Below are 60,948 nucleotides of genomic sequence, written 5' to 3' on the forward strand. Positions count from 1 at the left end.
CATAATTGCATAACACATTTAAGTAACGTACTGTGTTTACTACATTTATTAGACAATAATCTGTTGATCGGCGTTGTTTACTACATTTTAAACAAGTATGATATTACAGACAATGACAACTTACGCCAATTTAAAAACATCGTTATTTACTGGTCATGCGCATTTACCACCATTATAATACGCGCTCGCGCGTATATGACCGCGGGTTACCGTGTCGCTCAGTTACTCCGCGACAGTCGGGAAGGAGTGACATATTTGCTGTAACTATCTTTCGCTATCAATATGGAGTCATTTTTTTATTATTTATTATTACTTATACGAGTGGGTCACGGGATTGTCCATTTGGAGTTGGTCTAATCCTTATATCTGCCACTAGCGAGGTCAAGCCCACCGGGTGGTTACCCGTTGGGGTAGGCCCGGTGAGCGCACGTCAGCTTGTGGCGATGGTCGAGTCCGGTGTTGGAGGGCTGCTCCGTCATATTGCTCGGTCTGAAGAAGGTGGACGCTTTGGGGCGACGACTGTTAACTACCACTTGGAAACGTCACTCACCCTCGAAGGTGACCACAATACTAATTATTCAGCGAAGAGTAGTAGATGTGAACAGCCTCGTTCCAGTCGTTGGCAGTCCAATGGAGACGGTCAATACCGCCACTGAACTGGATTAGTAGTGAGGTCAAGCCTCTCACTATAATGGGCACCGGATCTATCTTGCTTCGGATGGCGTCCAGGATATCGTAGAGTAGCTGGATAGTCTGCTCCAGCATCTACAGCTTATTCACTGTAGGAAGTAATGTCTCCGCCTTGCCTTCTTTTCCTATGGAGGAGCGGCGACCGCCGTTGTTGATGCGGTTGGTGTTGGTCGTGGTGGTTCGGAATCCTCAGCGGCAGACAGGGCAGGTTTTGCCTTCTTGCGTGACTGCTTCGACCTGTGCGGTTTATGTTCATCTGGACGGTTGCCGCTGCCAAGTGCGAATTCTGGGCTGTCAGTTCGCTGGGATGCTTCGCGACGGTAGCTGCTGCTGTGGGTTTCGAGGCTCTTGCACTCGTTGATGGCGTAGTGCCCTCCATTCGTGTTGCCAGCTCACGCACTTTTACCGGGCAGGATGAGCTGTTAGCCGGGTGAAGTCCGCTGCAGTTGCAACAGGTAGCCGGTTCCTCACGGGGAGGCATGCAGTCTTTCGCCGCATGGCTCATACCGCATCGCACGCAGGCTATGGGACGATGACAGTTGTGGCTGCTGTGCCGGAATTATTGGCAGTGGTGGCACTGTGGCGCTTGGGTCTTCTCTATGCTTTAACTTTTATACCGGGCATGCATATAGGAGTTCGGAGGTTTCGTAGATCTTTTGGAACTCCAGTGTTTGCCGGATCTCCACGAAGAAGATGCAGCCAGGCTTGCCTGTGCGGGCCTGGATGGACCGGATATACTCCTGTTCGTAGCCTCGGTTCTTCAGCTCCTCCTCGAGTTTTGCGATGTCGGTATCCTCCGGTAATTCGCGGGTCGCCAGTTTCAGCGAATGTTCCATCGGGGTTGTGTACGTGAACCAAAAGAGTCCAGTGTCTTTCTCCAGGTTGGTGACGTAACGCTGGTAAAGCCTGAACTCCTCATCGGTTTTCGCCAGGAAGCGTACTCTTTTGCCGTACGGACGCGCGTTGCGAACATGGCCTAACTTATCCCACACCTGTCGGAAGTGGTGCGTCCAATTGGGCAGATGATTCACCACTGTGGGCGGAACCTTCTTGCTCGCAAATGCGAGCAGTGATTGCAAACTCACCGGAGCGAGAGCGGGCGCAGGCGTGGGCGTCATCCGCAGGGATAGACATGGAGGCGCATGTGGGGGTGAGCCAGGGGTAGTGTAAACCGCCGCGTATGAGCGCGGTGGTGTCGTCTCCATGTCCAAAGAGGGCATGGAGAAACCGGAGATCGATATAGGTTTTGGTGCGTTGACTACCGTTCTGGCGGTGTTGTTATCCTCTTATTCCCGACATGTTCTGCTCTAGGGAGTTGGGGTAGGGGCAGTGGAAAAGGGGATGGCCGAAGATCTCCGCCAGCGAAATATGGCGTGGGCGTCGTATTTGGTGTGCGGCGAGTTGCGACTCGAAGTAGCGGCTGGCGCCAAAGGGATGCGCGAGCGAACAAATGTGCGCGTTCGTTCCTTTGTCACGCCTGCCATTGGGAGAGCCATGCTTCGACCTTAACGGCCTAGGCGTGGCAGGACTGTACCGGTACGAAGCTTAGCGGGCCGTCCCACAGAGCACTAGCTACCACTCCCTTCCCGGTGAGACTCGCTGTCTCAGGAGCGGTAACGGTGGTATCGTTTGTCACCGCGCAAGAGAGTACTTTAAAATACACCTCCTACTTCACGCCTCAGGTCGCAGAGTGGGTAGCCGCAGAAAAAGGTTGGCTTCCGAGTACCTTCAAAGCTTTAAGTACAGCGGCTAATCTGCCTAACTGGGCACCCTCAGGCCTGTTGTCTTATATTTTGTACCGGGTACGCGCCCTCAGCGCCCCCCATTTGTCTAGCCAAGTAAATAATGCCATTTGCGGCAAATCTACAGAAGTATTTTCTTCAATAGATACCTAGGTAGGAGTAGTGTATATAATTTTTTGATCTCACAATTTACCTGTTAAATAGTATAGCACGCTACAGGTAGTATTTCCCGTGCTTTAAGCGGGCGGAGTACACTATTGTTGCTTAGATGTATGCAAGATGGTAATTTTTTATTTCATAATTTAGCTATTTATTAGTGGGTTTATGTTCTTTAACATTTTAAAATGACTTCATATAATTGTCATTCCATACTTACATCATTTTAATTTTATTATCATTTCACAACTTCTGTTAGTTAAAACAATTAAGTGCACCAGCTAACACAGACTTGTGACATTTACATCAAAATTGCGTATATAGGAATAGTTATTATAAGTGATTTACAGCAATTTTGCGTATAAATAAAGTACTTGATTTTGAGTGGCCCATACATTTACCTGCTTCATTTACAGCAACTTTGTGTAACAGAAAAAAAAGTGCGATTGCTGTAACCCACACAAACATAGGCTTAAATTAACTTCTAGTAAGTTTTAGGTATTTGACTTGATAGATAATCAAAAAATACATTTTGGTTCTAAAAATTACATTTATAGGCGTAATAGTTTAGGAGATATGATTTTTTTTCAAATTTTTCAAAAGTTTTTGGGCTCTGGTGAACATTTTGCATTTTGTGGGTTACAGCAGGATTGCTTTTTACCGTCGAAAACTAAAAACAATGAGTAAAACTGCGATAAATCTTAGCAAAACGGCAGTCTTGGCAAGTCTACAGAGTTTTAGAGAAAACATTTAAAAACGTCGAAAGGCTTTGGCATGTTATTCGTTATTTAATTACTCACGTCCGATTCGAAACTTGTAAAAATAATACATAACATGACATAGAATCACGCTTGTATCGTCGAAGGGGTAGGCAGAGTTGTATAGTAGATGTATACGACCACGTCTCGCCAGCTATGTTTAAGTTTTATGCAAATCCGGAAAACATGAATTCGAACTCATAAAATCGCATTCAGTGGTGTAAAGCCCGAGTTGTGATGCGAAACCGTGACTAGCCCGCACCTGAACTCGGTTAGCTCGACTGAAAACTAATGGTAAAATTCAGCCAGTCTATGCAATCTGCCTACATTTTTGTTACTAGATGCACAGAATTTGCTGCTTCCATTCCTGAAGTCGCAAACTTGCTGAGTAAACGCAAATGAACTTATTTAGAAATCTCCGTCGTGAAAATAAATATAATTTTCTTTCGTTTCGATTTTATCGTACGCTTTCTATTAACCTTGTTGGAAGTAAGCTGGACTGTATGAAGTATATAGACAGGAGTTAAAATTGTATTAAATATGTTCATCGCACAGTTCACGAAACAAGAAAATTGGTATAAAAAGCAAATCAACAGAATTAATGTCGTTGTCTCGTTGAACCACAATGTCTCGGGAATAAGTACATCGATGTCCTATCGATATTTTCAAATAAAGCCCTTGCCACGGATACTTTGAAAACTTCTATTAAAACTGTCGCAAGACTTTCACAGTTAGACCCTAAAGTGCGCGTGGGATTTTATCGAAAAACTTTGTAAAAGACTAATGTTATGTTTAGGACGTTTCGTCGTCGATAAGTACGGATAAGGTACTTTAGTTGATGTCTGTCTTGAGCACTTTTGTGACCTCTGAAGTGTAAATGTTTTAAATGATTTAAAATTTAATTGAAAACTGTTTTATCCTTTTGCTTTGCATTATTTTATGTTACGACTATATTCCAATTGGGCTAGTCTGAGGGTACTTAGTTCATCTTACGATGGATGTACCTCACTCTACCCTAATTGGGATTTACTCGTGGAGGTTATGGTAAATTGACGAAATCTCACCATATAGGTATGCTAAAAATTTTCCAGCAATCTTTGATGATGGTGATCATGAAAACTTACCACCAAAGAATCAGCGATTACTGATAAATATTATTTTGCCTTCTGTGGATAGGTACTGTAGCTTCTGATCACGTGGTTCTTTGATAAGTAATTTAACATACTTATGGCTTTTAAAATCGAAGTTTTTGTTAAAACCTTTATTTTGATATACCTTTGTTATAGTTGATTGAAATAAGTCAATAATTAAGATAGGTATGTAAATATTATAATAGCGTAAGGTTACTCATTCACTGACTCACTCATCAGAAAATCTCAGAAACTACTAGTACCTAATCTTTAATTTTGCATGGGGCATAGGGTTTCTTTTAGGATATAGATGCTCTCTAAGACGGTATTTTGCGAAATTTTACTTCTAAGGGAGTAAAAAGAGGTTGCAAAGTTTGTATGAAACTTCTATTATTTTAACAAGTAAGTAAATGGGATTCCAAAATACTAGAAAATATTCATTATTTAAAGAAATTAAAAAATATTTACCACATTGCTTTACAACCATCACAAAGGGGTGACGTGACATAAAAGGGGTTAATTTTGTAATACTTATATATTTTTTTAAAGCTGTTTACTCGAAAATCACATAATACACTACGTGCGAATGGGCTCTAGAGTTTATACTAGTATAAACATAAAATAAATGAAAAACATAAGTGTCTAGAAGGAGTAATGTTGATTTCTTGACTGATTTTGTTCTTTTCTGTGGCTTATGTCACTTCTGTGAACATCAAAAATTAAAAAAGTGCCATAATTGTTATAATTTCCTAAAACGATCTAGTATTTTACTGTCATTGTGACATTTCGATTGATCTCTAATAAATAAACACGAATTTTCAATAATTTGGGATCTTTTTATTTTTCAATATTTTGAACCCCGTTTTGTGTATGACCCAGTTACTTAACAATAATGATAAAATAAATAAAATGTTTGTCTTTAAGCCTGGCTATTGCATATGAATAAAAAATTCCATTTCTGAATTTCAACCTGAATAAATAATTGATGACGATAATGTCTTTTTCAAACATAAACCTAACAAATAAAGCGGCCTAGTGCGAATCGAACTAGCGCACCGAAGGTTCCCTACACTACACGAGATATTTGTAGGTATCACGTATTCAACAAAAAATGATTTTTTCATGCAGTATGAGAGAATGATAATAAAATTTTGAATTGGTACATCGACCCGTTCTTGAGACAAACAGATAAACGGACAGAAGTAACCATATAAGGTTTCCTTTTGAGGTACGAAACCCTAATGCCGATATACTTATAAAGATCGTGCTCGTAGTTTCGTAGAAGTATCACTTCGACAACAGAGCTCGCAACATGGCAGTCACGTATATTTTTATCGTGGTTCTAGGCTTGCAAAATGTATTTATCAATTCAGGTTACGCGTTTGATTTACTACCTTACAGCGGCTTAGAGACAATTGAAGACCTGTTGCAATTTGCCGGAGAGTTTCCTAAATTAAATGACGAGATACAACAACTCATAGAACACGACGCCCTGAATCAATACAGATTAGGAGAGGATAATGAAGACAAATACCTAAATGCTACTCAATTAATGCATAAATATGGTCATGATGCAGAAATTCATCATGTTACAACTGAAGACGAATACAAACTGACGATGTACAGAATTCCTGGTGAAGGAGAACCTGTCTTTATAATGCACGGCTTGTTGATGAGTGCTGTAGATTGGCTGACGGTTGGACCTAATAAAGCTCTCCCATACATAATGGCGGAGCAAGGGTACGACGTATGGATGGGCAACGCTCGCGGCAGCTCTGTAGACTCACGGGGCCATGTATACCTATCTGCAGAAGACGATGTTGCCCGTTACTGGGATTTCAGCTGGGACGAAATCGGCCGTTACGACCTGCCCGCTATGATCGACTATGTACTGCAGAAAACTAAACGAGCTGCTGTCAAATACGTAGGCCACTCACAAGGAACAACGTCATTCTTCGTGATGTGCTCAGAGAGACCGGAATACAATGAAAAAATATCAATAATGGTCGCGCTCTCACCAATCGTGTATATGTCACATATGGAGAGCCCCCTCGTAAAGCTCGTGTCTCCAGTTGCAGGGCCTTTCGGAGAAATAATACGCAATGTGATAGGTTTTTACCGATTCAATCCTCAAAACCCATTGGTTGAAATTTTAACAAAAATAATTTGTGGCACTACTGAACTAGCTACTCTTATTTGTAGTAATATTAATTTCCTGGTTTCTGGATTTGGCGTTGGTCAAATGAATGTGACTAATCTGCCTGTGATTTTCGCTCATGCGCCAGCAGGAATCGCATCTAAGCAACTGTTCCACTACGCTCAAGAAGTTAATTCGGGGAAATTCGAAAAATATGATAACGGGCCTATTAGGAACTTACAACTTTACAATTCTATGACGCCGCTCAGGTATTCATTGGAGAAAGTAAGCGCACCAGTGGCTCTTTTCTACAAAAAGAAAGGAGATTGGTTTGCAGGCTACAAAGACGTCCTGACACTGCGCGAGAAACTTTCCAACGTTGTAGATTTCTACGACATTCCATTTGAAGGTTTCTGTCATACAGATTTTGTCTGGGGAAAGGATGTTAGAGAATTAGTTTACGAAAGAGTTTTGAAATTATTTAAAAAATATTAAGGACATCGCACTCGCTACTAAATAAATTACTTATGACAACCGTGCCGTTTTTTTCCTTATTTTTAAGAACCTTCACGCCCACACACACAGCCTATACACAGCGCCATGTCTCAGGTTCCAAGTTGGTTTACAGTAAATAACCTGAGGAGCTCAGTGGCGCAGCGGTAAACGCGCTCGGGCTGCGATTGTTAAAGTTCAGCAACTTTCGCAAAGGCCGGTCATAGGATGGGTGACCACAAAAAATGTTTTCATCTCGAGCTCCTCCGTGCTTCGGAAGGCACGTTAAGCCGTTGGTCCCGTCTGCATTAGCAGTCGTCAATAACCATCAATCCGCACTGGGCCCGCGTGGTGGTTTAACGCCCGATCTCCCTATCCATCCATAGGGAAGGCCCGTGCCCCAGCAGTGGGGACGTTAATGGGCTGATGATGATGATGAAATAACCTACTTTTGAATACCATACATTAGCGGGCTAGCTACTTAATTAAATTCAGCAGCATATGCCGTCGGAAGGATTCGACAACTCACAGATGTACCCACTGCTAGACTTGTCTACTTCAGCTACTTTCACAGCATAATACCTTCCGGCATTTTGCTGTGGGGCCGAGCTGCAGATGTAGAAACTATTTTAATTATCCAAAAAAGAGCAGTTAGCGCTTTCATAATCTGTGTCGTCGAGACTCTCTGAGAGAACTGTTGAAAGAAATGAATATACTGACTGTTTGTTGCAAGTCAGTATATTTATCAAACGTAAAAATGTATCTCTCCTTCCGAGGAACTGCGAAAGACATCTTACTGTACAATGTACAATAATATTTAATATTGTTATCCAAAATTCTAGATTAAGTAAATTAAATTCATCTTTTTTGGGTTATGTATACGTTTTTAGGGGTGTAGTGGGTTAATAACGCCTATCTCTGCCAGCCGACTTCTATGGAAGTGACAGAGATGTGTTAGTTCCGTTGTTAGACCACAAACTCTCTCCAGTGGCTCCAAGTAGCTGTGATGCCTGCAGCGGCCACACCCTGGCAAACCGTGTCGGCGCACGGGCTAAACCTGGATGAGGGGCTTGCTACTTCGGTGGGCAAGTTTCGTATGCGCTTCCCTCGCGCAAAGCGCATAAAGTCTGTTTCGGTGAGAAAGGCAGCACAATGCAGATATGCAAAAGGGCTTGGCTGACTTGGCGACTCAGCAAGGCAAGGTCGATGGCCTAGGGCGACGATAGAGGGCAAATAGTTATCGTCGGCTAGACACATCATCTGACCTCTCCTTCAGTCGTATCGGTTTTCCGTTCCACTGAAGCAAGGAGGGGTAAGACGAGTGTGTGCGCCTGCGTTTTGCGCGAACGTCTGCGCACCTTAATATATCCTGCGTACCTGACCGCTTCCGTTTACTCGACTCCGATGGATCATTTTCATCTAAAATGCCTACGTGCCATCATGAAGATCAGATGGTCTGACCGAATACGTAACACCGAAGTGCTACGACGAGCCAATATCGGTGGTATTGAGGCCTATTTGATGCGTCGGCAGCTTCGGTGGTGTGGTCACGTAACACGTATGGCGGAGGAGAGAGTGGCGAAGCGCATCTTTTATTCTGAGCTTGAGGAGGGTAAGCGAAAACATGGCGGACAGCTCCTCAGGTATAAAGATGTTCTGAAGCGGCATATGAAAAGATGCAACATTGAGCCTTCTCAATGGGAGGGTTTGGCAGCACAGCGCCCAGAATGGCGCAGGCTGGTGATGAGGCGAGTACACGAGTTCGAGCAACAGCGCACGGCAGACCTCGACGCTAAACGTGATGAGTTGAAGGCCCGTCCCCCTGCCGCTATTCATTATAATTACCAAAACGGTGTGCTCACGTGCCCTCACTGTGCGCGGGAGTTCACTGTAAAAATAGGCTACATAAGCCATCTTCGGGCGCATCAGCGTCGTGCCGACTAGGAGTCGAAGTGGTCGCCATGGCCGAAATCGGTCGGAGAGATAGCTCGATACGTTTTTACTACGAAACGATATATAACGTGTTGCTCTCACGTACGCATCTATCGGTATATTCTACCTTTTCAATCTTATTGCATTAGCAATAACAAAACAAAAAAATTAGGTACCTACCAGGAAGAACGCGTGCGATGATCCCCTTCGTTCCCATACCAATCAGAAAGCGCTTATTAGAGTAATACGGTGAATTTTCTGTACCGTGTACACCAAGATTACCGAGCCTACCGATGCCGCGCCAACAAGGCAGGAAATCTGTACCTTCTGTGCGTTTTAGGTGTAGTTATAGCTACTTCAGTTTCGGTCCGGTAGGTATATAACCTCGAAACAAGCTCAATATGTGAAAAACATTTTGTTTTCACAAAATATCGGAAAACTGTCAACGCCAAAAGTTAATCTACTATAAAAAATGTGTAGAATAGAAATCTGTATAAACATTGGAACCTTCCTATTGTTGTTTTTTTTAATAAGTACCGACATAACATATAAATTAAACGTATTTAAACATAATACTTAGCAGCTATACTATTTCTCGCAGCTAGTGTAACCTACATTAGAAATGGTTTCCACTTAACTGAGCTAGTAGTTTGAAGCGAGCAAAAGGCGGACGCAAACGCTATTCTGAAGAGTTCTCGACCAGCCATAGTGCTTATAGATATGCTTAGGTATATATAATTTCAGGTAGCAGGTATAAAAAAATATATTTTGAAAAATATAATTTTGAATCAGAATATTTCTAGCAACTGTTATATAATTGTTGTTGTGCGTGACTCCAGGTAACATCACACCACTGCGTTATAAAAATGATGACGATATGCCTAATACTTCCTTAAAATGTGCAGAACCCACAAATCGCTCCTATACGTATGTCTTGCTCTGAAAGGCTTCAGAGATTAGAGAGACGCAATATCCCTATACAAACATATCTACAATCATTGTTCTGTTTGTTTGCAAGAGTCCCAGTAGATACCCCGGTCGGTACCCTCCGGTCGCATTTCCTCCAGCTTTAGCTGGTACATTGGTTCGAGAGATGGTTTCAATTTCAACTGTAGTCCCAATCACCAAGCTAAATAAATAAAGGGTAATAGGGTTTCTGTACCAGTCACGGATACGGGGCTGGTAAGCTCGAAATCGAAGTCCAATTTTTTATTGGCATGTAAAACTTTTACGTCAATTTAGTTGCCTCTTACCTTAATTGGCAAAATTTGCAACTTGCTAAAAAGTAGGTACTAAGAAAACCCTCCTAACGACTTGAGTACTTATGATAATAACATGACAATAACTTGTACTTACTTACTTGTTAGTAAGTTGTTTCAAAAATAAAATAAGTACATTGCTGCGTTTGTACGTTTTCAGTAGGCAATACGTAGGTATGTTATTTCTAAACAATCGATGCTCACGCATAGCGAGCGCGTTTTTTTATATAATATAGCAATTCAATTGGTTCAAATATCGCGTCACGCGCGTTAATATTGTCATTTTATATTACGGCTGCTGATCCTTGAATAACAAAGTGTAGGTTACTTAAGATAAAGATTTAGATTACTAATTGGTCATTACTATAGTCACTTTAAAATAAGGTGAGATAAGGTTTTTAATCAGGCAGGTAATTGATTTTAACCTTATTAAAGGTAATTGTCACGTATAGACCCGATCATAATCATGTACTATTACGTGGTTACTGCTATGATTTCCTTCGAAATCTTTATTTTATCTTGAATATAACTGCAGAATTGTGTTCTTTCATCACATTTAATGCTGATTTCATGGACTGGTCTACTTAGACCACCCATTGGAGCCTAGATAATTGAAAGTCTATAGAATTTTTTTTTTCCTTTCGTGGGTTTGCTCTTGGCCCCAGACTTGCCCGATGGCATTGATGAGGCCTAAGAAGGAGCGAGCTCGCCCAGCGCCCAACTTTTTTGACGGACACCAAACTATATATTGAAAGCCAATTGTACCATTTTGTGACTGGCCCGAATGTAATTAAAATGTTTAGAAAATCACAAAACAACACGTACTCATTCAGTATTATGTTTAAATACGTTTAATTTATATGTTATGTCGGTACTGAATAAAAAAACAAAAATAGGAAGGTTCCAATGTTTATACAGATTTCTATTCTACACATTTTTTATAGTAGATTAACTTTTGGCGTTGACAGTTTGCCGATATTTTGTGAAAACAAAATGTTTTTCACATATTGAGCTTGTTTCGAGGTTATATACCTACCGGACCGAAACTGAAGTAAGTAGCTATAACTACACACCTAAAACGCACAGAAGGTACAAATTTCCTGCCTTGTTGGCGCGGCATCGGTAGGCTCGGTAATCTTGGTGTACACGGTACAGAAAATTCACCGTATTACTCTAATAAGCGCTTTCTGATTGGTATGGGAACGAAGGGGATCATCGCACGCGTTCTTCCTGGTAGGTTCCTATTTTTTTTGTTTTTTTATTGCTAGTGCAATAAGATTGAAAAGGTAGAATATACCGATAGATGCGTACGTCAGAGCAACACATTTAATTTACTTAATCTAGAATTTTGGATAACAATATTATCATTGTTCATTGTATAGTAAGATGTCTTTCGCAGTTCCTCGGAAGGAGAGATACATTTTTACGTTTGATAAATATACTGACTTGCAACAAACAGTCAGTATATTCATTTCTTTCAAAAGTTCTCTCAGAGAGTCTCGACGACACAGATTATGAAAGCGCTAACTGCTCTATTTTGAATAATTAAAATAGTTTCTACATCTGCAGCTCGGCCCCACAGCAAAATGCCGGAAGGTATTATGCTGTGAAAGTAGCTGAAGTAGACAAGTCTAGCAGTGGGTACATCTGTGAGTTGTCGAATCCTTCCGACGGCATATGCTGCTGAATTTAATTAAGTAGCTAGCCCGCTAATGTATGGTATTCAAAAGTAGGTTATTTCATCATCATCATCAGCCCATTAACGTCCCCACTGCTGGGGCACGGGCCTTCCCTATGGATGGATAGGGAGATCGGGCGTTAAACCACCACGCGGGCCCAGTGCGGATTGATGGTTATTGACGACTGCTAATGCAGACGGGACCAACGGCTTAACGTGCCTTCCGAAGCACGGAGGAGCTCGAGATGAAAACATTTTTTGTGGTCACCCATCCTATGACCGGCCTTTGCGAAAGTTGCTGAACTTTAACAATCGCAGCCCGAGCGCGTTTACCGCTGCGCCACTGAGCTCCTCAGGTTATTTACTGTAAACCAACTTGGAACCTGAGACATGGCGCTGTGTATAGGCTGTGTGTGTGGGCGTGAAGGTTCTTAAAAATAAGGAAAAAAACGGCACGGTTGTCATAAGTAATTTATTTAGTAGCGAGTGCGATGTCCTTAATATTTTTTAAATAATTTCAAAACTCTTTCGTAAACTAATTCTCTAACATCCTTTCCCCAGACAAAATCTGTATGACAGAAACCTTCAAATGGAATGTCGTAGAAATCTACAACGTTGGAAAGTTTCTCGCGCAGTGTCAGGACGTCTTTGTAGCCTGCAAACCAATCTCCTTTCTTTTTGTAGAAAAGAGCCACTGGTGCGCTTACTTTCTCCAATGAATACCTGAGCGGCGTCATAGAATTGTAAAGTTGTAAGTTCCTAATAGGCCCGTTATCATATTTTTCGAATTTCCCCGAATTAACTTCTTGAGCGTAGTGGAACAGTTGCTTAGATGCGATTCCTGCTGGCGCATGAGCGAAAATCACAGGCAGATTAGTCACATTCATTTGACCAACGCCAAATCCAGAAACCAGGAAATTAATATTACTACAAATAAGAGTAGCTAGTTCAGTAGTGCCACAAATTATTTTTGTTAAAATTTCAACCAATGGGTTTTGAGGATTGAATCGGTAAAAACCTATCACATTGCGTATTATTTCTCCGAAAGGCCCTGCAACTGGAGACACGAGCTTTACGAGGGGGCTCTCCATATGTGACATATACACGATTGGTGAGAGCGCGACCATTATTGATATTTTTTCGTTGTATTCCGGTCTCTCTGAGCACATCACGAAGAATGACGTTGTTCCTTGTGAGTGGCCTACGTATTTGACAGCAGTTCGGTTAGTTTCCTGCAGTACATAGTCGATCATAGCGGGCAGGTCGTAACGGCCGATTTCGTCCCAGCTGAAATCCCAGTAACGGGCAACATCGTCTTCTGCAGATAGGTATACATGGCCCCGTGAGTCTACAGAGCTGCCGCGAGCGTTGCCCATCCATACGTCGTACCCTTGCTCCGCTAGTATGTATGGGAGAGCTTTATGAGGTCCGACCGTCAGCCAATCTACAGCACTCATCAACAAGCCGTGCATTATAAAGACAGGTTCTCCTTTACCCGGAATTCTGTACATCGTCAGTTTGTATTTGTCTTCAGTTGTAACATGGTGAATTTCTGCATCATGACCATATTTATGCATTAATTGAGTAGCATTTAGGTATTTGTCTTCATTATCCTCTCCTAATCTGTATTGATTCAGGGCGTCGTGTTCTATGAGTTGTTGTATCTCGTCATTTAATTTAGGAAACTCTCCGGCAAATTGCAACAGGTCTTCAATTGTCTCTAAGCCGCTGAAAGGTAGTAAATCAAACGCGTAACCTAAATTGATAAATACATTTTGCAAGCCCAGAACCACGATAAAAATATACGTGACTGCCATGTTGCGAGCTCTGTTGTTGAAGTGATACTTCTACCAAACTACGAGCTCGATCTTTATAAGTATATCGGCATTAGGGTTTCGTACCTCAAAAGGAAACCTTATATGGTTACTTCTGTCCGTTTATCTGTTTGTCTCAAGAACGGGTCGATGTACCAATTCAAAATTTTATTATCATTCTCTCATACTGCATGAAAAAATCATTTTTTGTTGATTACGTGATACCTACAAATATCTCGTGTAGTGTAGGGAACCTTCGGTGCGCTAGTTCGATTCGCACTAGGCCGCTTTATTTGTTAGGTTTATGTTTGAAAAAGACATTATCGGCATCAATTATTTATTCAGGTTGAAATTGAATTTTTTATTCATATGCCAGGCTTAAAGACAAATGTTTTATGTAATTTATCATTATTGTGAAGTTATTATTAAAATATTTAGGAAAATCGTACAAATTATAGTCAAGTATTTCTACTGGTCTTGTATGAAAAAATGATGTTAGATAATGGATATCAACCTGGGTGGCCGATCCTCTAATAGTGTTGGCAATATACCTGATCTCTTATCATCGACTAAATTATATTGGTATTTCTTTACCATGGGGTTAACATGAAGTTCACTTTGTTGAAGTATTCCTGGCGTAGCTTACATAATCAAGTGATTTTGGTATTAAATTTCTTTTCGGAGCGATTAGCCGGAAATCGCGCAAATTCGAGGGGAGTGGAAAAAATCAGCAGTGTGATCGAATGGGCTAGAAAAGGTTTAATGATCTTCACACGTAGAGGCGGTACTGAAAACATTGCAGGCCGAGTGGCGGGAGTTTGTATGATAAAGTGCCTTCGATCTTTTCGAATTTCAGTGTGAACTCTTGCATAAAAACTCGAAAATTATAAAATATTCCCACCCACAACGTCTCCGATGTTATATCTATTACATACGCTTAAACATAAGCACACACATACATACACTCATACAAACATTCAAACACATTTATTTTTTTAATTGTTTACTTGGATAGGTACATCATTGTCGTCAATTCAAATAAAACTTATATCATCTTCCGACACCCGTCTGCTGACTGACCCAGCTTAGATTAGGATAGGTTGGTTGGTTTAGTAAGGTGATTCCGTGCTTCGAAGGGCACGTTAATCCGTTGGTCCCGGTTATAAGCCGTAAAACACCTCCATTAACCCGCAGTGGAGCAGCGTGGTGGAGTATGCTCCATACCCCCTCTGGCTGATTGAGGAGAGGCCTGTGCCCAGCAGTGGGACGTGTCAGGCTTGTTTATGTTATGGTTATAGTATTAAAGTAACTAGGCAACAAGCACGATTTTACTCAACAAACAACACTTTATTTATAATTTATAAAAAAGTACTCAAGTACCTGAAATAGATAATAATACACGCACGCTTCCAAAATACGGGGCTCCATAGTTCCGAGTTTTTTGTTATGCACGATAGGCAAACATTTGATCACAATCTCACTTGATAGTAAGTGACCATGTGGCCGAGGGTGGACATGCTTACCTACGGGCAGGCAAATCCAGACCTTAATCGTTTATATTATAAACGAGGAAGCAAAACATAGGGGTGGGATCCCAGCCCACGTTTCGTTGCCTGAAGATGAAATGACTAGGTACAAATAATAATAAAAACCTTTATTTCGGACGAACAGGGTTTGTCTCACATTGTCTAGATAGCAATCTGACTACATACATTTAAGACTATATCGTAAAACGACTAGATATCGTTTTACGTAGATCTTATATTGAATTATTGACCTCATCGTAAAACGAATTGATCGCAAATTGACTACCTACTGACTGTATTGTCGTTATACGACATAGTCAAACAAGCTAATATGTACTTCATATTACAAACAAGAACAGATCTGGGTAAAATTATATCTAGGCGCTTTGCGATATAGTCTTTAATGAGACCACCCGAAATACATAAATTTAGGTGTTTGGGTAAGCATGTGCAAACTATCCACTACGAGTAAAGTTGTGTTATGATATGACTGTTGTTAGACAGTTGAGCATTCGAAACGAGGAGCTTGATGAACATCGATGTCTAACTTTGTCTATAACAAACTCTTCACTTCTAATGTTAGTTTATCATTGTGATTTGGTAGGTAAATTGTTATTTCCATAATTCGTAGCTGCATGTTTAATAATGAAACTGTACACGAATTACACACAATATAAGTTTCTAGGTGCTGCGCTAGCGCACAGCTGCTGAATAACAGTACAGGTAACAGCTAGGCAAGGCCTCACCTCCTTCTTGTTATTTCCCTGTGATAGTTTTATAATGCGGGTGTAATTGGTAGAGTTGGGAGAGGAAGGCTGTTTGGAACACCATTGGACTTTATTGGGTATACCGGGTGCACCTACACCCGGGGGGCCCCCCATAACCACGCAACGCATTTCCCAACGGTAAAAGATAAGAATAAAAGGAACCGAGGAATATCCGTCGGGGGCTGCCATTAACCCAGCTAAAGTTTTTCTAGTGACGTGAATACAATTATTGAAGAATTGTAGATGTTTAACGACGATATAAAATACACTTATGAGTATGATTAAATTTTTGTTGAAATTTCATATAGAAAAGGCAGCCCCCGTCGGATATTCCTTGGTTATGTATTATGGTAAAATTATTATCGCTACATTTAATTAGTATATCTTCGAGAAACAGACACGTTAGGAAAATAACTGTAAACATCCATATTCGTTGTTTAGGTACTTAAGTATATCTATTACCGATGTCAATGAGATATCAACTCTTTTTTAGAAAGTATTTTTAAGTCTAATATAATATTTCGTTACATAATAATTGGGTTAAGTCGAGGGTTTTGAGTTATTTTATTCTTTTTCGATGAGATTTTTACCGTCGTGGGTTTTTTTTCAAAATTTTTAATTTTGCTTTATTTTATTTCACACTTTTTAGAGAGCATATACGAATTATAATCTATATAATGGTGCTAATTCCTGTAAATACCATTTAATTTTATTTTAAGTTATATCTGTCCTTTTCTTATCCGCCGAAAAGGAAAGGGACGGGTAATCGACAAGCATAAAATTTATGGAACACACGTCAATTTTAAGCACAAATCTAAACCAACCGTCTAAAAATTTTACGTCAGTCAATAACCCGACACATTAATTTACTCATTCTTCCTAAAATTAAGAGCTGTGAATCATCCGTCCCTTTCCTTTTCGACGGATACGAAAATGACGGATATAACCTAAAATAGTCTGCAGGAATCGGGGCCAATGTGTAGATAAGATCTCGCAAAACAATAAGTGTGATTCATCCTACCACATAATATTAAGTTCCTTATTAAATATTATAAAGTTACCTCTATAACACTCATCTGAGAACATGCACCAATCACTCACGAACTCATTCCTGAAATCCGCATTGAAATCAGACAATACGTTTTAATTTTAATAATATTGCAATATAAACGTTTCACACTAATATAGCAGCGCCCCCTAGTGAGTTAATATCATAAGACTTATCTTAGACCATGCACCATTCAACTACGAACCCATTGCTGAAAACCGCATTGAAATTGGACAATTCGTTTTAATATTATTGCAATACTATTTTTCACTAATATTGTAGCGCCCTCTAGTGAGTTAAAGACGTAATTTTTATTATTTGGGAACATGCATTAAGTTACCACGTACACATTGCTGAAAACAGAATAATTGTAATCGGACATTTCGTTTTGATCATATTGCAACATTGTTTTGCACTAATATTGTGGCGCCACCTAGTGAGTTACAGCCATGACACCTGTCTAAAAACATGAACTCATCAAACACAATTCCGTTATTGAAAACCGCCTCAAAATCGGATCATTAGTTTAAAAGATAGGTGGTAACATTACTTTGCACAAACGCACACAAAAACACTCTCACCCTAAACGCATATACCTGCTCCGTTCCGTCGTGGGTAATAATAAATGTAATTAAAATTATACTAACCGTAATTAACAACACTTTGCTTTACTTAATACTACTTGATTATTGAGTGATGGGTTCAACTTTATGAATTAAATGAGGATTAATTGGATGAATTTGATTCACTTGACCACACAATCCACGTGCCACTTATAGTCGATCTTGATTTTTCTTTAATCTTCGCCAATCACTTCGTATTAATTTATCTACAATTTATTGTTTATGATCTTCTCTGAAATTCGGCTCGAAGGACCGTGAATATGCCTGATATGACTTTTTACTGATTTTTAAGGGATTTAGGTAGCAATGAAACAGCACCGTGTTCGACGTAATTACGTGTAATCAATGGAACCGAAAAAAAAACGCCTGTCAAAAACAATTAACTAATAAAAACTATTGCAAATAAATTGCTATTATAAATTGAAGAGGCGTTTCGAATAATATTGACTCTAAACACTAATATTGTGGCGCCCCCTAGTGAGTTACAGACATGACACCTGTCTAATAACATGAACTCATCAAACACAAACCCGTTATTGAAAACCGCATTAATCTGCAGGCTCCGATTGGGTCACTCTTGTATCCCTGTTCACCTAAATAAACTCCGAATCCGGGACTCGTCTATTTGTGAATGCGGCATCGAAGACGGAACGACTGAACATGTTCTGTTCAACTGCTCTCTTAGACCAGTCTCTCTTTACGATATTCTCCCTCCTGAAATACCCAAACCTATAAATGTTAAATCCCTCCTCTTGTACACTAACTCCCCTCTAATTAGACTAATTTGTAAATATATATGTAAATACAATATTAACTGTGATAAACGTTTTGTGACGTCCTGTTTTGTCTTGTTGCAGGTTAACTCGAGGTTTATCTTTCTACCTACAGTTTAAAATTATTCAACCTGTCAAATTTTTTCAGTTTGTTTTCTGATCACTTCGACACTGGCAGAATGGTCGTATTCCTAAGCGACCCATTGCCATAACCAAAAAAAAACCGCATCAAAATCGGATCATTAGTTTAGAAGATAAGTAGTAACATTACTTTGCACAAACGCACACACAAACATCTCTCACCCTAAACGCATATACCTGCTCCGTTCCGTCGTGGGTAAAAAGAGATGAATTTAATGTACTTAATCATGAATTTTGGATAACAATATTATTTTGTTCTTTGTATAGCAAGTATGTTTTTCATAGTTCCTCGGAAGGAGAGATAATTTTTTACGTTTAATAAATATACTGACTCGCAACAAACAGACAGTAAGTAAGTATATTCATTTCTTTTAACAGTTCTCTCAGAGAGTCTCGACGACACAGATTATGAATAGCGCTAACTGGTCTTTTTTGGCTAATGAAAATAGTTTCTACATCTGCAGCTCGGCCCCACTGCAAAATGCCGTAAGATATTATGCTATGAAAAAAATTGAAGTAAACAAGTCTAGCAGTGGGTACATCTGAGAGTCGTCGAATCCTTAATTGCTGAATTTAATTAAGTAGCTTGGCCGCTAGTGACATGTGGGCCCTATTGAAGTCTTACATTTTTTTTGGCATTCTTATCTAGGTTATTTACTGTAATCCAACTTCGAACCTGCGACATAGCGCTGTGTATATAGGCTGTGTGTGTGGGCGTGAAGGTTCTTAACAATAAGGAAAAACACCGCACGGTTGTCATAAGTAATTTATTTAGTAGCGAGTGCGATGTCCTTAATATTTTTTAAATAATTTCAAAACTCTTTTGTAAACTAATTCTTTAACATCCTTTCCCCAGACGAAATCTGTATGACAGAAACCTTTAAATGGAATTTCGTAGAAATCTACAACGTTGGAAAGTTTCTTGCGCAGTTTCTGGACGTCTTTGTAGCCTGCAAACCAATCTCCTTTCTTTTTGTAGAAAAGCGCCACTGGTGCGCTTACTTTCTCCAATGAATACCTGGGCGGCTTCATAGAATTGTAAAGTTGTAAGTTCCTTATAGGCCCATTATCATATTTTTCGAATTCCCCCGAATTAATTTCTTGAGCGTAGTGGAACAGTTGCTTAAATGCGATTCCTGCAGGCGCATGAGCGAAAATCACAGGCAGATTAGTTACATTCATTTGACCAATGCCAAATCCAGAAACCAGGAAATTCATATTACTACAAATAAGGGTAGCTAGTTCAGTAGTGCCACAAATAATTTTTGTTAAAATTTCAATCAATGGGTTTTGAGGATTAAGACGGTGAAAACCTATCACATTGCGTATTATTTCTCCGAAGGCCCCTGCAGCTGGAGACACGAGCTTTGTAAGGGGGCTCTCCATATGTGACATATACGCGATTGGTGAGAGCGCGACCATTATTGATATTTTTTCGTTGTATTCCGGTCTCTCTGAGCACATCACGAAGAATGACGTTGTTCCTTGTGAGTGGCCTACGTATTTGACAGCAGTTCGGTTAGTTTCCTGCAGTACATAGTCGATCATAGCGGGCAGGTCGTAACGGCCGATTTCGTCCCAGCTGAAATCCCAGTAACGGGCAACATCGTCTTCTGCAGATAGGTATACATGGCCCCGTGAGTCTACAGAGCTGCCGCGGGCGTTGCCCATCCATACGTCGTACCCTTGCTCCGCTAGTATGTATGGGAGAGCTTTATGAGGTCCGACCGTCAGCCAATCTACAGCACTCATCAACAAGCCGTGCATTATAAAGACAGGTTCTCCTTTACCCGGAATTCTGTACATCGTCAGTTTGTATTTGTCTTCAGTTGTAACATGGTGAATTTCTGCATCATGACCATATTTATGCATTAATTGAGTAGCATTTAGGTATTTGTCTTCATTATCCTCTCCTAATCTGTATTGTTTCAGGCCGTCGTGTTCTATGAGTTGTTGTATCTCGTCAATTAATTTAGGAAACTCTTTGGCTAATTGCAACAGGTCACCAATTGTCTTTAAGCCGCTGAAAGGTAGTAAACCAAACGCGTAACCTGAATTGATAAATACATTTTGCAAGCCTAGAACCACGATAAAAATATACGTGACTGCCATGTTGCTAGCTCTGTTGGCGAAGTGATACTTCTACGAAATTACGAGCACGATCTTTATAAGTATATCGGCATTAGGGTTTCGTACCTCAAAAGGAAACCTTATAGGGTTACTTCTGTCCGTTTGTCTGTTTGTCACAAGAACGAGTCGTGGTACCAATTTAAAATTATATTATCAGTCTCTCAAACTGCATGAAAAAACATTTTTTGTTGAATAATACGTGATACCTACAAATGTCTCGTGTAATGTAGGGAACCTTCGGTGCGCGAGTTCGATTCGCACTAGGCCGCTTTTTTGTTAGGTTTTTGACTGAGAAAGACATTATCGTCATCAATTATTTATTCAGGTTGAAATTCAGAAATATAATTTTTTAAAGTTAAATAATTTAATTTAATTTATCATTATTGTTAAGTAATTATCAAAATATTTAGGAAAATCGTGGAAATTATAGTCAAGTATTTCTACTGGTCTTGTGTGAAAAAATGATGTTAGGTAAAGAATAAATCAAATCAAAATCAAATCATTTATTGTATGAATTTGGGTACATAATTTGGTCTTTAAATTAAACATATGGCTAAGTCCCACAAAACTCTATCTTTGCAGACATATACAAACATTATTTACAATACAGGAAAAATAACATTCACGAATATCAGATAGATTAAAATGCATGCCTTAATTATTTAAAAATTCATTGAGATCATAATAAAATTTTCCATTAACCAATTACAAATAATTTTTTAATTCAATAGTATTCATATATTTAAATTTATAAGGTAATTTATTATATATTTTAATACATATGAGATAACAATTATTTGAACATAAGGCAAGTCTTATAGGTGGCTGCGACAAGGTGTATTTATACTGTGACCTCAATGATCTTGTAGATTCATGTGTCATTTTCTTAAATAAACTTTTATTTTTGTAGACAAAACTACATACCTCCATAACGTACAGACTGGGTAATGTATTCAATATTCTTTATTTGCATACTATGATGGTATACAAGTTGGTCAGTTACATTTGAGTCTCACATCTAAGACCCTTTCGGGCAGAACAAAAGAAAAAAAAGAAAGAAGGAGGATTTTAAATGTTTAAAGCCGAATCATTAAAATATTCTTTAATACTATAATAGCATTTATTTATCAGAATTTCTTTTAGTTTTTTTAATAAATATTTTATCGGCAGATTTTTCCTTTAAACCGTTTGGCAATTTATTATAAATTTTGATGGCCATAACGTATGGGTTAGAAGAGTGTAGAACCAGTCTAGATTTTGGTATATTTAGTCTATTTCTATGACGCAATGTGTATTTTACTGGGAGGTCTTGGCGGTGTGTGAAATAGTTTTAGTATTTGCGAACAAATTTACGAATTTCCAATATATAGAGGGAAGGAAGCGTAAGAATTTTATGATACCGGAATTGCGGTCGACAGCTATCCGTTTGTTTGTTTGTTTTATGTAAGGAGCTTTTGTTGCTTAAATATTTTTTACAAGTTGTGAAATTCCAAATATAGCTCTTAAACATCGTTTCTGAATTATAAATAAACGTTGAAAATCCGTAGAGTTTCCCCAGATAACAATTCCATATCTTAGCCGCGAGCAGAGATAACTATTATAAGCAATTATAGTACTTACCTCTTTTGAAACGGTTTGAGCAAGCCTCTTAAGTGCATACACAAACCGATTCACTTTGCCAGACCATCCAAATGTATACCTAAAAACAATGTTTCCCTTACTTCTTCAATATCAACCTGAGTGGCCGATCCTCTAATAATGGTGGCTATATACCTGATCTCTTATCATCGACTAAATTATATAGGTATTTCTTTACCATGGGGTTAACATGAAGTTCACTTTGTAGATGCTAAGTATTCCTGGCGTGGCTTACATAATCAAATAATTAAAATAAATATAATCTATTTTCCGAGCGATTAGCCGGAAATCGCGCAAAGTCGAGAGGAGTGGAAAAAATAAAGGGCTTTGCCCAGCAGTGTGATCGAATGGGCTAGAAAAGGTCTAAAGTTCTTCACACGTAGAGGCGGTACTGCAAACATTGCAGGCCGGGTGGCGGAAGTTTGTATGATAAAGTGCATTTCAAACTTTTCGAATTTCAGTGTGAACTCTTGCATAAAAACTCGAAAATTATAAAATATTCCCACCCACAACGTCTCCGATGTTATCTCTATTACATACGCTTAAACATAAACACACACATACATACACGCATACAAACATTCAAACACAAACATTTTTTTTTGTTTACTTGGATAGGTACATAAAACTTATATCATCTTCCGACACCCGTCTGCTGACTGACCCAGCTTAGATAGGTTGGTTGGTTTAGTAAGGTGATTCCGTGCTTCGAAGGGCACGTTAAGCCGTTGGTCCCGGCTATTAGCCATAAAACACCTTTATCAACCCACAGTGGAGCAGCGGGATGGGGTATGCTCCATACCCCCTCCGGCTGATTGAGGAGAGGCCTGTGCCCAGCAGTGGGACGTGTATAGGCTTGTTTATGTTATGGTTATAGTATTATGGTAACTAGGCAACAAGCAAGATTTTACTCAACAAACAACACTTTATTTATAATTTATAAAAAAAGTACTCAAGTACCTGAAATTGATAATAAATAATAAACGCACGCTTGCAAAATCCGGGGCTCTATAGTTCCAAGTTTTTTGTTATGCATGATAGGTCCACAATTTTTTAGACCGCAATCTCACCTGATAGTTAGTGACGATGTGGCCGAGGGTGGACCTGCTTAGGTACTTACGAACAGAGAATTCCAGGCCTTAGTCGTTCGTATTATAAACTAGGAAGCAAAACGATTCCTACGAGCTGGGATATAAACAACATAGGGGTCGCATCCCAGCAACGGTCTACAAAATATAACTTCGTAGGTGCTGCGCTAGCGCACAGCTGCTAAATAACAGTACAGGTAACAGCTAGGCAAGGCCTCACCTTCTTGTCGTTATTTCCCTGTGATAGTTTTATAATGCGGGTGTAATTGGTAGAGTTGGGAGAGGAAAACCGTTTGGACCACCATTAGGTTTTAATGGGTATTCCGGGTGCACCTGTACCCGGGGAGCACCCCATAACCACGTCGACGTCTCCGGACGGGGTGGTATGCGTAACGCATTTCCCAACGGTAAAAGATAAGAATAAAAGGCGTACATACCGCGATCAGATTCAGGATGTTTTAAAGAAAGGACCGGCGAGCATGCATGAAGTCTTTGATGAGAGTGGAGGAAGCGAAGGTGGTGGGTCAGGACCGTAGTAAGTGGAATTCCGTGGTCTCTGCCTACCCCAGCGGGAAATAGGCGTGATCTTATGTATGTATGTATATATTTTCATGTTACCTAGAAACATTTTCCGTCCTGATTGTTTTAATTGTATCGTTTTTCCATCTGTACGTGTACACCCATGTCAAATATAACCCATATCAAAAATATGAAGGGTCTACGATCGATAGCGACTTATCAAAACTTAACACAGCTTATGTAGCGATCTTTGTACCGCAACAGCTTATAACTACGATGAGTCATTATTGAGGATCCAGTTTTTACTAGTAATAAGTTTAAGTGTGGAGATCCTTGGGGGAGGCCTATGCCCAGCAGTGGGCGTCGTACGGCTGATGAAAAGTTTAAGTGTGGACTCAAACGAACTTACCTATTAAGTGATGTTTGATTCCAATTATGCAAGGGTGCACACTATACATACATACTTACTTGCAGCAGTACATGAGCATGTACCATCTTGATCACACATTTAGAGTAAGCATAAGCCCAGAAAGAAAACTGTCATCTCCTGTCTCACTCCCACCTGGCCTAGCGGCCCATGCGTCCCGATCATTACGTAATTTTGTGTCATCAAGTTCACACATCATTCGCTTACCGTTAAGTTTTTTCCGCGTTTATCATGCCAATGCGGAACAAGTAAATATGTAATCGTCTTCGGTTGACACCTGAAGAATAATTCTTCTAGGAGCTTCTTTGTTGTCCTGACTAGGAATAATGACATAGAACCAATAAGCACAGAACATATTCAGCTGCTTGTCTTCCTTGACACGTCATAAAACCCGACAGATAGATTGTATCGTTTCTAACACGATGGACATTTGTTATGGGCGATAGGTTGATTTGAGTATTTGTGGCTCTGCCCATCTCATTAGGGATTACGGGCGTGAGATTATGTATGTATGTGTCATCACATCATCACCAGCCCATTAACGTCCCCACTGCTGGGGCACGGGCCTTCCCTATGGATGGATAGGGAGATCGGGCCTTAAACCACCACGCGGGCCCAGTGCGGATTGGTGGTTATTAACGACTGCTAATGCAGCCGGGACCAACAACTTAACGTGCCTTCCGAAGCACGGAGGAGCTCGAGCTGAAAACTTTTTTTTTCTGTGGTCACCCATCCTATGACCGGCCTTTGCGAAAGTCGCTTAACTTCAACAATCGCAGACCGAGCGCGTTAACCGCTGCGCCACCGAGCTCCTCAATTAATTATGTATGTGTATATGATTATAATTATTTATTTAATGTTGCTTTTGCGTTTTTTGACATTTTTATTCAGCCATAACACCTTGCGAAATAAAATAAAGTAGATTTAAAAATGTTAAATTGACCTTTAACAAGTTTATCTATGATAATTACGTTGAAGAAATGATTCTGATAGTACAATAAAGCATTCTTTGCCCGTGGTCCTACTGCGTAGTCCTACTTAAAGAGTTTTGCGTACTTATACATACATACACATACATAAACTCACGCCCGTAATCCCTAATGGGGTGGTGCGTACTTATGTAAGTACTTTTTTGGAGTCTTCACAGTTGTTATGGCGGGATATTTATTTTAGTCCATGAATTTACACACCAAAGCATTTATCACAAAAATCACTGTGATTCCTAGTTTGGTTAGGACATTACAGATTGATCACCTAATTATCCAAAAGTAAGAAGATCCGTGCTTCGGAAGGCACGTTATGCCGTTAGTTCCGGTTATTACTTAATGATGTAAGTACGTAGTTGTTACATGAGTCATGTCAGGGGCCTTTGGCGGCTCAATAATAACCCCGACACCAGTGTTGTTGTGGTTGGTAATCCACCTCACAACCCACACAATAGGAGAAGAAGCGTTTAGTGTACATAGAGGAAGTTTTTAATATACGAGTATATTAAAATAAATGAAAATTTCTCGGCAAAAACATAATAATTATTGTGTACATAAATGCATTTCTTTTACAACTACAAATATACTTTATTGAACTATAATAAAAGGAAAAAATTACAAAAGGAAACATTTAGGAAATATTTATTTTATTTTAATTTTTTTCCAACATTTGCAACTATAAATTCTAAGACTGATGTCACATTTTCATGTGCCTGGTATCTCTTTTAAATCCTTTTCTACATTGTAGATGTCCAAATTAAGTAAAATCATATTATTAAAAAGAAAAAAATATATAAAAGTAAAATTAATATAAATACTTATTGCCCATCTTATCCTTATTTTCTTTTATTCCAGGGAAAAAAATGCGGTCTCAAAACAAAATCTTTGCATATTTACAGTGTGCTCGATTCTCGATTACCTCTCAAGAATATTTACCTAATTAGGTATGCATACCTACATAATTAGGTAAATATCTGCCTTAGGCCAAGGTGGCCTACATTCATGAACATATAATATTATAAATATCTAACTTCACATCCTTAATCCCTTAAGGAGTAGAGCCTTATATAGATAAGAATTACAGTAGTATTAACTTAACTAGTACGGCAACTTTTCTTATTTGGTAAACTATAATTACAATTATACACAATTGCCGTTTACCAGCCTCAAATAACATTTGCATTGACTACATACACACACGTACAAACCCGCACTCACACACGCATTATAATAACACACTACTGGAAAAGCGATATCTCATAACAAGATATCTCGTGTAAATCTTTCAATCCAACTCTGACTTTTCTTCTTCGACCTAGTGTACACATTAAAACCGTGAAGCCGTATCCGGCCAAGTAGTTAATGCCATCTGCGGCAAATCTACAATAACTCACGTAAAAAAAAGTTGGTAGAACGCTTGCTTAACGCTTTTCGAATTTATATTTGGATCATAAATGATTATCACGTGCTCAGCGATGAAGGAAAACATCGTGAGGAAACCCACATTCCCGAGAAATGCATTTTCGGAGGTATGTGACCTAACCTGCATTGGGCTGGTTTTCCCTTCGCGAGTTGGAAGGTCAGACAGGCAGTCGCTTCTGTAAAAAACCTGTCAAAACTTCAGGTTAGTTAAGCGGACCCTGTGAAAACGGGATAACACTAGGGAGATGATGACCTAATGTATATTAGGTAGTTACTAGATTTACTACTAATACAACTACTACCTAGAGATTCCTGCCAACTTAAACTTCGGTACCTATGTCTACATTGTACAATAACTAGCCAATAACTTGGCCCCCTCTCTAAATTCAAAGCTATTATACTCGCTCGTAGACTACACTGTTAAAAACCTCTCGAACAAGGAGCTTCGTATAATTGAGATAGAACTTCACTTACAGGTAAGTTCGTTTAATCTCATAATTATACTTAGATAGAAAGTTGAATCCGAAATTCTTACTCACAAAAATCCAATCTTGCTGAATTTGCAATATAATAGTTATAGTTCTTGAATACAGTACTAATACTGGCTGACCATTTATTACCTACTTACTGACTATCTATATATTTAGGTATTAACATCACAGTAGGCCTTTTAAGTTAATTAATCTTAGGTTTACCTCCTACAAAAATGAATTTTCCTGTACTATTTTTTCTATGTAAGATAAACCGACTTGCAAAGCTTGCCGTTTGTAGGTAAGTACTTTTTTTCTTGACGGGGCGGCGGATCATAAAGAAAGTATTTTTTCGTCATATAAGTATAAAGATGTTGTCACTAGTATTTCTTAAATAAATCTAAAACACTATCATACAGCAGTTCTTTAACATCCTTTGCCCATATGTAATCAGTGTGACAAAAGTTTTCACAGGGAACCTCGATAAACTCGACAAGGTTTGGTAATTTCTTGCGAAGTTTACTAACATCTTCGTAGCCAGCCATCCAGTCACCTGTTTTCCGGTAATATATTGCTACTGAAGCAGTTATTTTATCGACTTGGTAGTTAGGAGGCTCGGCAGATCCGTAGTGTGCAAGATTTTTCTTAACACCATAATCGTATTGACGAAATTTACCAGATGTTACTTCTTGCGCATAATGTAAAATTTGTTTACTTGACATCCCTCCTGGTGTATGAGAAAAAATCACCGGCAAATTCGTGACATTCACTTGAGCATAATTAAATCCAGAAAATACAAAAGCCAAATTGTTACAAATAAGCAATGCCAATTGAGAATTACCACAAAGTACTTTCATCATAAAGTGTGAGAGCGGGTTGTCAGGAGTCATTTTGTAAAAGCCTAAGTCATTGCGGATTACTTCTGCAATTGGCCCTAGGATAGGACTTCCTATCCGCACTAAAGGACTCTCCATATGTGACATCCAAGCGATGGGTGAAAGAGCGACCAGCAATGAGATCTTGTCGTTGTACTCGGGTCTTTCAGAGCAGAGAACGAAGGAGCAGGTGGTGCCCTGCGAGTGACCCACGTACTTGAGTGTGGGCTTACCGGTCTTCAACAGAATGTAGTCGATCATAGCGGGCAGGTCGTATCGGCCCGTCTCGTCCCAGCTGAAATCCCAATACCTTGCAACATCTTTATATGCTGACAAACGCACGTGACCTTTCGCATCCTCTGAACTGCCGCGAGCATTGCCCATCCATACGTCGTATCCTTCATTGGCTAGTAAGTACGGAAGAGCCTTATTGGGTCCAACAGTCAATAAATCTACAGCACTCGTCCCCATCCCATGCATTAGAAGTACTGGTTCTCCCCGTCCTGGCATTCTGTATATCGAGGGTATGTAACCATCTTCAGTCGTCACATGGTGAATCTCTGTTTTATATCCATATTTTTCCATAAGCTGAGTGGCATTCAAATGTACGTCTTCATTACTATTGCCCAGCCGGTACTGTCTAAGACCATCGTTCTTTGAAATATTTTCTATTCCGTCACGTAGTAAGGGTTCATCGTGGTAGTGTTCCAAGAGATTACTTATCACGTCCAAGTCACTCAAGGGCTGTACACTCCTCCTACTTGCTAACGGCCTTCTAGCCGAACTTAACACAATTTGCAAGATGAAAAAAACGACACAATTAAATCCGGTTGAGCTTGCCATGTTGATAGCCATGACTGCAGTAACTTGTCTGAGGAACAACTTTATATAGGTATTTTTTTGGTCTGACGTCACAGTACTTTAGTCTTTAATATGAGTTTTTGCTATCTTTATAGAATTGTAAGTAATCATATACATAGTTATAATTGGTTTATTTTTGGCACAACCTTTTGACACGTTATTAATTAGGAGTGCGCTCTGCTCTAGGTTCAAAGATCAAGGTCAGTACAAATGATGCTCGTATTATATTAAACGTATTGTTACATAACAAAAACCGTGTTGTCGTCAAGCGGTCACGGTGCGGTGCTAACACTCGCGAAACTGGTTTCGAGTGCAACGTTACGAACAATTATGTACGGCCGATAGCTATGTCAGAACAGTTAATAAGTAATATATTGACCCTTCTGTAGAGTCAATTTGACGTACTTTACACTGCAAAATTATATTCAATTCAATTTCTTTGATTGATGATTTTTTTATGATTAGGAGCGCCGACTCGAACGTCGGAACCGGACTTGCACCAATGAGTTTTCACTAACAGAATTGGCTTATCCATTATAAAAGGTGGTGCACTTCACCACCTATAACGTGGGTCTAACAGAAAGCTCGGTGAGGCGTGGGTAAGTTAGTTACTTAGTTCATCGAATGTACTTACTTCTGACTACCCCAATTGAGAATTTAATAGTCTACGTCATGTTTGGATAGTTATATCTATATACCTATTTAACCGGCTACCTACACCGGTGAACTTTCGACTTAAATTCTGTTGTCACGTTTTTAACAATTGTCTACAAAAAATGTTTATGTGCCATAACGTATAGATAAGTATCGTTTTAAAGGGGAAGGTATACACAGTTTAAGAAATAAAAAAAGCATTCAAACAATCATTTGAGTAGGCCAAAGTATTTTTCCTAATCTCCGGTATAAAGGTTTTTTGTCCACCAGTGCGCAGTGTAATGTAATTCACGGTAGGTAGGTACTACGTGACCATCAGAACGGCCGGTCACTCGGCGTATTTAAAATTGAAATAGTGCTGACTTGCTGATTCCAAGATACGTGTTACGGAAATATGAGTCAAAAATTCTTCTTCGTCGTGCCCTCACTGCTGAGGATCGCGACCACAGGTTATGGTTTTCCATTCAGTACGGCTGTATGCTGCGTGCACCGCTCTCTGCATGCTGCCGCCCACCGTCTTCTTCAGGGTGTCAGACCACCTCGTAGGTGCCCCTTCCTCGCGCGCGTCAGCCTTCCATTTGCCTAACGATGATCTGCTTCTCCAGACCGTGCTTTGGGGACTGCATAATATGTCCGAAGAAGCTTATGTTTCCGGCATATCGAGGAGAGCCGCATGATCTTGAGCTCTGAACTTGAGTCAAAAATTACTTACCCTCAAACTTATCACGTACAGCCTATAAATGTTCCGATAAAAAATATATCGGAAAATATATGTTTACAAGAAGAAGTTCGTTAAAGAATTAGGGCGACGTCTGCGAGATCGTGGTCGCGACCCCCGCTCCGGATTATACCTTTTTCAGCACATCTCGCTGGCCATCCAACGCGGCAACGTGGCCAGCGTGATGGGTACATTTGAGCCGGGAATGCTCCGAGGCGGGCTATTTGACTAACTTTAAGTTTAATTAATATCTAGTTTTTAAGCAATGACATGTGTTTTTTGTAACACTTATTTATTTATGACGAAAATTGTATTTGTAATGTAGTGTTTACAAGAAATATTAGTTTAATAGTTCACATGCTCAAAGTTTCGCAAAGAAGGCTGCATAACGACGATATAAATCGAAAACAATCGCATAAATAGATTGACTTGATTTGGTAATTAATTTCTAAAATACGTTGGAAGCAAATGTTTGGTGATAGGCCGCTTATGGGGAGCAATTAGCACAATTTCAACTTTAAAACACTACCTTACAGCAGTTCAGCGGTCGACCGTTCATTCTGACGCTCACGTAGGTACACGTACCTACTAGCGTTATTAGAAGTGACCTACGCTCTCCTTTCCACCGGAGACACGTGTTGCTTCATACCTACTACCTATGAGTATTAATGAACAGTGATTGCCATTGAGATAGATGGCCGGACGGTAGTCATTGTCTTTTTTATCAGCACAAATCTTTTTCACCTCTATAATATACATTTGCAGTACGTTTAATATAATTCAGTATCTATGTAAAACTTCCTAGAGGAAGGACGATAAAAACTTATCCTACGCTCTACAGTACGATTGGATATCTATAACAATGCATAGCAAGATTTCTCCCTCTCAACACATAATCTTTTACACAAGTTGAACTGAATGAATACTTACCTGATAAAATTATTAAGAATATTATATAAAAATGCCTTAAAGGAAAATAAAACTATGAGGCACATATAAGTTATTATTTTACTTCATAATCCATCCATCATATTTTTTTATAACTAAAATTTCTTAAATAATTTTAGAACTTTATCATACAGCAATTCTTTTACATTTTTTGCCCGTATATAATCAGTATGACATAAGTTTTCACAGGGAACTTCGATGAACGCAACAACATTTCGAAGTTTCTTGCTTAGTTTTAAAACATCTTTGTAGCCGACCATCCAGTCACCGGTTTTCCCATAGAATATTGCTACTGGTGCGGTTATTTTTTTCACTTCGTAGTTAGGAGGGTGGGTAGACCCGTAGCGTGCCATGTTCTTCATCCGACCGTAGTCGTACTGGCGAAATGCACCCGATGCTAGTTCTTGTGCATAATGTAACACTTGTTTAGTTGCAAGCCCTCCGGGTGTATGAGCAAAAATAACCGGCAAATTCGTCACATTAAGTTGGGCGTAATTAAATCCAGAAAATATGAAATTTATATTGCTGCAAACTAGCGTAGCCAATTCAGAATTACCACAAATTATTTTCACCATCATTTCTATAAGTGGGTTGTCAGGAGTCACTTTGTAAAAACCTATCACATTACGGATCGCTTCTGCAAATGGTCCCAAAGCCTTACCTCCTAATTGAAGTAATGGACTCTTCATATGCGACATCCAAGCGACTGCTGACAAAGCGACCATAAGCGAGATCTTTTCATTGTAATCGGGTCGTTCGGAGCAGAGCACGAAGAAGGAGGTGGTGCCCTGCGAGTGCCCCACGTACTTTATTTTGGAATGGTTGGTCTCGTGCAGTATGTAGTCGACCATAGCGGGCAGGTCATAACGGCCGATCTCGTCCCAGCTGAAGTCCCAGTAACTCTCAATGTCGTTTTCTACTGATAAGTGTACGTGACCTCTTACATCCTCAGAGCTGCCGCGGGCGTTGCCCAACCATACGTCGAAACCTTCATTGGCTAGTAGGTACGGAAGTGCCTTATTAGGTCCGACAGTCACAAAATCAACTGCACTGCTTCCCATGCCATGCATTAGAAACACTGGTAGTCCATCTCCTGGAATTCTGTACATTGAAGGTTTGTAACCATCTTCAGTCGTCACGTGATGAATCTCTGTCTTGTATCCATATTTTTCCATTAGCAGAGTGGCATTTAAAAATTTGTCTTCGTTATTGTCTCCCATTTGGTACATTTCAAAGGCACCATTTCTTGCAAGTTTTTCTACTTCTGCATGTAGTTTGGGTATGTCGTCATAGTGTTTTAGTACTAGGTCTTTTAGTATCGTGAAGTCATTTGAGGACAATAAGCTGAAGGCTGAATTAATTATAATTTGCAAAATTAACATAACTTCACAAATATATCTGGTGGCAGCTGCCATGTTAATAGCTATGGTAGGTAAGTGCTGAAACATGTGTGTAAATAATGACTTTGTATAGTACGTTTCGGTGTAAAGTTTGACGTCAATGGTCTAAACAGTTATGATCTTTGATATAATCTTTCCAAAAAACTAGAGATGCTCTAACAGAAGTTCTCGGTCCAAAGGTGGTAAGGTCGAGCCATGCTCGCACTTTGGAATAATACAGATTTATATTACTTACTTATTAAAAAAATATATGTAACGTACCAGGTAATATAAAACCCGCTTGCGGAAGGAAAAATAAGCAAGCGATGTACCTAATACCACAAATTACTGTGATATTATGGCGTATCTACTCATCACATCAAAAACATTAATGTTTAGCGTTTGTCAAACTTTTCCCATCTCTCTATTTCAATGATTTAATATTTTTTCCTAATCAACATTATAATTTCTTCAGTAAGTACCTATGTAACCTAAGTGAATGAGTGCCACATTTATGTTTATTTTTAGATTAATATGTCTTTACTCTTCCTATTTGCATCCTAATAATAAAACAAAAATATGTAACTCAATGACTTACCTCCTGAAGAAATAATGTTGATTATGACAAGATATAATGTTTATAGAAATCAGATCACCTATGTCACCACAGACCCTCTAAGAACAGAACCTTTTCTATCATGTGAGGAGGAATTTCAATCCCGAGTCTTTTTACCGACACCGAGATTACGGGATTTTACAATGATAATCCCGGGATCCCGCTTCAGGGGTGTAGAGGGGTTATAAAAGAATAACTTTTATATATATAATATATAGGTTTAGTTTTTAATATTGATATCCAGATGTTGACGAAATTTCTCGAAAATTTAATCTTTTTTTTGTTTGCTCTCGCTCAGAAGGTATCTGTTCACTCTGGCCTCGAAAGCACCTGGGTTATATGCATTCGGAAATACAGAAGACGGTAAAGAATTCCACCCCCTAGTAGTGCGCATAATGAAGGACGAAAAATTCCCGGGATTTTCAGGACTGAAATCTCTAGTTTTGAATCGGTCAGTAGGTGTCAGGGTTATTATTGAGCAGCCAGGCCCCTTACCTGACATAACAATTTAAAATCATATACGGTGGTTGCGGATGTCGATGTGTTTACGTAGATAGTGACCGTAATTTTCCATTTTATTTAAAGTCGTTAGGGTACATGTGATTATATAAGTACCATCATCTGTTTTTGTTGGACGTGACTTAACGTAGATTTGCCGCATATGGCGTGAACAACAGCCAGACAAAGCGGAGCGGGCTCTCACCCGGTACTAAATTTAAGACAAAAAACCCGAGGGTGTTCTGTTGGGCGCGAACCTTGGCTCAGGCTAAATGAGGGAAATTTCACCCACCCTGGCGGGGTCGCTATCGGGGTCCAAAAGTGTTTGTGGTTGCGAACTTGGTTGGTCGCCGCTATAGCTTGAGTAATCGAGTCATCAAGGTCGTATACGTCTTTCGGGTGCCGATGTTTTCCCCGACCCTAAGAGGGATGTATTCGGAAGTAATGTACTATCATCATATTGTTTAGTAAGTAACCACGTACAAAGTTTAAGGTTGTTTATAAAAAAATATTTTAAATTAAAAATAAATGTTTAGTCAAATATATTACTTATATTAAATATGTAGTTTTAATATTACCCTTAAGAAATTTTCGATAGGAATAAAACTATGTTTATTTATATTTCATTGTTAATTACTGTTTAAAGAAATTAGCCATAAGGCCGCCGTTTATGTGTCTTGTGTATGCAATAAAAGAAATGTATTGTATTGTACGGTATGGTCACAGAACATAGAATATTTTATTTACGTATGGTTAATTTTCGACTTGTGTCGAAACTAAAATTAGGGCCACAAATATCAGAAACTTGCATTTGCAAATTGCATGTTGAGTTAGAACTTAGAAGAGAGTATCAATAAGTATATGGAAGTATAGAGTACCTAATAAATAAATAAATCTTAATCCCAAGTAACCATTGACTCATATGTGTTAGTAAATGACTTATTTCTAGCGTTAGTATAAAATAAAAATAACATACATATCGGCAACAATACAATATCAAAAACTTATAATACATTCGGGCGCGTGCAACCCACTGCAGCGACGCAAATAGGTATAATAGTGGTAAGTAGGTACTTATTACTTTCATGGTAATAGTTCAGTGGCATTACCTACTAAAGCTCAATTTTGACACTGACAAAAGACATTGTATGTCACTGGATGATCTTAATATTTGATCACATTTTTGGTAATCGTTGAAAAATATATGATAGAACCAAGATTGTACAAGATGGACGATACTGAAGAATGTCTACCGGATAATACAGAGGAGAAAGCTCCATGTGGGAGTGGTCTCACCACGATGATGATGCGACGGGGCTGGTCACATCGACCCATACTCCTCACACTCAGAATTCTACGAGCGGGGTGTGCGATCGTCATCTTTCTATCCTTGGCAGTTTGTTACTATATCTACGGCGCCGATGTCCCTTGCGTGCAGAAAAACAGTAAAGCTAACCTAAGCAGACACGCATTACCTTCCATGGTGTGGTATACTTATTGCCCATATACTATGTCCCTCGGCAATACAATAAAGTGCTCGGACGTTGTGGGTAACACATTAAAATGTAACGTTTTCCAGTACGAAAAACGACCGCTTGAAGTGGACGCGTATTTGTTCTATGCCAACCAGTTGAAGGAAGAATTCCCTTTACCCAGAAATCCAAAAACGATATGGGGATTATTTAACGAGGAATCACCAAACGGCGCTACCCCATTAATGTTAGAGAAATTTCTAAACTTATTTAATTTTTCTTCAACTTTCAGTCGCTACAGCGACGTGCCAATGACGTTGTATTGGGTTAGATCGTTAGATTTTATTACCAACACGGAATATTACGTGAACACGTCAACAAAAAACTCTCTTCTCTCCGAACTTGCTCCAGTGATGTATATGCAGTCAGATTGTGACACCGCCACTGAAAGAGATCATTACGTGAAGAAACTCATGGAATACATAAAGGTAGACTCGTACGGTGCTTGTCTCAACAACAAACGTCCTCCTCCCAACTACATGACTAGTGATGACTATTTGAATCAGCTGCACGACATCGAGCTGATGCAATTCATTGGGAGGTACAAGTTCGCCGTGACGATAGAAAACGGCGTGTGCAACGACTACATGACGGAGAAGCTGTGGCGGACGATAGCCGCCGGCGTGGTCCCCATCTACCTGGGGTCGCCGTCGGTGCGCGACTGGCTGCCGAATCCGAAGTCCGCCATCCTGCTCGAAGACTTCCCAACCCCTGAGCTCATGAGTCGTCATCTTTTCCGCCTGCTGCACAACGATACAGAATACGAAGAGTATCTGCAACACAAAATCGACCAAGTCATTACGAATGATCGACTTATAGATGAGCTGGTGTCGAGGCCGTTTCAGACGGATTTGACGATTATTACCGCGCAGTTTGAATGTCTCGTTTGTAGGAGATTGCATGACAATAGCAGTCGGGTGGATATAGTAGTTAAGAGTCACTGCGATTGTCCCATGCCATTGACAGCACTCACCCTGGCTCCCAACAAGGCAGGGTGCTGGTATCGCAATTTGCTAGAAATCGAAAAAGAAATAGATGCGTTGTACGATAGAATTATGAATACGACTATGAATGAGTCGACGACTTTAGTGATATAGGCAGGTAAACTAAACTTGTTTAAAATATGATTTTAACGGAGAAATACGCTAATGGCCATTTATGAAAATTCAGCGGAAATAAATGGATAGACTTATTCGCAGAAACATACTGAGGTATATGTAAGTAACTTAGTAAAATAACGGCTAAATCCGTCGAGGTACCAATAGTAAACTGTTTGCTTCGCTCAGCTCCTTAAAACCCGAGAAAATAATTATTTAAGAGTAGTTGTTTTTGTTTTAGGTTCAGATGTCTTTGTGTACGTCGTTGTATTTTCCAAACATAGTCTAAAAAACTAACTTACGCGACGTTTCGTATTTAGGTCTCCTTTCGCTCGGTAAGTACTTGAAGTTCGATTCCTTATTAAGAGAGTTCGGTTAGGCTCACTAATCGAGCAAGTCACCTGTAGAGTTAGTAATATGTTGGCTACGAGCCAACTCACTTCTGCGCGCAGGCTTGCACAAAACAATTACGTCGTACACCGGCGTGGAAATAATGTCCAATAAGCTCTGTCGATTAGGTGGAGCGGCTATGAAGGCACCTAATTCTATATTATTAATGTAGGTCGGAAATTCGATGGCATGGCATATTTACCTAAACTTGACGATAGTCCATAATATATATGTAGTTGATATCACCGTTCACCGCCTTACCTGACTTTTTAAAATAGCAATAATTTTATTCGTTATCAGAAAAATAATTTACTTCAATTCCGAATGTTTTGCTTAACACTACCTAATTTAGTCTCACTTAAATATATTATTGCTTCGATAAAGAAATGGTACCAAAGTTTATTTTAATGCACATTTAAATACATATTAAGGCGAACAAAAAGTTAGTTAAGGCGGTGAACGGTAATAACAACTCTATATTATGGACTACCAGCAAGTGTAGTTTTACCTACACTTATATATTTATATAATATAACAACGAATATTCGTCCTATAGTTGTTAGTCATAACCTACATAACCTATTCACGATATTTCTATAAGTATTAACATGATAATTTAACAAATACCTATCAAACAATTAAACATTACGTATTATGTAAATACTTATTATGTAGCAGACTATTTGATCAAATATCATGAGCGAAAATATGTTTCTGTTAAAATTTTCCTTGAGTTTGATATTCAATAAAATGCATAATGTATGCCTACGCATATTAAATTGAAAGTTATTTATATATATTTTTTAATGAACTATTGATTAGGATTGGTAAGAGTGTCGTCAGTATTTTTTGTCCGTCCGTAGGTACTTACTTTTATTTGTTAGTTAGGTACTGACTTTATTTTTGACGTGACTTATTGTAGATTTGAATTACTTGGGCGGACAAATAGGTAGCGCTGAGCCCTGTTGGGTTGGACTGATAGTTTAGAGCAACTAGACACTTGTCTATTAAGTTTATCTCGAGTGTGTCGTTTTTAAGTAGGATGCTTCCTCACAATTCTATTACAATGTCCACAAATGACGACAGACACTAAGAGAGATCGTTTCTTGAAGAACGTTTATGGAGACAAGTAAGTAATCTGCTGAACGTTTTGTGACGTCGCCCCTTTCCATTAATATAATGGCTTGGGAAATAAAAGCTTGACGGTGTTTTAAGTGTGCGGATTTCCGTCCATTCTCTGCGATATTTTTACAACGAGGGTCTCAGGCCACGTTTCCCAAAAAAAAAATATGGATGGCGCTGTGCAATGTTGCCTTCGTCACCGTCTAATTTCATGTATAACAGACTTACATACATACATACATAAACTCACGCATATTTCCCACCATATAACAGACATATGCATGTTTTATCTTTATTGACACCGTAACTGAGGGGGGTGATTCAAGCCATGATTCTAAGTTGATATCAAGTGGAACTTTCTGTCGGAAAATTCATGAAATTTTTTGTGTTTTTTTTTTAAATTATTTTCAGTTCCATACTTCTGCGATGGAAAATTCCAATTGATATTAATTCAGAATCATGGCCTGAATCATTCCTCAAAGTTTTCGTTACGATGTCACTAACAGCCTATATTATTCTGCTTCTCGCGATAAAATTATTATCTACTTATCTGTTAATATATGATTTACGGTACGGTCAGTCAGATTTCTGTTGAAATGAAAGAAAAATAAGAAAAAAAAACTGTATCTGTCTTCTAGCTGTTATATTAAATTGAAACGGGATTTCGCTTGCATTTAATTAAACTGTATTCCTGTGGGTTTCTACTACGAATAAATAATAAGTAAACTTATTACTACGAATAGGGTTTCTAGAATATTCCAGCTATCTCACTGAAATGCAACGTACACTCAGAGAGAGAAACAAATAAAAGCTCAAAGTCATATGTTGTAGTTGGGTGTAGTTATAAAACTCATATGAACTATGAAATAATGAGATACCTACATATCTTATACAAAATTATATTTTTATATAGGTCCATAATTTGTGAAGGAAAATCAGTCCATCACACTGTCACGACTCTGCTGTTCCATAGGGAATAAGTAAATTGTACTTTTCGGTACAACCCACAAAAGTTTCCAATATCTACATAGGTATGGTCACGAGTACTAATATGTATACATTTTGAAACCATGTCATTAAATGTCAAATATAAAAGTGCGACAGGGTTCTAATGTGGGTACATGATATTGCTCATGACTGTACATAAAAAACAAACATCACAACATAAGCTCACGACTGTATCCCAATTGGGGTAGTTACAGGTAAATCCATCGCAAGATGAAGAATGTACCCACACGGAGCTTTCTGTTAGACCAAATTGATTGGTAGGTACAAGAACAAGAAGGCTTTTAATATATTGTCTGTGGTTTTTCACGTTGCAGCATTATAATATTAGACATAGGTATAAACAAGAGAAAAGTAGTTTCATAAAGACTAAAGAGTCTTACTTACAAAAGGTTTCGCGACGGTATATATATATAGCGAATACTGCAACCATTCCGGGAAATGTGAGCTCTCACAAAGTTTCTGCTGTGCTCAAACAGACTGTGATGAGGCTCTTTACGGCAGCCAAGACGTAACGAGGTCATTATGCCGTCCTCAAGACATTTATTATCGTAGAAGTTAAGGTTTCTACAAAGATTCAATATGTACGTAAACGTTAAAAATACAGTGAAAAACATGTTTTATTAGAATTCGCTGAAACTTGTAAAACAAAGGCTTTTAAATTTGAATTACAATGGTCTCTCATGGGTAAAATGATAACATCGTAGATTACATTTCGTTTTCGTTTTTTGTCGATAATACAATGAGACAGACGTCATTCGAGTCATTTTGGCTTGTTACAGTAAAACATTAGCAAAATATCGATCTACTGAAGACTATAACATCTTTATACATGCATGCATACATATACTCACGCTTATATCCCACCGGGGTAAGCAGAGACTATGGAATTTCATTTGCTTCCGACACACTTCTCTTGCTTCCTCCACATTCATCAATCGTAACACAACACATAACAAACAACAACACACACACATTAACGCAACACAACATTACAATAACGTTTTTATAAGTAAAAGTAATTAAATGCAAAATACCTATTAGTAGGACTTTGGCGGCGAGGGTGTGCTGCCGCCAAAGGATGTTTTCGGGGTACCGAACTGAGCATAGTACCCCGCTAGCCACACGTTTGTAGTGTGACTAGGGATCGACGATCCAACAGTGGCGTCACGTCAGGTTTCTTCAGGGGAGACATTTTCGGGGCATAGCCCCTTTAATGTGGTGGCGCTCGCCGCCCGCAGAAACGGGCGTGGCACGGGAGTGGGACACGGCGGGCGATGGTCGCCCCTCCGTAAGCCCGATGATAAGTCAGTCCGTGGAGCCGCTAGCGAGGTCGAGCCCACCGGGTGGTTCCCCGTTGGGGGAGGCCCAGTGAGCGCCCGTCAGCTAGCGGTGGTGTCAGGTCCGGTGAGCAGCTCCGTCGCCGGGGCAGCTGGTCCCCCGCTGGTCGAGTCGGCTGGAGGGGGGGAGAGGACTACTTCCACTGCCACTGGAAGCGTCAACTCATCCCCCGGGGGGTGGCCACGATCCTAACTACTCGGCGGGGAGTAGTGGATGTGGGCAGCCCCGGTCCAGTCCGGTGTTGGTAGTCAGTGCCCACCGGTGAGTTGGCCCAGCAGCGATGCTAGGCCTCCCACGATGATGGGCACTGGGTCAGTCCGTGTGCGGATGGCCGCCAGGATGTCGTGGAGCAGTTGGATTGGAGGGAGCTGGGGGTGCCTCCGCTTGGGGCCTCGCCTTGTTCCCCTTGGGAGGGGCGGCGGCTGCTGTCTCTGTTGTCGTAGAGGGCTGCGGCGGGACGGGTACCACGGCGATTGGCTTGGCGGTGGTGGTAGCGGTGGGGGCGGGTGTCGCCCTTTTACGGGCGCGCCTCTGCCTCTGCGGTTTGGGCCCGTTCGGGCCGTTCGCCGCGGCCATGAACGAGCTCCTCGCTGTCGGCTCGCTGGTTGGGTCTTGCACTGGCGCGGTGCCTGCCCTTGTGTTGCGCAACTCGCGCGACTTCACAGAGCAAGAAGGGCTGTTGGCTGGGTGTGCACCTCCGCAGTTGCAGCACGTGGCCGGTACCTCCCGGGGTCGCTGGCAGTCCTTCGCTGCGTGGCTTTCGCCACAGCGAACGCAGGCCGCCGGGCGGTGGCAGTTGTGGCTACTGTGCCGAAACTGCTGGCAGCGATGACATTCCTTTTCGTCCCCTCCAGGCTTCAACTTTTACACCGGGCATACAGAGGAGCTCGGTGGTGGCGTAGATGGACTGGAAGCCCAGTGTCCGCCGGATCTCCACGAAGAAGATTCCGCCCACCCCTGCCCTGCCCTGGATGGGACGGATAAACTGGGGGTCGTAGCCGCGACTGCGCAGCTCCTCCTCCAGTTCGGCGATGTTAGTGTCCATGGGAAGGCCCTTGATGGCCAGCTTCAGGGCGCGTTCCGCCGGGGGGCGTAGGCGAACCATGAGAGTCCCGTCGCTTTCTCCAGGCCGGCAAGGTAGCGCTGGTAAAGCTTCTTTGGTCTTCGCCATGAAACGCACACCCTTCCCGTACGGGCCGCGCGTTGGGGACGTGGCCAAGCACCTCCCGCAGCTTGCGGAAGTGGTGCGGCCTGTCGGGCAGCTGGTCCACCACGATGGGCGAAATCTTCTTACTCGCTGGGGCGAGCGGGGGCTGAAGGCGGACGGGCTTCGGCGACGGTGTGGGCGTCGTCCGGAGGGACGGACGCGGAGGCGCGTGCGGCGGCGAGTCCGGGTTTGTGTTAAGAACTGCCGCGTATGAGCGCGGCGGCGTTGTCTCCATGTCCAGTGGTGGCCGCTGTGGCGGCGTCGTGGTCCTCTTCTCCGCTCCGGGACCTGTTCCCGGGAGTTGTGGCATGGGCAGCGGGAACGGGGACTGCCGGAGTCCTGCGTCGATGAGGCGCGGTGGGGGCGGCGGAGCGTTGGCGGCGGTAGGCGTGGTGACGGCGCGGGTGCGCACGAAAGTGCGCACCTTGCGCTTCATTACTCCAGCCATTGGTGGGGCCATTCTTGCCTGTTTGAAGACTGCATTATTGAATGTGGCGCCATCTGTTGCATGTGAGCGGAACTAGGTGGCCAACTAGTTGGGTCCGCTACAGGACCCTAGACTCAGGAAGAAACAGCAACAAAATTAAGCTCTACAATGTACTTAAGTACATGACAATTTATTTACTTATTTATATTATTCTTTGCAACTGGTTGACTGGCGAAATGCGAGCCGACTGCAAGTGGTGCTTTCAAATTTAAATTACACCTCGGTTTTGTCACAGTTTCAAATTATGGCCGTAGTTTTTCTCTCAACTCCCATTTTTCATGAACTTTAAAACTTAACCGTCTATTTCGACATAGGTAGCGGAAATATATTTGTGTAAAAAAACTATAACGTTTTATAAACGTACCTACACCTGTTTTATTAATCCATCATGAAACAGTAACGATAATTTATTTTATTATAACGCTTTTAGGTAATTATATCTTTATCGCATCTTTACTTATAGTGAGATAGATATTATATTATATCTACAATTATCACATTTAAATTTAGGGGTAAAAATCAACCAAGACTGGTTCACCCTGGCCGCAAACTAAAACTCTAACGGGTTAGATTGCAGCCATATAAAACTCATACCGGGCTGTAAACAACATTTTTAAAGCTTTCACGGACAGAGATCATGGGTCATTGGTGGTTCATAATTTTGTATTTTAAGGGGCCGAGGGGTCACTTTGAGGTCTCTCACCGCCTAAATATGCATCATCGATGTAAAATATACAATTAAAACATAAGTTAACTGGCGGCCAATATTAATTAGTACGGGAACGTTGTAACCGTAGACGCAATGAAGGCAAATACAAACAAGCGGATCTATTCAACAGACATGAAGTGCGCTCTAAGCCGCTTTGAGAGTTTGATGCCAGATAAGATACTGTACAGCGCCTTAGAGATTATGGTACTCTTTGTTCCCACCAAGAGATTAACAAATAAAAATGTTAATGAATTTGTCTTGTCCATTACGAGTATACTCATCTTTAGGCTTAGATTTTTAACAGAATTCTGCAAATTTTTTTTTCGCCTATAGCTTCATCATCGCATCATTTTGAATATATACTCTTCCCGGGATATTCGTAAGCCAAATTCTATCGTTATTTTACTACCTTCCCACGCACTATGGTTCATCAAAACAACAGAAGTGCACGAAATTCTAAATGTACCTATGGTCATAGAAGAAATAAGCAATCGTGGAACCCAGTACAAAAAAAGATTACAAATGCACCCAAATCAGCTTGCGGGGCAACTAACTATTCCATACGTCGTCTAAAAAAAAAGCGAGACATTTTCGATGTGAACAGTCAGCCTGAATGACTACTTCAAAAAAAGGACTGACTTCGCTGGGAGTAGCGTCCTCCATGCCATATAAACCCAGCTCATCTGCTTATAGCCAATGAGACTGATCGCAAGATACAATCACAAAAAAAAATACCACCTAAGTACATTGTTTTTACTGATTCGGTTTACGAAACACAGTTTCTGAATCGGCCATTCCAATATGTATTCTTACACTTCCAATTGTATGTCATCTTACACTAGCGAGTACTCACTACTCAATATGTATACACTTTGATACCATGTCACATTAACTTTTTTGACAAATTAAACCGTAAGTCTCTTTAAATGTCAAATATGATAGTGCGTTAGGGTACATGATATTACTCATGACTGTACAAAGTCTTCTATATTTTTTTTGGGAATGTAGCCTGGAAAGTCCCTCATTGCTGCAAGTGCAGGGAGTAGTAGTAGTGTGTGATTCAAGTGCAATAAAGAGTTTTTGTATTGTATTGTATTGTATTGTATTGTATTGTATTGTATTGTATTGTATTGTATTGTATTGTATTGTGTTGTGTTGTGTTGTGTTGTATTGTATTGTATTGTAGTAACCTGGTATTTAGTAAATAAAGATTCTTAAAAAAAACTTACTTATTTTCAACGTATGATGGATATGGTAGTATAAAAAAGGCGAACGCACCTATATACTTTAGTTAGACATGTTTCTGTTGTAAATTAAAGTCCTGAGCGAACACTGTACACGTTAAAATGAAGAAAGCAAACAATTCAGTGGAGAGGGCAGAACAAAGCTATCGTGTCCATATACACAAGTCACGACAGTCGTATTGTAGACAACTGCTATGCATATCCCCGCTACAAATCTCAACGGATAGTTAATACACTTAGCAACGAACAGTTGAGCTGAATTTATGATTCTCGTAATATATCGTGCCTGTGAGTTCGGTCGAGTGGAATTTATTTTATGTCTAGTACTTACGTAGTGTAAAACTAAAAAGGTACTAATGTGTATACACGTTGAAACCATGTCACATTAACTTATTTGACAAATTAAACCGTAAGTCTCATTAAATGTTAAATATGATAGTGCGACAGGGTTCTAAAGTGAGTACATGATATTGTTCATGACTGTAGTACTGTACCTTACTAAACAGTATAAACTAAGCATGTTTTGTTTTTAAGTAATATAGGCTCGGGTTTCTTCTATTTATTATTTTAAAATAAGTACCGGATTGTAGGAGGAATGTTTTCGTATGCGTGGTTGGTAACTAAAGAATCATTTATTTATTTTAAGTATTATCTATAATAATGATCGTAAAGCTAAGAAGGGGTAGGCAGGTGTGTATTAGATATTGAAAATAACCGATATTTAATTTTTCATTTGTTTCATTGATACATAAAACGGTATGTAACGGACGACGATAAACCTGCAAGAGTTTGTCTCAATGCCTGATAAATGTCGCTATACCGAATACGTAGTTTGGAATATTTGGTTTGTGACCGCGGTGAAGTTTAACCGCACAGACATTCTGTCTATCATTTACAATGGAAACACAATCAGTGTTATTGTACATTGGGACCCAGTTTACATCGGCAAATGTCAACAAGTGGAAAATACATTTTGTAACAAACGAACCTATACAGATGAAACGGCCTCCGTGATCCAGTAGTTGAGCGTTGGGCTCACGATCCGGAGGTCCCGGGTTCGAATCCTGGCCGGTGGGGACATATCAAAAAAAAATATTTTGTGATCCCTAGTTTGGTTATGACATTACAGGCTGATCACCTGATTGTGTAAAAAGTAAGGTGATCCGTGCTTCGGAAGACACGTTAAGCCGTTGGTCCCGGTTACTACTTACTGATGTAAGTAAGTAGTCGTTACATGAGCCATGTCAGGGGCCTTTGGCGGCTCAATAATAACCCTGAGGGTTGATGAGGTTGGTAAAACGATAGAACGATAGAAGAAGAAGGTCAAAACACATGTTTTGTATTGCGATGTAGTTAGCTACCTACCTACATTTTACGTGAATCTCTGTTAGAGAATAAACAGAAGCGGTACAGGGAACACAAAAAAAACCCTACAAGCGCGGTTTCGTACAAAGTTTCGCTTCCTGCTCACTTTGTTAGTTCAAACGACTTTATTTTTTTACACCCACCGTAGTCGTTACATGAGCCACGGGCCTTTGGCGGCTTAATACTTAATGAGGGACTTTCCAGGCTACGTTCTAAAAAAAAACAGTAGATGGCGCTGTACAGTTTTATCATCGTTTAATCTTCTAATTTCATGAATAACAGGCAAATGCATCTTTTATCTTTATTTTTGGGTAAGTATAAATGATGATTTTTATTACACCCAGGCACAACACATCTTCCACCCATTATTATTCTGATCAAAATAAAACGAAATATAGGTAGCTACGTAATTGTAGGTATACGTATCTGATCCAAATATCATGCAACAATTATTTTTATACAGGGTATTAGTAACATCGTAACGAATATTCAGGGGGATGATTCAGACCATGATTCTGAGTTAATATCAAGTGGAATTTTTCGTCGCAAAATTCATGTTTTTTTTTTATTTATTTTTTAATTATTTTCAATTCTATACTTTTGCGAAGGAAAATTCTACTTGATATTAACTCAGAATAATCAGCTGAATCATCCCCCTCAGTATTCGTTACGATGTCACTTACACCCCACACAAGTACATACGGTAGCCATACAAGTAGGTATGGGTGTTAGTGACACCGTAACGAATACTGAGGGGGATGGTTCAGACCATGATTCTGAGTTGATATCAAGTGGAATTTTCAGTCTGAAAATTCCTGAAATTTTTTGTGTTTTTTTTTAATTATTTTCAATTCCATACTTTTGCGACGGAAAATTCCACTTGATATCATCTCAGAATCATGGCCTCAATCACCCCTCAAAGTTTTTGTTACGATGTCACTAACACCCTGTATATGCCTCTACGATTAGATGATATTTTTGTACACCCCGGACGATGAGAAAATATGTGTTAAGTAAGTACCACAAATGTGTAATTATCACGTTAAATCTGAACAGCGCCATCTATATTGTTTTTGGGGAACGCAGCCTGGAAAGTTCCTCGTTACCATGATACCAGAGTTACTGAGGTTGGTCATCCACGTCTCAACCCTTACGAGAGAAGATGTCTTTCTCGTGAATTTATGGCGATTCTCACACTGCCCCGCATGATGAAGCGTAGCACGTGGATGCGTGTTCTTCCGTTGCGTTAGAAAACACGGACAGTCTAACACACAGAAAATGCATCCGCATGAACGCGGGTGGATGCATTTTCTGTGTGTTAGACCATGCGTATTTTTAAACGGTTTTATTTAGCTCACCCCGTTTGTTTTTTCTATACAAACGGAGATACTTACAAGCAACGGAAGAACACGCATCCACGCGCTACGCTGCATCATGCGGGGCAGTGTGAGAATCGCCTTAGTCAAAGAATAAGGTTGGTGGTTGCTAAGCTCATTCTCTTTCTCTATCCCGTTCCTCCACAACGAGCCTTTAGTATCGTTGACGTAGTTTAATCTTTATTTCCCACATTTTTATCGCTTAATAGTGAAACCGAGGTACATTATAAATATTAAGTATATTATAGTATATTATAAATATTAATATATTATTAATATATAGTAAGAGAAATTCTTGCACAGAGTTCTTTGTATGGTCACGAGCACTAATATGTATACACGTTGAAACCATGTCACATTAACTTTTTTGACAAATTAAACCGTAAGTCTCATTAAATGTCAAATATGATAGTGTGACAGGGTTCTAAAGTCTGTTAGTCCCACCGCGTGTGTCACAATAATTCCTTTATGTCACTGAGGAATTCTTGGAACTAAGTTTGGAATACGTGTGTGAGTTAAGGAAGTAGCGAAAGGAATCTTATTATATAAAGTAACTGTATAGTATAATATCATCATACGTTATTATCACTTATAATACAATGTAAAACACTTCATTTCACAATGATACATATAACAACAACCCAACAGGGTCCACATAATATCAACGTCGTGGTTTACGCCGCGACTTGTGCGGAGTGAGGCCCTTTTATCTCAGGACGTCCACCACCACCTTATGATCATTTCGACAAACATCCGTCTTGCTTTTATGTAATTGTTTTAGTGGAAATTTGATATGATGTTGTTGTCTTTTTTTATGTGTGGCGCCCTTTTATAATTAACTATTTCTATTCTAACATAAGCTCACGAGTATATCCCGATTGGGGTAGTCAGAGGTACATCCATCGCAACATGAACTAAGTATCCACACACAACTAAAATACAAAAATAAATATAACAATTAATATGAGCGATACAAAGGAGACACAAGAGGTACAATCGGAGGCCTTAATGCTCAATAGCAATTTCTTCCAGGCAACCTTTGGACTTAATGAAATATGCTGGACTGGGATGTGGATAAAAACATACGACGCGTTCAGCTGGCAGGTAGTAAAAATCGATATAGGGATTAAGTCCTTTTATAACATAATGGATTACTACGTATATATAGATGGATTGATCACATATTACGAATCAGCATACCCGTCCCAGGATTTCGTATCAAAAGTGGTTGCAAGGTGTCTTTTGATTAATATTGCTCTACCTACCCCGCGCCGCGGTAAAACTAGGACCCAGTTATTCGGGCCGCGTTTTACCTAATCTCAAGACTTGACAGGTCCGGTTTTTTACAGCGACTGCCTGTCTAACCTTCCAACCCGCGAAGAGAAAACCAGTCCAATACGGGTTATACATATAAAAAATTAGGATAGTTATATACATATTTATAGATGCATACATAACTGACGTCCGTAATCTGGACAATGCTAGTGGCATGATGTAAAGAAATGTAAAATAAATAAAATGATGAGTTATGTATGCACCTACAAATATGTATATAATTATTCTACTTTTTGTTTTGATATGATTTAAGTATACACAGAATACTTATGAGTTTGAGTAATTTAATTCGAAATGATGAATGAGCAGTTATCATTTTCATTATAAATAATATTCCGAAGCATTAAAATTGTATTTTCAGCAAGTTATTTAAATTCAAATGAGGTCCGCAGTAAAAGGTCAATAAAACTTGAATAGCAATAAAAACGATTGAAGACTCCTTCAAATATTCGAGATTCGACCATCAAATTAAAGTAGAAGGCTTTTAATATACTCAAGTTTAATTTACTTTTCTATAAGAAATGTAAATACGACGAACGAGGATAGAAATAGAATGAAATTATAAGGATAAAGGAGGAAAAAGGTAATTTCAATACCTAACTTAATTAAATACTTTGAGAAACATTTTTCGTAAGTATACAATTTTTAAAAAACACTAATAATGGATTAAGTTGTAGAAACTATAAATTTTATAATGAACACATAATTCGTAGGTACTCAGTGTACTTGATATAAAACAATTCATCATCTCCCAAGCGTTATCCTGTTTTTCACAGGGTACGCTTACTTAACCTGAAGCTTTGACAGGTCCGGTGATATAAAAATAATTATAGTCATAATTTCAATATATAAATACAGGGGGGGTTATAAATGCCACATCGCAAGCAATGCATCTAAACCATAAATGAATAAAAACCATATTTATTTGACATTTGTGTGCATTGCGCACTTACTTTTATATCCGCTAATGTCAAATTGCTTTTTTAGATGAATTGCTTCAATGGGGCCTTTTTAACCCGCCTATTAGATAGAACAGAATCGATCGGCCTAATCTTGACTGATACATCACTATGCTAATAGTACCTACCTAAATAAGACTAGCTATGTTCATTACTATGTTTATTCTTCTTCTATCGCGTGGGTTGTCAGGCTAATGACGGACCTCGATAACCTTGTTGTCAGGGTTACTATTGAACTGCCAAAGGCCCTTGACATGGTTCATGTAACGTACTGTTCTCGGAACGTACCCTTCTACGTTTAAATAAGTCGAATGCGAATCAAACCAAGCACATTCTTTAACAGTTTATGGTGAAGAGGTGCTTATCCTTACTAGACGACGAAGGTTAAACTCTCTGGCCTACTTACGACGTCAATAATCTCTCGTCATTCCTTTAACAAAGGAATAAAATCCTTCAAAATTACACGAGCAGAATGTATGTAATAATAATGTAAATATATGCGATCGTATTACGACGCAATTTTGTTTGGCTTCCTTTATAATCATTGTGGGATTCATGCCATAGATATACTCTCGTCTGTCGTCGTTCTATAATGATGAATAAAGCTATTATGAGTAAACGTATAGGTGTATAAAAGAGTGCTGGTATATTACAGCCTAATAAAAGGTTTTGAGTGAGATAGCTGTACAGTTCGTTTTAAAGCACACGTGTTTTGGTACTAAATCAAATAATTTATGTTCCTTTCTTTTGACGTGACTTATTGTAGGTTTGCCTCAGATGGCATGTCATTGCCCAACTACTTGGTCGGAAACAGTTTACAGTCCATAAACCCTTCTGTAAATATTGTTTTATAAGTGCAGTCTGTGCTTTCAAAACATTATAATGTTGGCGTTTTCAAAGTTATAGTAATTGCTAGGTAATCGTGTTCCACTGTAGGCCAATGTTTGTGAGATTGTGGTAAAAAGTGTCTAGAAAACACTTTATATTTATTACAACAATTCAATCGAACACGACCAGAAATTATAGATTTTGGTTGTGTTGACTACGGCGTAGCGGTTAACCTCGTAGCATGTAGCAATTCGTAACCGCCGGCGTAGCTTCCGTTTTCCGACCTGAAACCCGCAATTCTATTCCCGTTTATTTTAAACGAGATTTTATTGTTTTATGATTCCAACTGGTAACGTTATTTTTACGTAGTTTCTTGATATTAAGCTGCTACATGTTGAACGCGTTTTCCTTTCTATAAAATAAAGTGAAGAAAATCTCCAAGGAAAATAAGACGTTATTACAGTCTTTAGAAATATTAAATTCCCATCGGCGTGCTTGCAGTAATTAAACGTGCGTGGATACTTGCGATAAACTTTCCAAGAAGAATCTAAATAAGGCTTATTTATTTACAGTTAGGATAATGATGCCGATGTAACCGTGTTTCGGAAGGTACATTAAGTCATTAGTCCTAGCCATAATTTACTAAATATAGTCGTCACACGAGCTATGTCAGGGGCTCAATAACAACCTTGACTGATACCAGGGTCGAAGAGGTCGGTCATCTACCTAACAACCCACAGAAGATTAAATAAGTAAATGTATAATATACACAATAAATAAATTGTATAAATACAAAACATGATTGATTTCCTCACCTCTACTTTTTTTTTGACGTGACTTATTGTAGATTTGCCGCAGATGGCATTAACTACTTGGCCGGACAAATGGGGAGCGCTGAAGGCTCTCACCCGGTACAACGTTTAAGACAACAGGCCTGAGGGTGCCCAGTTGGGCGCGAACCTCGGCTCAGGGCGTCGTCTGAAAGGAAAAATATTTGAAAGAATTAATCGACCCTAGTGTGTCGATAGCGATAAGCGCTGAATGAGGGAAATCGTCGACCACGCCGGCGGGGTCGGTATCGGGGACCTGAAGTGTTTGGTGTCGCGAGCTGATTGGCTGCCTCTATGGCTAGAGTAATCGGGTCGTCGGGATCGTATATTACGTCCTTCGGACGCCGATACTTTTCAGTACCGTCCCTAAGCGGAATGTACTCGGAAGCCGCAACTACCAGGGGAGCCTCACCTCTACGCTCGTTACTTCATGGTAAGCAAATACTTATTTAATCATAAAATAAACTTTATGCATTTACTTAATGCAGATTCAACATCTCCCTTCCGTTTCCACAGAATCCGCTGAACATTTATCAGGTCCGGTTTTTTCAAAAGTAACTGTCTGTTTGACTTTCCAACCCGCGAACGGAAAACCAGCCCAATACAGGGCACATACCTCCAAAACGAATGTGTCGGGAAAATAACACTACATAAGTACTTATAATTAAATTACCTAATACAGATTACGGGTTGTTATGTAATACGGAGTCTGATAATCTGATTACCTCAAATTGTATTACAGCGGAGGTAATAAAGTGTTGTTAAACTATCTCGAGGCTTAGAGAACTTCTCAGTTCTCGCGAAACAGCTAAGTACGTTCACTTATACTAGTTAATGTTACAGCTGCTGTCTAGTCCAATCTCGCCGATAATCTCATCTTGAGTTAACGAACCACTACCAAAGTATCTTGAATGCCGATGAACAACATTATATGATGAGAACATTATAGTTTAATGCAGGGAAAAGAGTAAATCTTAGTTGATGGACTTGTAAGGGCCTGTTGGTTGTGAGTGGTACAAAAATGTACTCTTCGGCTTACTTATATATTAACTTATATATTTTTATGTAAATATATAAGTTTAAAAATAAGTTTTATAATACCAAAATAATAGTTTCATAGTTTTATAGTAAGTTTTATTTATATATAAGTTTAAAACCCAACTACGAAAAAATCACGCTTTAAAAAGTATGATACGAGAAAATAGATATATTTCTCTGAAATTCTTCCGAATAGTGATGTTTAGAAGATAGGCGTGGTCATATGCCGTGGTAAGCAAACTCTTAGGACAGATTGGATATGTCGTGGCCAGAACGTAGAATTGATCATTTCATGATGTGTTCGATCATTTCATGAAATGGTCTGCCTGGTAAAAATTGCTTTAGAGCAATCATCATCATCATCAGCCCATAAACGTCCCCACTGTTGGGGCACGGGCGGTTTAGAGCAATAAAGCCGCCCAATTGTACTATATCCATGTGTTGTATAAGTATATATTATTATATATATTATTTGATTTTATACAAAAATATAATAATACTCCCACTACTGGTCACAGGCTTTCCCTCAATCAAGCATATTATAACATACTTACCCCATAAACATGAGAATTCAGATATTTAGCTACGCTGCGGTTTTGCATATTACTTACCTATTTCATTCTGCTACTAGAATTAAATTGAAACCTTTGAAGTTCGGTTTTGTGTTAAAATCTGAGGTAAATACAATTACACGGTGGTTTGGTTTCATGGCTTTAGATATTAATAATATGTACTCGGTGGTATATCGATTAAGTGTTTTGATCAAGTTTAAATCGTCTGATCACATGACATCGTCCGTGTGTCGTGGTAGCCCTTGGAAGAACACTTAATTCCCATTGTAAGGTCACAGGTTCGAATCCAGCACGGGCCTAAACCTATGATTTTCGAAATCGTTTTGGAATTCATGTTTGGATCATAAATTATTATCACGCGCTAAGCGGTGAAGGAAAACATAGTGAGGAAACCCATAAACCCGATAAATGCGTTTCGTTGGCGTTTGAACTAAACTGTGTTGGGCTGGTTTTCCTTTCGCGGATTGAAAGGTCAGACAGGTAGTCTCTTCTGTAAAATACCGAACCTGTCAAATCTACAAGTTAGATAAGCGGACCATGTGAAAACGGGATAACGCTAGGGAGATGGTGATGATTAGTTAACGCTTAGAGTGGAAAAAGAAAACAATATCAGTAATGAGGAACCGATTAAGAACAATACCTCTATATTATGTAATTACTTACGAGTATTAACTTACTGTATAAAGCATTTACAACGATTTTTTTTTATTTAATTATTCGAAGTGTATGTAGGTTTCTCATCTCATCAGTTATTAAACTTGTCGGATGTATAAAACCTACTTTTTAAAGTAGTTTCGCTTTAACTAATAAACTAACGTAAATCATGTGAGTATTTTTTATTCCTCACAGAATAAATATATGGCTTAGGCCAGTGAAGAAGTTAACCTAACTGCTTGAGTTTCAGAATTTTTAACTCTAGCAATTTGTTATTCGTATCGTAGAAGTTTTATTTTAACTGTAGAAACTATACATCAGAACACTCCCCAAGGTACTCCTCGAATCGTATGTCGATCTTGAAGCTGAAGTTGCAAATTTCCTGTCTTGTAACCTCCCCTTTACTAGACTTTCCGTTATAGCTAATAGGTTTTCCCGTTCGTCCCTCCTCCCAACAAATTAATTTTGAAGCTACCGGCATCAGTACTATATTAAACTGAAGGTACGTACCTGTACTAGATTTACACAAATAAGTAAGTAGGTCTTATACAAAATATAATAAATAGTTCCTGTATGTATGGAATCGATGTACACCCGACATAACCATGTATGGACCCCAATATCGATCCCGCCAGCGTAATCGACGATTTCTGTTATCCAGCGCTTTATTGTTACCGGTTTATTGTTAATATGAAACTCTCAGAAGTCTCAGATGACACCCGAGCCGAGAGTCGCGCTTAACTGGGCACCCTCAGACCTGTTTGTTATCTTAATTTTTTGTTCAGAATGAGAGCCCTTTAGCATTCACCATTTGTCCAACCAAGTAGTTAAAGCCATCTGAGATAAACTTACAATAATTTACGTGAAAAAAAGATATAAGTAGTTTGAGTAACTAACTATGACTCATTCATCAAAGTCAATAACAAATTGCTAAAGTTAAAAGCCTGAAACTCAACAGTAGGTTTACTTTTTAACTTCAAACTTTACTACTTTTTAAATTATTATCAATCCTAAATTGTGCTTTAACCTGCATTGAAACAAATTTAAAATAAAATACGCGTAGGTAGGTACCTGAGTTCGTAGTCTAGCAGCAAAAACTGATAATTAAACATTTCCGACAAGAAAAAATATCAATCATCGTTTTTAGTACAATCGAATAGACGTTCTATTTTTTTTCAGCACCCCATTACCGATCCCGCCGGCGTGGTCGATGATTTCCCTCAATCAGCGCTTATCGCCATCGACCCACTAGGGTCGATTAATTGTTTCAAATATTTTTCCTCTCAGACGACGCCCTGAGCCGAGGTTCGCGCCCAACTGGGCACCCTCAGGCCTGTTGTCTTAAACGTTGTACCGGGTGAGAGCCTTCAAAGATTCAAAATTCCCATTTGTCCGGCTAAGTAGTTAATGCCATCTGCGGCAAATCTAAGATAAGTCACGTCAAAACATAACTTTTCTTTTTTCGTTACGGTATAGCCAACAAAAACAGAAAGGGTTGACTATTTGTTATTACGTCTCTGATAAGATAAAGGCAGTACACGTGTTATTGAAAGGGTGCTTGGTGAGTAATCGATTGTCGGGAGGTGAGATAGCATAAATACCATACTGCGACCCTCGTCACCAGACCTTGGAGGTGACAACTTTTATATAAGCAATGTATTTATATCAAGTTTATGTAGTCACTATAGGGCTGTTCTATATATAAAGATAAATAAGTAGGTAGATTTTTTGATCCACGCAGTATGTTGGCGCTCAATGAAACGAGCGTGCCGTTCGCGGCGAGCGCGCAGTGGCTGTCAATAGAGTTTGACAGATACAAAACAAGACTACTTCTGATCATCTTGTGACGTCGACGCATCTTTTTTTATACTTAACTTTTTAGTCAACTTCTTGTTTTGTAAACATCTTAAATAAGTAAAATTACATCTTTAAACTGAATTGAGGCATCTTCATTGAAAAGTACCCGAAAAACCCACTGGAGCAGATCGGCTACAACATTTCTGGTGACCCCGTACATGATCGAAGAACATCGTTGGAAGGCGATTACTCTATCCCATAAGAAGTCTGCGGACGAGGTGAAACAATCCGAGGGAAGTAACGCCCATTCCTATCCATTTTATAATCCTTCTTATTGCTTCGATTTTGTTCTAATTTTGTCAACAATTCATGTTGAAACTTGTCTTCGGCGACATTTTGATATTCGCTAATTCATCTTTATTTACATATTTCCTTAAAATTAACTACTAATTTCATTAATAACATTCATCTAATACGTAAATACATCTATTTAACTTCATTTCATACGTAAATTTAACATTTTATTGCAAATTTGTTTGTGTCAAGTCATAGTGTCTACTCAGTACATTTTACGTCATATTTTTAACAAAGTTCCCTATTATTTCTACAAAAATTGTCATTACTTGTCTTCAACAACATCTTGGCCGACTAATTTCAGCTTTACTCCGAGAGAAGTCGGCGGAAACTCGAGATTTGAGCCCTGACACTACGACGCGTTTTCCAACAAGCACCGTGTCGACGCGCAGTCGCCACGGCCGGCAGTGATAAGCTGATAAGAGACATCGCGCTCGCACATCTAACAAGGTTGTGCAGCGCGCTCGAGGTTGTATTCATTCATTACATTTTAGATAAACTTAAACATCATTTTAAAGTAACTTCAAGTGCATTTTGTGTACACTTTGTATGCAAAATTATATTGATTAAAATCTATTGTTTGCGCCCTAATTATGGCTGACTTAAAGGAACTTATTGCACAGAGAGGACGTATTAAGGCTAGAATAACATTATTTGAAAGGTTTTTAAAGCCAATATTAAATACTAAATTGAATAAAGTTCAGTTTTATGAGTTGACCTTGAGATTTAACAAAATAAAAGATATTTTAGATGACTTTGATCAAATTCAATCACAGATAGAATCATTAGACAGCAATGAGGATATTCAATTAATTGAAAGACAAGAAATTGAAAATAGATTTTATAGTCTTATAGCACAATCTCAAGATTTACTCCAAACATTTGAAAGTTCATCTAAGTCTAATAATACTTCTCAGACAAACTCTCATGGCAACACCGTTAAGTTGCCACCTTTGAAGATTCCTTCCTTCAACGGAGATCCAAACAAATGGTTGGAATTTAGAGACATGTATCTATCTCTTATTCACAACAATGATACAATTGATGACATCAGTAAGTTTCATTATTTGAAATCTTATTTGGAAGGTTCGGCAAAGGCTGTCATAAATTCAGTTTCCATTTCTTCTTCGAACTACAACATTGCGTGGTCGCTCCTTTGCGACAGATATGATAATAAGCGTCTTTTAATTAATGAGCATATTAAATGTTTATTTTCAATTCAACCTTTAAGCAAAGAGTCCGATAAGGGGCTTCGTGACTTGATCGATGCAATTTCCAAAAACTTGAGTGCATTAGCTTCATTAGGAGAACCTACTACACAGTGGGACACTCTCATCATTTACATGGCCTCATCAAAATTGGACCCAATAACTTCTAGAAGTTGGGAGGAGTTCAGGGGAACATTAAAACAACCAGATTTAGCAAATTTCTTTGATTTTCTTCGTCAACGTGCCACTGTTTTGGAAACAATGCAGGCTAGTAAAATTGTAAAATCTGAAAACCGTCTAACATTTGTAAAACCAAAATCTTTTATTGCTTCATCGCCTCCTGAGCTCACCTCCTTCAGCAGCAAATGCTTGGCCTGTAATAAAGAGCATAAATTATATGAATGCGATCAGTTTAAATCATTACCTGTTGATGAGAGAATTAAAAAGGTTTTTCAGTGGCGATTGTGTAGCAATTGTCTTCGTAGTGGCCACATGTCTTACCAGTGCAATCTTGGTGGCTGCCGCGTCTGCAAAGGAAAGCACAATACAGTGTTACATAGATCCTTTGTACATCATGCACAAAAACAAACATCTAGCAAACAAGGTAGTGAAAATAATGGAGCATCTTTAGTAGGTACTAATACTCACCTCACTCCAACGTCTAATAACCAGTCGTCGTCTTCTTCTTCAGCATCTTCTCCTGCTGCCACGCCCAGTACATCAGCTGCGAATCCTTCTTGTGTCATCAGTATGTCTGCTGTCTCCTCGAACCAGGCTCTTCTGTCTACGGCTTTGGTGAAGGTGACAAACAATGACGAAACTTATACATTGAGAGCTTTGCTGGATAGTGGTAGTCAGTCGTCTTTCATAACCGATGCGGCTATGGCTAAAATCGGTATGACTAAAGTGAAAAGTAACATTCAATCCATCTCTGGCCTAAGCAATGCCGTCGTCAATATAAATGAACACTGCAATATTGTTGTTCAGTCTTCTTATTCGTCTTTCAAGGCGCCTGTCAAATGCTTCGTTCTTCCTATTATTACAGACAGGCTGCCTCATGCGGAAATTCATGTTCACGACTTGAATATTCCGAGCGACATTCAACTAGCTGACCCGAAGTTCTACCAGCCTTCTGACATTGATCTCCTCTTGGGAGCCGACATCTTCTGGGACGTGCTTGGTTCAGCTAGAATAAAGTTGGGAAAAAATAAACCCATTCTTCAGGAAACCTTATTAGGGTGGATAGTTGCTGGCTCTATGGCGGGTAAACATTGTGACACGCCACAGCCACAGCGTACATTGTTTAGTAAAGATATTCATCAGCAACTTAGTAAATTCTGGGAACTCGAGGAAGTACCCAAGGACAACATTCCTTCATTTTATGATCATCCTTGTGAAAAGATCTTCAACGAAACAACTTACCGCGATGACGATGGGCGATTTTGTGTCCAAATACCTCTTCATGAATCGCCAGACGTCCTCGGTGAATCATACCACATCGCAGAAAAGAGACTTTTCCAAATGGAAAAGAAGATGAGCAAGAATCCCGACCTACGTGTGGAGTACAATAAATTCCTGCGAGAGTATGAAAGCCTAGGACATATGACTGAGGTCGCAGCGCCATCTCGCGGTTGTTTCCTGCCACATCATGCTGTAACGAGGGAGAGCAGCGAGACCACTAAACTTCGAGTGGTGTTCGACGCCTCGGCCGAGACCACAACAGGTACATCTTTCAACGACATACAACATGTCGGCCCTGTCGTACAGGACGACTTGTTTTCCATCTTGCTACGGTTTAGACAACATAGATATGTCGTTTCGGCCGACGTGGAGAAAATGTACCGGCAAGTGTTGGTACATCCCGAGCAGCGCCCCCTGCAGATGATTTTGTGGCGTGCAAGTGAGCATCTTCCTATTAAAATATTTCAGCTTAATACCGTCACATATGGTACGGCTTCAGCGCCCTTTCTGAGCACAAGATGTTTATTGCAATTAGCCAAAGAATGTCCCGACGACAAAATATCAGAATTAATTCGATCCGACTTCTATGTAGATGACTTTCTTTCAGGCTGTGACTCGGAGAAGGAGCTGATGCACAACATAAATAAGGTGACCGAAATTCTTCATTCTGCGTGCTTCCCATTGCGGAAGTTTCGTACAAATGCTCCTTGTAATTTCATCAATAATCAGAGTTCTTTCATACCAAAGGATTTAGATTTATCTTCGCAATCCAGTGCACTAGGCCTCAAGTGGGACCCGGTCGCTGACGTCTTTACATTTCCTACTAATGTGGAATGTCCTTCTGTTGCTACAAAGAGAACTATTTTATCAAATTCTGCTAAGTTGTTCGACCCTCTCGGCTTATTAAGTCCATGTACCATCATACCAAAAATAATTCTTCAGAATTTATGGCTTGAGAAACACGATTGGGATGATGAAATTCCTTCGAATATAGAGAAAATGTGGTTAAACTTTGTTTCAGGTCTAAATGATCTTTCTTCTCTTCAAGTTCCTAGGTGGGTCCTCAGCGCGGATCCTTCTAGCATAGAACTTCACGCGTTCAGCGATGCGTCTCAAAACGCATACGCAGCGTGCGTCTATTTACGCTCAGTAAATGACACAGGAAAGGTAGTAACTAATTTACTTTGTGCAAAGACTAAGGTCTCTCCTGTGAAACCTCAAACAATCCCTCGCTTAGAGTTATGCGGAGCGCTTCTTGCTGCTCGTCTATCCGCGAAAGTACTAAAGGCTCTAAGATTAAACATTGACAAGAAATTTTATTGGTGCGATTCATCTGTGGTCCTAGGTTGGCTATCTTCTCAGGCTCGCGATTTGAAAACTTTCGTGTCAAATCGAGTCGCTGAAATTCAAGAGCTGACATCTTCATCAGACTGGAGGCATATTTCGGGAATACACAATCCTGCAGATCTAGCCTCGAGAGGTCTAGACCCTAAGCTTATTCATGAAGCTCATCTTTGGTGGCACGGACCTACCTTTCTTTCAAAAGATATGTCGGAATGGCCACAACAGGAGCTTGTATTACCATCGGAACTTCCTGAAATAAAAACTTATACTAAGGGCCCTATTCTTAAAACTAAAACATGCACTAATACTAAAAAGCAATCTACAACTAAAACACTAACTACTACTACTTTAACTACAAGCATAAAAAATAGCTATCCTTCCAGTTTAGTGAGGTTCGAGCGATACTCGAAGCTGACTACCCTGCAAAGAAGCCTAGCTTACGTTCTACGTTTTACATCTAAACTAAGAGGTACTAACATAAATACAGGTCATCTATCTACTGAAGAGTTACAAGAATCTCTAAACTACTTAATAAAACAACATCAAATTGAATGCTTTTCTACGGAAATTAATTTATTAAGTAATAACAAATGCTTACCTTCTAAATCTCACTTACTGTCGTTGAGACCATTTCTAGATGAACACGACATCCTTCGTGTGGGTGGCCGTATTCAGCAGGCATCTGAAAACTATGAAAAGAAACATCCTATATTATTAGAATCAAAACATCATTTTACAAATTTATTATTCGCTCACGAGCATAAAAGGCTATTACATTGTGGTCCACAGCTACTTCTAACCAATTTGAGGCAAACTTACTGGCCTATTGCAGGCAGACGGCTAGCTAGAAGCACCGTCAATAGCTGTAGACTATGCACAATCATAAAAGCAAAAAATATAAATCCCATCATGGGAAACTTACCTGGTTGTAGTTACTCCCAACTTACCATTTTCTATTTCAGGCGTTGATTTTGCTGGTCCCTTTCCGATCCGAGACCGCCGAGGTCGCGGTTGTAAAATTATTAAAAGCTACTTATGTCTTTTTGTTTGCTTCTCGACACGAGCTCTACATTTAGAGATTGCATCTGATCTTAGCACTGAAGTCTTCTTGTTATGTTTAAAGCGTTTTATCTCGCGTAGGGGAAAGCCTACCGAGATTCATTGTGATAACGGTCGTAATTTCGTGGGAGCAAACAATGATCTTAAACAATTTTTAGAGTCATGTAATGAATCAATCTCATCTTTCGGTGCCGACGAAGGGATCAAATTCAAGTTTTCGCCGGCTTACTCCCCCCACTTCGGTGGGCTTTGGGAGGCTGGTGTTAAATCAGCAAAGTACCACCTGACTAGAATCATCGGAAACAATCATCTTACTTACGAAGAGTTGTCGACATTATTCGTGCAGGTCGAAGCAATTTTAAATTCGCGTCCTTTAACACCTCTTTCATCGGATCCAACTGACCTGTATCCATTGACTCCCGGGCACTTCCTGATCGGTCGACCTCTTACCTCGCTGCCGTCACCAGCTCTAATGGACGTCAACCCTAATCGTCTGAACTGTTACCAACGAATAGAGCAAATGAAGAACCACTTTTGGAATAGATGGCGTCACGAATTCCTCTGCGAGCTACAGCAAAGAGCGAAGTGGCGCATCAATAAAGGCGAACTACTGCCGGGAGACATGGTCATCCTTAAAGAAGCTAACTTGCCTCCATTAAAATGGAAGATGGGGCGAATTTATCAACTCTACCCAGGAAAGGATGGGATCGCGCGAGTCGTAGATGTTATGACTTCTAAG

The 60,948-nt window shown here is 39.6% G+C and overlaps 5 protein-coding genes across 5 annotated transcripts; 2 read left to right on the forward strand and 3 right to left on the reverse strand.

The window, feature by feature from the left end:
* The first annotated feature begins 1,893 nt into the window (after positions 1 to 1,893).
* Positions 1,894 to 9,933, forward strand: LOC126369143 (lipase 1-like). The gene is made up of 4 exons (XM_050013435.1): positions 1,894 to 1,939; positions 5,850 to 6,529; positions 8,094 to 8,240; positions 9,877 to 9,933. Exons 1-4 carry the CDS (start codon positions 1,894 to 1,896, stop codon positions 9,931 to 9,933), a joined length of 930 nt encoding a protein of 309 aa, XP_049869392.1.
* A 99-nt stretch (positions 9,934 to 10,032) lies between these two features.
* On the reverse strand, positions 10,033 to 13,791 carry LOC126369144 (lipase 1-like). Its single transcript, XM_050013436.1, has 2 exons — positions 13,051 to 13,791; positions 10,033 to 10,146 (listed from the first exon to the last, which is right to left on the reverse strand). Exons 1-2 carry the CDS (start codon positions 13,789 to 13,791, stop codon positions 10,033 to 10,035), a joined length of 855 nt encoding a protein of 284 aa, XP_049869393.1.
* Positions 13,792 to 19,448: 5,657 nt separating this feature from the next.
* LOC126369145 (lipase 3-like) lies at positions 19,449 to 20,778 on the reverse strand. The gene has a single exon (XM_050013437.1). It carries the CDS (start codon positions 20,776 to 20,778, stop codon positions 19,459 to 19,461), a length of 1,320 nt encoding a protein of 439 aa, XP_049869394.1. The 3' UTR covers positions 19,449 to 19,458.
* Positions 20,779 to 35,123: 14,345 nt separating this feature from the next.
* On the forward strand, positions 35,124 to 36,524 carry LOC126369146 (alpha-(1,3)-fucosyltransferase 11-like). Its single transcript, XM_050013439.1, has 2 exons — positions 35,124 to 35,215; positions 35,660 to 36,524. The coding sequence occupies exons 1-2, from the start codon at positions 35,124 to 35,126 to the stop codon at positions 36,522 to 36,524; spliced, it is 957 nt and encodes a 318-aa protein (XP_049869396.1).
* Positions 36,525 to 40,694: 4,170 nt separating this feature from the next.
* LOC126369147 (proline-rich protein 12-like) lies at positions 40,695 to 42,049 on the reverse strand. Its single transcript, XM_050013440.1, has 4 exons — positions 41,749 to 42,049; positions 41,565 to 41,679; positions 41,251 to 41,500; positions 40,695 to 41,039 (listed from the first exon to the last, which is right to left on the reverse strand). The coding sequence occupies exons 1-4, from the start codon at positions 42,047 to 42,049 to the stop codon at positions 40,695 to 40,697; spliced, it is 1,011 nt and encodes a 336-aa protein (XP_049869397.1).
* Between the last annotated feature and the right edge of the window lie 18,899 nt (positions 42,050 to 60,948).

This window comes from Pectinophora gossypiella, chromosome 8, assembly GCF_024362695.1.
Source record: "Pectinophora gossypiella chromosome 8, ilPecGoss1.1, whole genome shotgun sequence".
In the NCBI taxonomy this organism is placed as follows: Eukaryota; Metazoa; Arthropoda; class Insecta; order Lepidoptera; family Gelechiidae; genus Pectinophora; species Pectinophora gossypiella.

Excerpts from the sequence above, each read along its gene's own strand:
- LOC126369143 (XM_050013435.1), top strand. The coding sequence starts at position 1,894 with ATGTCCAAAGAGGGCATGGAGAAACCGGAGATCGATATAGGTTTTG. Across the intron at positions 6,530-8,093 it reads CACATATGGAGAGCCCCCTC|TGGCTCCAAGTAGCTGTGAT; the intron begins GTAAAGCTCGTG and ends AACTCTCTCCAG. Across the intron at positions 8,241-9,876 it reads AGCGCATAAAGTCTGTTTCG|GTAACATCACACCACTGCGT; the intron begins GTGAGAAAGGCA and ends GCGTGACTCCAG.
- LOC126369144 (XM_050013436.1), bottom strand. The coding sequence starts at position 13,791 with ATGGCAGTCACGTATATTTTTATCGTGGTTCTGGGCTTGCAAAATGTA. Across the intron at positions 10,147-13,050 it reads CACATATGGAGAGCCCCCTC|TTGAAATTGAAACCATCTCT; the intron begins GTAAAGCTCGTG and ends TTGGGACTACAG.
- LOC126369145 (XM_050013437.1), bottom strand. The coding sequence starts at position 20,778 with ATGGCAGTCACGTATATTTTTATCGTGGTTCTAGGCTTGCAAAATGTA.
- LOC126369146 (XM_050013439.1), top strand. The coding sequence starts at position 35,124 with ATGGACGATACTGAAGAATGTCTACCGGATAATACAGAGGAGAAAGCT. Across the intron at positions 35,216-35,659 it reads ATGATGATGCGACGGGGCTG|TCGCTACAGCGACGTGCCAA; the intron begins GTCACATCGACC and ends TTCAACTTTCAG.
- LOC126369147 (XM_050013440.1), bottom strand. The coding sequence starts at position 42,049 with ATGGCCCCACCAATGGCTGGAGTAATGAAGCGCAAGGTGCGCACTTTC. Across the intron at positions 41,680-41,748 it reads GCCGCCGCACGCGCCTCCGC|CGAGTAAGAAGATTTCGCCC; the intron begins GTCCGTCCCTCC and ends CGCTCGCCCCAG. Across the intron at positions 41,040-41,250 it reads AGCTCCTCTGTATGCCCGGT|TCGCGCGAGTTGCGCAACAC; the intron begins GTAAAAGTTGAA and ends TGCTCTGTGAAG.